General features: G+C 37.1%; 5 protein-coding genes, 1 long non-coding RNA gene, 1 other non-coding gene and 1 pseudogene across 7 annotated transcripts; 6 read left to right on the forward strand and 2 right to left on the reverse strand.

The window, feature by feature from the left end:
• Positions 1 to 2,898: 2,898 nt before the first annotated feature.
• On the forward strand, positions 2,899 to 7,718 carry LOC131635446 (probable folate-biopterin transporter 4). The gene is made up of 7 exons (XM_058906065.1): positions 2,899 to 3,105; positions 3,273 to 3,400; positions 4,624 to 4,845; positions 5,116 to 5,580; positions 5,787 to 5,984; positions 6,074 to 6,211; positions 7,245 to 7,718. The coding sequence occupies exons 1-7, from the start codon at positions 3,025 to 3,027 to the stop codon at positions 7,504 to 7,506; spliced, it is 1,494 nt and encodes a 497-aa protein (XP_058762048.1). The 5' UTR covers positions 2,899 to 3,024; the 3' UTR covers positions 7,507 to 7,718.
• A 21,981-nt stretch (positions 7,719 to 29,699) lies between these two features.
• On the forward strand, positions 29,700 to 30,285 carry LOC131635442 (uncharacterized). Its single transcript, XR_009293818.1, has 2 exons — positions 29,700 to 29,842; positions 29,971 to 30,285. It is a non-coding gene; the product is annotated as an uncharacterized LOC131635442 (long non-coding RNA).
• Positions 30,286 to 42,737: 12,452 nt separating this feature from the next.
• Positions 42,738 to 42,809, forward strand: TRNAM-CAU (transfer RNA methionine (anticodon CAU)). Its single transcript has one exon. It is a non-coding gene; the product is annotated as a tRNA-Met (tRNA).
• LOC131635434 (vacuolar protein sorting-associated protein 22 homolog 1) lies at positions 42,796 to 46,509 on the forward strand. The gene is made up of 6 exons (XM_058906058.1): positions 42,796 to 43,191; positions 44,507 to 44,642; positions 44,837 to 44,991; positions 45,373 to 45,480; positions 46,035 to 46,124; positions 46,245 to 46,509. The coding sequence occupies exons 1-6, from the start codon at positions 43,030 to 43,032 to the stop codon at positions 46,347 to 46,349; spliced, it is 756 nt and encodes a 251-aa protein (XP_058762041.1). The 5' UTR covers positions 42,796 to 43,029; the 3' UTR covers positions 46,350 to 46,509.
• Positions 46,510 to 47,410: 901 nt separating this feature from the next.
• Positions 47,411 to 48,842, reverse strand: LOC131635433 (fatty acid desaturase 4, chloroplastic-like). The gene has a single exon (XM_058906057.1). The coding sequence runs from the start codon at positions 48,687 to 48,689 to the stop codon at positions 47,745 to 47,747; it is 945 nt and encodes a 314-aa protein (XP_058762040.1). The 5' UTR covers positions 48,690 to 48,842; the 3' UTR covers positions 47,411 to 47,744.
• A 3,052-nt stretch (positions 48,843 to 51,894) lies between these two features.
• On the reverse strand, positions 51,895 to 54,871 carry LOC131635441 (purple acid phosphatase 18-like). The gene is made up of 5 exons (XM_058906063.1): positions 54,640 to 54,871; positions 53,133 to 53,801; positions 52,732 to 52,920; positions 52,573 to 52,661; positions 51,895 to 52,430 (listed from the first exon to the last, which is right to left on the reverse strand). The coding sequence occupies exons 1-5, from the start codon at positions 54,838 to 54,840 to the stop codon at positions 52,244 to 52,246; spliced, it is 1,335 nt and encodes a 444-aa protein (XP_058762046.1). The 5' UTR covers positions 54,841 to 54,871; the 3' UTR covers positions 51,895 to 52,243.
• A 397-nt stretch (positions 54,872 to 55,268) lies between these two features.
• On the forward strand, positions 55,269 to 56,660 carry LOC131635437 (uncharacterized). The gene has a single exon (XM_058906060.1). The coding sequence runs from the start codon at positions 55,269 to 55,271 to the stop codon at positions 56,658 to 56,660; it is 1,392 nt and encodes a 463-aa protein (XP_058762043.1).
• A 14,307-nt stretch (positions 56,661 to 70,967) lies between these two features.
• LOC131635438 (uncharacterized) lies at positions 70,968 to 71,865 on the forward strand (annotated as a pseudogene).
• Positions 71,866 to 72,089: the final 224 nt, after the last annotated feature.

Here is a 72,089-nt window from a genome sequence, read left to right on the forward strand (position 1 = left end):
CAGCATACGAGGAGATCCTGGAGAACCAGCATGCCGAGGATGACCATGCCACTGATCTCTTGCCGATCTGTCAGCGGATAGAGCTGCTTGGGCGGGACGCATTGGATCGAGGTATCATTGATCAGGGCAGTCTAGAGGCAGTCGCCGTGGTGGAGAGGATCGTCGGTGATGCGGGCCGTGCGGCAACATACAGGCGGCAGAGGAGGTCCCAAGGAGAGAGGGTTAGGCATACCCAGTAGGGGTTCGGGTTTTTTTTTTTTGTATTCGGATTATATATTTTGCACACTATGACTCGGTCTGTATATATTATTTGAATTTTATTTATTATATTAGTATTTTACGTTGATATGTCGTTTGTTTTGTTTGGCGTTTTCGTTTTGTATATATTACTCGTTTTGTTTCGTACGAGACTATTAGAAAAAGCATAAAAAAAAAGAGACTTCTGCATAATTCGGAAATGCACTTCCGAAACACCCTAAAATCTGAAGAAAAAAAAAAGGTATTTTCGGAAGTGCATCTCCGAAAACACCCCCAATTTGGTGTTTTCGGAGATGCACTTCCGAAGTCTGGGAAAATTTGGAAAAAAAATACTTCGGAAATGCATTTCCGAAACAGGGGTAAGGTGGAGTTTTCGCTGGGGCTGACCCCCATAGAGAGGTGGATAAAGAAAAAACCATAAATAAATACATATACTTTATCAGCGAAAGATCTGGAACTAGAAGAATCTTGCACTTTCTACTGCGCCTTCCAATTCTTCTATGGATGATTTTCGAATTATTAAAGTGTTTAACATCAAAGTTCAGCCTTCGGATGCTCCTCGTATTTTAGAATTTTTTTGGCAACCTCCCCCGCTTCGTTGGGTGAAATGTAATACATATGGAGCTTTCCTTCCTAGTTCCACGTCTGCGGGTTGTGGTGGTCTCTTTAGGGATCACTTAGGGAATTTCTTGTTAGCATTCGCTAATTTAATCCATTGGCCTTCGTCTACAATTGCTGAGTTCCAGGTTGCATTGTGTGTTATGGAGATGGCTATGGAAAAGGGTTGGAACAACCTTTGGATTGAGTCGGACTCCAAGCTTGTGGTACAATCTATCTCTAATTCTTCTTTGGTTCCCTAGCAGCTCCGAAGAAGATGGAGAGTCTGTATTTCTCTTTATTCCAGCAGACATCTTTTTTTTTCTCCCATATTTACCGGGAAGGCAACAATTGTGCAGATTTCTTAGCTAATGTAGGCTTAAATTTAACTTCTCTAACCATTTTTGAGTCCATTCCTTTAGATTTAAGGAAGGACTTTGTAAGTAATAGATTAGGTTTGCCTTGCTTTAGGTTCTCATCCTGTTGATGGAGTTGCTTTTGTCTCTCTTTCTTTTTTGAGGATGATTTCCTATATCTTTTGCATATTGGGCTGTTTTTATTTATAATATATGAGACTTTATTAAAAAAAAATACATATACTTTAATCTTTTTCTTTGTGTGTAAATGCAGAAAATGATGGAGGTACAACTGTACAAAAGGGCATGCCTACAAAGTATCTAAAAGTAAAAGTAACTTCATATGTGTAAAAGTATTGTTTTCTCTCTCTCTCTCTCTCTCCATATTTCACATTTCAATATGACTTAGTGCACCATTTCACCTTTTTCTTCACCTTTCCTAAATCACTTTTCCGAACATTTTTTCATCTCAACTTTTCAAATCAAACATGACCCAATTTTTTTTATTCAAAATTTTTTATTTATTATAATAAAATAATAAATATTAACGGAACATAAAATTATTGATCAAAATATTATTTTATTAATTATATATTTAATTATTATTTTTTTATGAATAATTAGACATTTTTCTATTAAAAAATATACATCTTAAACAAATATATATATATATATATATATATATATATATATATATATATATATATATATATATATATATATATATATATATATATATATATATATAGGGGACGACTCAAGTGAGAACACTTGGTTATTATAAGAAATGAGAACAATGAATCACGGCCATTAAATTTGATTTTAATGGACTGGATTGGTTTCTCTTTCTAGGATCCAGTCCATTAAATATTAAGGATCTTAGAAAGAGAAACCAATCCAGTCCATTAAAATCAAATTTAATGGTCGTGATTCATTGTTCTCATTTCTCATAATAACCAAGTGTTCTCACTTGAGTCGTCCCCTATATATATATATATATATATATATATATATATATATATATATATATATATATATATATATATATATAGAGGACATATCATATGAGAATGCCTTCTTTATATGAGAATGTGAGAATGAATCTGAACCATTGAATTTTAAAATAAATGGTGGAGATTATGTGTGAATCTTTTTTTATCTCTCTTCAATCTTTTATATTAATGATGGAGGAGAGAGAAAAAAATACTCACACATAATCTCCACAATTTATTTTAAAATCGAATGGTTCAGATTCATTCTCACATTCTCATATAAAAAATACATTCTCATATGATATGCCCTCTCTCTATATATATATATATATATATATATATATATATATATATATATATATATATATATATATATATATATATATATATATATATATATATATATATATATATATATATATATATATATATATATATATATAAGAGTTACATTTAAGTTTTTGGTGGTATGTTGTTTTTTTATTATATAGGAGTGATTTAATAATATTAGTCAAAGAGTAATAAAAAGTCATATTTATATTATTCAGAGTCAAAAATCACAGCAATCTCACGTGGCGAACTCTGGTTCGATTCATAGACGTGTTAAACGCACATTTCAAAGACGAAAACACCCTCAATTAAACATCCTACAATAACAAAAACTGCCAGGGATAAAACCGTCAAAAAAGAATAACTTCCATATTGCGCAAACCGTTGGGAGGGAAAGCTGAAATCGTTTACGCCATTCCTTCTTCAAAATCAACAAACAATGAAATCTTCATCTTCATAGAAGAAAATTTCAATTTTTTTTTGTATCAACAATGATCCAATGGACGAAACAGTTGAATGCCGCATTCGGAGTTTCGTTTCTTTGGCTAATTTGCTTGATTTACTTCACCCAGGTTTCACTTCTTCATATTTTGTCAAATTTTATCGTAAATATGAAATCTTTGCATCGAATATTTATAGGGTTTTGATTTTTTCTTTGAGATCTGGTAATTTCTTATTGGTTCTATCATCTGCGGTGTTTTTCAATTTGACACCTTCTGATTGTTTCCTGTTGGTGCAGGGTTTTAGGTCTTTTGTATGGACAGCAATTTCCTATCAGCTTAAAGATAATCTTCATTTGACACCTTCGGCTTCTCAATTTGTGTTTTCAGTTGCATTTTTCCCATGGAGTATTAAACCGTTATATGGGTATGGTTTGTAGAATTTTTTTTCTCACAATTGAGTATCATGTATTGGATTATATTTAATTGGTATGTACTGTTAATAGGTAAGAATTGTTAGTGTGAAGTTTTTGCCATACTGTAATGAAACTCTTTTGTCTTCACACTTAGATACGTTATACGTAGAATAGATGCATACAAACATTGACATATCTATATGTGTAATTTTGATTTGGAAATTAAATTAACATGGATAATTTTATTCTGAAATTATGATATTTTGTGCTTGTGTTTTCTATTTTAGTAAACCGGAATGGTTATGATTCTATGTATATTGTTAGCTTTCTTTCACCTGCCAAAACCATATTCTGAATAACAAGAAAGGAGACAATATTAGAGAGAGCATTGGAGACATGGAGTAGCACCTATAGTAGAAAGGATGATAGAAAATAGACTTGTGGTTTGGGCTTGTAGATAGACGATATGTAGATTTTGTCATAAGGAGAGTAGATCAGATAGAGATGAGTCAAACAGCTAAGAGATAGAGAAAGACCTAGAAAAACTATAAGAGAAGTTATTAAGAAAGATTTTGAGATTAACGATTTGGATAAAAGCATGGTCCTGGATAGAGCATTATAGTGAAAGTTGATTCGTAGCCGACCCCACTTAGTGGGATAAGGCTTGGTTGTTGTTGTTGTAGGTTTTCTATTTTAGTAAACCAGAAAGGTGATGATTAATTCTATGTCTATTGTACGCTTTCTTTTCACCTACCAAAATAAAACATATGCCATAGAAATTGATGAGAGTTTTCCTATTCTGAATAGCAAGAAAGGACAAGGAAAATTCTGAGTTTAAATTAAATTAAACATAATATTAGACCAGCGATTATTCTTCATCCTCTAAGAATTATTTTCATTGTTGTTGGAACACGAAGATATGGTTTTTAAAATTACATACATACTCCCATCATTTAATATTAAAAAAAGAGTATAAAATGCAAAAGAGAGGGCACGACCTTAAGGTAACTCTGAATGACAAATGGCTTTTTTATTTAACATGAGAAGTAGGTGCACTCACAGAAATTTCATTAATGCTTTTTGATGTTTCTCGAACCGGCTAATGTGTGTTGACAATATCAACTATCAAGTTGCAGTTTAGTTTGTGTTGCTCTTGCATTTATGTGTATGTGTTTATTTACTAAATCAATATCACACTGCTTCATTGTAATCTGGTTTGGTTAATGATGAACAGGATACTTTCTGATTGTATCCCAATTAAAGGAAGTAAACGGATTTCGTACTTGGTGATTGCGACTGTGCTCTCCCTTGTACCATGGTTTATTCTAGGTTTAAGTTCAACTTTGAGGAACTCGACATGGCATCTGATGGTATTCTTGACTGTGCAAAACTTAGGATCAGCCATGGCAGATGTTGTTGTTGATGCAATGGTAGCTGAAGCTGTAAGACATGAAAAGTATGTTTGCATCTTCAATTCCTTGTTTCATTTTCTGAGGTGGATTGTTGAATATCGAATAGCATATAGACATTGTAAATAATGCAAAATGTTGGATCATATGTTAGAATCTTCTATGATTGATATTTTTCTTTGCATTGTAGCCGATTTCTCAATCTTGTATCTCTGTGTAACATACTAACATATAATGTGAACCATGCATTCATTTCATGCGATCTTAGCAGAATGGTCTTTTTATCCTGTGATTAATTACATGCTTTTGTTGGTCAGGGCCTCATTTGCAGGAGACCTCCAGTCATTATCTTGGTTTTCAATGGCTGTGGGAGGAATATGTGGAAGTTTATTTGGGGGAATCGCGTTATCAAGTTTACCGATATATGCTATTTTTCTTCTATTCTCCATACTACCTTGCATACAGTTACTATCATGCTGTTTTGTGAAGGAGAATTCTGTAAATATCGAAGATTTAGTTGAGGATTCTACTGCAAAGGATATGCAAACAAATGGTAGTAGTAATAGTAGGGCCCTAGATGAAGATAGTCCTTTAACTAAAAAGTCCAACAGCAGTACAAGAAAAAGAAAGAAGGGCAAAAAGAACACAAAAAATAAAGTAGTAAATGCAAGAAAATCAAAGGTTCTTGGTAAAGGAGACTCCTTGGCAACAAAGTCGTTCCATTCCTTGAAAAACGCAATTTATGATTTATGTCGTGCATTTCGACAGCCAATGATTTTGAGGTAGATATTTGAAATTTTGTCTGTTTACTTCACTTTTAAAATTATCGATAATTCCTAGTCAAGAGCATATTTTCTAAAAAGTCCATGTTTTTTATGTTACTAATGGTCTCACTATCTCACAGTGTAATGCTAATTCATTTTATACATAATGCTTTGAAATAGCTAGTAATGAATTAATAATCTTCGTTTTATGTTGTGGAGTGCAGACCTATGTCTTGGTTTTTCCTTGCCCACATTACAATTCCCAATCTTTCAACAGTCTCGTTCTACTACGAAACCGAGGTTCTAAAGCTCGAAGCATCTTTCTTAGGGACGGCACGAGTTGTTGGGTGGTTAGGACTTATGCTTGGAACATTCATTTATAACCGTCACCTAAAGCATATGACACTACGAAGAATTCTCATGTAAGATACTAAGAATTGTTTTTTTTTCATTGGTTGATTGTTAACCTATGCCTATTTAGTTTACTGATATGTTTTCATTCTGATTACAGGTACGCTCATGTTGCGTTGGCCTTCTTGAATCTTCTGCAGATTGCTGTTGTGTCTAGAAAAAATATTGCCTTTGGAGTATCAGACAAGGTTATGGTGCTCTTTGGCTCAGCTCTTGTTGATGCAATCAATCAATTCAAGTAAGTCATTGCTTCTCAATTCAGTTTTTTTCTGCATACTTATTTTTTTTATTAAGGATGTGCATTGGTAGGGTAGGTGAAAGATAATTACATAGACTAAACCAAAAAAATGAGAATCGAAAGGATTTAAAACATTAGTTTTTTGTAGGAATTAAAACCGAAAAAATTATTATTAAAATGACTAATATGTTATATAATCATTTATTTTATCACTACCCTTGGCTCATCTTTACAAAGCACATCACAATAGGTATTAGAAGATTAGAGGGGTAGTACATAGGATGCATCAGTTAGTATTAATGATTGTGACTATCAGAGTAGTCATTCCTAGATAGCGGCGCGGAGCCACCGACCCCAAATGAGGGATAGTATATAGAGGATGACAGCTCTATTCGATCACTTTTTGGACAAATTACGTATATTCATTATAAGCATATATTTAATGTAAGATTAAACAAATAACTCAACTCATAAAATATTCATAAATCAAATCACACATGACTCTTGAAGTGCATAGACTACAATGAAGGAAAGTTAAGGTTAAGTTTCCACTCAAATTTGATTAATATTAGAGTATTGTAGAGAAGTGTAGAATAACACTTGTATAAACTGACAGCTGTAAGCTTTTACCAGTAGCTGATCTGCTATAGCAGGTCACACAAGTTTCTCTACAATACTCTAATAATTTTAAAAAATCCAAAATTACCCTTAAAACATTGTAAATATAAGGGGTAACTTTGGGTTTTTAGATGGGAAAAGAATAGCGCTCCAGGCCGGGAACCGCTCTGCTCTGATATCTCGCTATTTACTCTATAGTGGCTGCTATAGTGTTCTGCACCACTAAGGCTCTTCTCATTGCAGCCGGCCTCTGCTCCGCTCCGCTATAGCGGGATAGCGCCGCTATTGACTACTCTCGTGCCTAATTTTCCATTGTTTTTGTTGCTTCTGAACCTTAATGATTTTATATAAACATTTTTTGTTGCATTCTTAGTTCCAATTCATTTCTGATCTTTGTCTCTTAAAAAAACTGCAGGTTTATGCCATTCTTGATCTTATCTGGACGACTATGCCCTCCAGGAATTGAAGGGACATTATTTGCTCTTTTCATGTCAATAAACAACTTGGGAACAACAATAGGATCTTTTGTTGGTGCTGGCTTGGCTTCTATATTGAACATAGATTCAGGATCTTTTGACAATCTTCTACTAGGCATTGTTATTCATGCTTTGTGCAACTTCATTCCAATTTCCTTTTTGTTTCTTATACCAAAGGAAGCAACAGGTTCATCAGGATAGATAGTTAGTTATTGGTGAATACCATTGGAATTGGTTATGTATACTTCAGCTAGATTTTCCTAGATATTTTTATAGTTGATATTTTCCATTTGTAAATTGGAAAATGTTGGAGGAAATGAGAGGCATTTCAATTGGTTTATACTTTTTTTTTTTTGAGAATGACACTGATTATACAGATTAAATAGACACTTTTGCAACATTTCTGATCAGAAGTTCTAGTCTACAAGAATTAAATATGTTGTTGAGAAGTCTTGATTAGTTTAAGAGGCTTGATTCCATGACATACCAGAGTTACATCAATTTTTCATTTTTCAACTAATTTTACAAATCTGTTCTACTTGCATCCAGTGAGAGCCCTGCATTAGTTCTTGTTTCTCTATCTCTAGACAACAAAGAACTATCATACTCGAGCACAATCAATATAGATTAACCTAATTTCCAAAAACAAAAGAGTAATTCATCAAACCTCTGGTTTTCGATCCGTTATTTTCCCCTTGGATTTGCTGCAATTCAATGGTTCTTGCATGGATTAAGTGCTCAATTTCATAATTAGTTGCCATGGCGTTAGGAATAATTTGTTGGGAAATAACCTCCATAATTTCCCTCCTCTGTGAACTCAAAAATTAGGCACTAGCGGAAACGTGAAAAATATAAGTGGAATAACACAAGAATTTTAGCGTGGAAAACCTTCTCAATGTGAGAAAGGAAAAAACCATGGGACCCTTAGGCGTCTTAAAACTTCCACTATAATGATAATGGGAATACCACAACTTCACCCTTAGGTAGAACTCTCTACAATATATCTCTCAATTTGTAAGAAACACTCTCACAAATTGGCTCACTATTTCTCTCACAAGAAAACTCTCTAAGAAACAATTTTCTCTCGAGAAAAAACTCTATTTCTCTTGCTTCTTGTTTCTCTTGTGGTTGTGTGAATTAAATGCTTGCTCTTGGTCCTATTTATAGGAGAAGCAAGGCAAAGACCCCTTACATGCATAAAGACACTTGTCTTTTGCCTTCCATGCACCATAACAAGTGTACTTTGCAATACATGCACCACAACAAGTATATTTTGCAAGACATGCACCATAACAAGTGTATACCATAAACCTTGCTAGATGTCATCACATGCAACCTTCCATTTTGTCAAATGTGAGTTTGCTATGTGGAAATGGCTGGACCCCACATTTCTCCCCCTCCAGCCATGGGGGAATGTCCTTGATTAGTTTGGGGTTGCTGCCAATCCAGCAACATGCTTGCAAAACTCAATCTTCTCTTTTGGTAGAGGTTTTGTCATCATGTCTGCCCCATTCTCATTAGTATGAACTTTCTCTACTTTCAATAGTTTACTCTCCAACACGTCACGAATCCAGTGATACCTCACATCAATGTGTTTTGACCTTGAGTGATATGTTGAGTTCTTACTAAGATGAATTGCGCTCTGACTATCGCAATAGAGAACATAACTTTCTTGATTCTGGCCTAACTCTTGCATGAACTTCTTCATCAACAGGATTTCCTTACATCCTTGAGTGATTGCAATGTATTCAGCTTCTGTGGTACTCAAAGCAATACACTTTTGTAATCGTGATTGCCATGAGACAGCTCCCCCTGCAAAAGTAATCAAATATCCGGAAGTAGATTTTCTTGAATCTACATCTTCTGCCATATCTGCATCTACATACCCAATGAGTATTTTTTTTCATTTCCAAAGCATAAACAATGTTTGGCAGTTCCTCTTAGATACTGCAATATCCATTTCACAGCATTCCAATGCTTCTTTCTTGGATTCGACAGGAATCTACTCACAACTCCTACAGCATAAGAAATGTTTGGTCTTGTACAAACCATTGCATACATAAGGCTACCCACAGCTGAAGAATAGGGTACCTTGCTCATTTCTTCTTTTTCTTCTTCATTGCTTGGACATTGTGTCTTACTGAGTTTCAGATGACCAAGTAGTGGTACATGCACAGGTTTAGCATTATGCATGTTGAACCTCTTAAGGACTTTCTTGATATAATCTTCTTGTGACATCCACAACATTCTTTTGGGCCGATCTCAAATGATCTTCATTCCCAGAATGTTCTTAACTACACCCAAATCTTTCATGGCAAAAGATTTGCTCAATTCCTTCTTTAGAGAAGCTATATTTGTCTTGTCTTTCCCAACAATGAGCATATCATCAACATACAACAAAAGTATGATGGGTTCACCATTATCATATTTCTTCACAAACACACAATGGTCTGCGGATGTCTTTTCAAATTTATGTCGGGTCATGAAAAGTTCAAACTTTTTGTACCATTGCCTTGGAGCTTGCTTCAACCCATATAAACTTTTCTTCAAGCGACACACAAGGTGTTCTTTGCCTGGTTCCGCAAATCCTTCGGGTTGCTCCATGTATATTTCTTCCTCTAAGTCTCCATGTAAGAATGTTGTTTTAACATCAAGTTGCTCTATCTCCAAGTCTAGCGTTGCAGCTAGACCAAGAATTGCTCTTATGGATGTCATCTTTACTACTAGTGAGAATATGTCTTCAAAGTCTATGCCTATCTTCTGATGGCACCCCTTCACGACAATTCTTTCTTTGTATCTAGGGTTTGGGTTGTTCTCTTCAGACTTGAGTTTGAACACCCACTTATTTTTCAGAGCCCTTCTTCCTTTTGGTAATTTCACCAAGTCGTACGTTTGGTTCTCCTTCAGTGATTGTAATTCTTCTTGCATGGCTTGCATCCATTTGTCCTTGTCATCCGTCTCAATGGCTTCCATGAAGCTTTGGGGTTCTCCTACATCAGTGAGAGTGACATACTCATCTGGGGAATATCTTGTTGATGGTTTTCTTACTCGCACGGGTCTTCTCACTTGGTGTTCTTGGTCTCTTTGATCAGTATCTATCATTTGCTCTTCCTGTATTTCCTGTCCTTGTTCTATTTGGTCAGGTTCCTCCATATGATGGGACTGTACTTCCTGATCAGGTTCAATATCTCGTTGAGGAATCTCTCCCCCTGATTTTTGTACCACTATGGCCTTTGGCTTCTTAAATTGAACATCATGGATTGTCTGATCTTCATAAAATACCACATCTCTACTTCGAACAATCTTCTTGTTTGCAGGATCCCATAATCTAAAGCCAAGTTCATATATTGGTGAACCAAGGTATATACACTCCTTCGTCTTAGCATCGAGTTTTGCTCTTTCATCTTTCGGTATATGGAAAAATTCTCTACACCCAAATACTCTTAATTGATTGTAGGAGGCTTTCTTTCCATGCCACACTTCATCCGGTATCTCTCCATTTAACGGTCTTGAATGAGACAAGTTTATCAAATCAACTGCAGTTCTCACTGCTTCACCCCAAAATGATTTTGGAAGTTTTGCATGAGAAAGCATGCTTCTTACTTTTTCTCCAATCGTTCTATTCATCCTTTCAGCTACTCCATTCATTTGGGGAGTCTTAGGAGGTGTCTTCTCATGTCTTATTCCATGAGCTTTACAATATGCTTCAAACGGACCTAGGTATTCACCTCCATTGTCACTTCTTAAGCATTTCAACTTTCTTCCAGATGCTCGTTCTGCAGAGGCGTGAAACTCCTTGAAAGCTTGTAGAACTTGATCTTTCCTCTTCAATGGATACACCCACACCTTTCTGGAGTGATCGTCAATGAAGGTAACAAAGTATTGTGCGCCACCAAGAGACCTTTCAGATGTGGAGCAAACATCTGAGTGAACAAGATCTAGGATTTTCTTCCGTCTTCTTACATCATCAGATCTTTAAAAAGATACTTTGTGTTGTTTTCCTACTAGACAGTCTTCACAGGATTCAAGTGGTTGTCCCTTGATATTTGAAAGGTGATCTTTAGCAAGAATCTCTAAACCTTTCTCGCTCATGTGGCCAAGTCGTTTGTGCCACAATTCTTTGGTTGCATCTTGAGAAACATTAGTCTCTCTATTGTTTATCTTTCCTTGCATAATGTACAGGGAGCCTTCCTTTTTGCCACGAGCAATTGTCATGCTCCCTTTGCTAAGTTTCCATCTACCACCACCGAACTGGTTTATCATCCCCATATCATCCAACTTTCCTACTGAGATAAGATTTAGACGCATTTCTGGTACATGTCTTACTTCCTTCAACACGAGCTTATTGTCATTTTCTGTGATCATAGTCACTTCACCAATACTAACAATCTTGCTTGTGACATGGTTTCCCATCTTCACCGTACCAAAATCTCCTCTTTGGTATGATGAGAATAGTTCTTCGTGAGGTGTAACGTGGAAAGATGCTCTTGTGTCAATTATCCAAGTGCAATCATCGAATGCTGTTAGACGTTGGCCTTAGGATCTAGAGGGGGGTGAATAGATCTTACACAGTTTTGCGTAATTAATTGAACTTTAAGCGGAAGTGATTCTGAATCGACTCGCGTCTATTCCGAACCACTATTGAAACGATTGTATATGTGTTAAAACCACTAACCAGCTTGAGATAAACGATAAGAGAATACACTATAGAATCAATACGTCGCTCTATTGAAAATCAATTAACTTCTTATATGATGAACGACGTTTGCAATGCAGTAATAGTGAAAGAAGCAAAAACACAAACACTTGGTGATAATGATCAAATTGATGGTGATTCAATGTGTGATGGATTGTGATGTTTATATAAGTTCTTAATTCACAATCTTAACACTCGAATCGTTGATCAATTTGCTATTATAACCAAATATGAACAGAACGTAAATGAAAAGGAAAAAGCGACAAGAACACGATATTTGTTTAGGCAGTTCGTCGATCGTCCTCGCTACGACTACGTCTGCCCCTAATTCCAAACTGAAATTGGGAAATCTTTCATTTATGTTGAAAGCAGTTTATACAAAGAAGATAACAAAGCGATAAACCATAAACCAATTATGTCGATCCTTTGAATCTTCTTCCCCCTTAATCTTGAGTCAGATCAAGGTGATCCAAGAGCTTCACTTGATCCCTTTTCTGCAGTGTCTTGAATTGCCTTGAACCCTTGTTCTTCAATCTTCACACTCAGATGGATCCTCAATGAAACCTCTTGATAAAAACCCCCAAGAAACACCTATCTTGGAGGACAAAACCCGCAGATTTTATTCACCAAAAACCCCACAAATCTTCACCCACTAGGAATCTTCAATTCCGTTTCATGGACGTTATCGAACTCGATCACTAACCATCAACGCAAGAATGATTATGTGTAATTGTGTTGGAGATGACGAAGAACGAAGATGAGAAGCCTTTGTGTATCTTTCAGTCGTTGGTGTTGTTTTCAATAATTGAACCTTGGACAATATATATGAGAGCTAATCAGTTGGAGCAGAGAAAAATAGAATTTTTGGCATTCTTGATCAGTTAGGTCGACCTCTTGTAGTGCTTAGGTCGACCTAGCAGAGGTGTATAAGCTTGAATGGTATTTGCTCCCAGTTAGGTCGACCTGTTTGGGAAGTAGGTCGACCAGAATTCTCTTCAAGAGCGTTTTTGGGAAAAATCTTCAGTTTAGGTCGACCTAGTTGATGTGTGAGTCGACCTAGCAGAAGTATGTGAAATTTTCTCCATTTTAGGTCGACCTGGGTTGACAGTAGGTCGACCTAGCTGCTGCTTTTCTGCATTCTTCTTGTTTTGCTTGTGTTGAGTCGACCTATATGCATAATATGTCGACCTGTTCTGTCATGAGTGATCAATGCTTGCTTTTCTTTGAGTTTTCTGCTTCCACCTTGTTGCTTGTATGCTTATTGGGTTTGCCATGAATCAAAAACATCTTTGTGAGTGTAGTCTTGTATTCACATACTCCCCCTTTTTGATGATGGCAAACCAGTAGTCGAAGCTTTGGTAGTAAGTAGTAAAAGCTCCCCCGTACACTCAGCATCTATTCACTCAGCTGAGCTCCCCCGTACACTCAGCATCTATCTCCCCCTTTGACAACATCAAAAAAAAGAAATGCACGAGTAATAGATACAATAGACAGTATAAAATAAATAAGGCAGGAACGTAGCACACATAATCATTAACAGAAGCAAGTAGAGGTGACATGATATCCAAAAAAAACTTTTAATGTTACAACCAAGCACACATAATATTCAGACACATTTAAAAGAAAACTAAACTAAGTACTTAGAAATCTTTAGTAAATATTCATGACAATGATGGAATGAGATGTAATGATATGATGGAGTGAAAAGATATGCATCCTAACGCCTTCCCCGTCTTCCTCTTCCTCTTTGAAATGTTTGAGGACGGTCTTCTTCAACTTGCTCCAATAGATCAAGCACGGAGTGGTTTAGAGTATTGAAGCTTTGACTTATATTGGCATGACGATGCAATGCCGTTTCCTCAAACTGATTCTGTCTTAGAGTCGAGTTGGAGGCAAAAGTCTCAAAATCGCTTTTGTGGTCTTGAACTAAGTTGTACAACGATTGATATTGTCGTTGTTGTTCTTCATAACGATCTTGTTGGATCTGTTGCATTTGTTGGTATTGGAGCTGTTGTGTGTCGAAGTGTTGTTGTTGTAGGAGATGCATATTCTCTAACATGGAAATGATGTTGGTTTGATCCGGCGGAGGCGGAGCCGTGTATCCCCAAGGGATATCCTCTTGTTGTGAAGGAACATATCTCCAATTTGCATCCGTATCTTGTGCAACATCTTCCATGTGGTGATCATCATCATTTGCATTGTCTTGATCAAGTCCTTCTTCTTCATTTCCTGCATTGTTTCCAAACTCCGTGGGATCATCATAGTTGTAAATAACCTTCCCTGTTCCCTTTTGAATAAGATAGTAGGTTTTCCTAACTGGATTCCAATGGTATCCCATAAGAGTCAAGGTGGTTTGTGAGAATTCTTGAGATTGGTGTATGCGGATGTAGTGTAAGTGATCAAGCCGCATGCCGAAGTGATTTACAATTGTTTGAATGATTGATCCATAACACAGGGCTGTAGTTTTCTGTTGGACCTCATGAAACTTAGCAGCTAGGAAGTAAGGCCAATGAATACGCGTTCTGTTTTGCAGCAGATACATGAGTACAACTTCATTCCTTTCAATTCTTGAGTACCCTCCTGCTCTTGGTCGAATGATTCTTGAGATGACCCAATTTAGGAGCCTAGGATCTCGCTTCAGATGACCGGCTGTTATTGTTTCATTAGGTCTGTCAAACACGGAGGGGTCTTTGAGGATAGACTTCATGTAGGCCACATGGTCATAGTTTCCTGGTACATCCCCATCTTCCATACAGAATTCATCACCTACAATTTTGAGACCAAAGATACTAATCCAAGCCCGTTTGTCAACAACATGCGACCTAGAGCCCATTTTGAATCGGAAATTACAACCATCCCCTTTTGTAAATCCTGCATAGAAAGCCCTGACAGTATTTTCACAGTACAGAGTATCACATTACACTAAGGGATGAATATTTTGATGTTCAATCAAAGCAGCGACATCGGGGATATGCATGTTTTCGACAAGATTTGGATCATAGGTATATTGCTTAACAATTTTTCTTTTCATCTGCCATTTCTCAAAATTTTCCCTACAATCAGGATGAACAAGAGCACTTACCGGTTGAGATGATGAACCAGAGGCAATTTCCTTTCCCTTTCTTGATTTTGGAGGCATGGTTGTTGATGATTTGTGTGAGAGCGATGATTTTTGACAACCTTTGGGTTTGAGGAATTAGGGTTGGTCGTACACAATGATGTGAGAATGAGTGGGAAAGAAAATAGGGATGATTATGAATGAATGGGGATGGGTCGGGTCGACCAACAGACCCAAATTTGGAAATATTTGACGCAGTAGGTCGACCTAAATGAAGGCTGGGTCGACCTAACAGAGAAGCCTTTAAAAAATTGCAGATTAGGTCGACCTAAAAAGAGGGTAGGTCGACGTAACTGGGCATTTTTGGTTTCTGCTGAAAGTTTTCTTCTGTAGGTCGACTCAGATGCAGGTTAGGTCGACCTAAGTTGCTTCAAATGTTTGAAATACCTTAGGGATGTTACTATATGATGCATTTATGCTTAGTTACTTGCTTGTATGCCCAAAACATGATATGTTATGAATGGAGATGATAGACATATATATGTAATTGAGATATATAGATAAACATATATGAAGTCACTATAAGCATGTTAATTGATAGCATATTATAGTATCAATAAATTTTTTGGAAGTGAACAATAAACAAGTTACCGCTTTCTCAATATGTAGGTGTTTTGTCATCATTGTGTGGAATCCTCTTGTCAGTGTGCCATACTCCTAGATTTGATGATGAATTGTCTTGATAGAATTGTTTCATAACTTGATTGCTTGATTTTGCGAAAAACTCATCTAGTATCGATTACTTGATGTTCTCCCGGATGCGGGACAGGGTTCCAAACATTATTCTGCTTAGAATAGATTTAAATTTCCTTGCAATGCAACTTGCCAATTGCACATCAAGTAATGCGACCTTTGTGTTTTTCGGGTTAACTTGTATTTTTGATGTATCTTATACATTAGTGGTGGCCCGGTCACCTACATTTCCTTTGCCAAGAATAGTTCTTCATAGATGACATACCAAAAGTGATATGTCTCCCTTTATGTGTCTTGAGCACCAGCTGTCAAGGAACCACCACCTTTTGTAACACCCGTATATTTTAATTTTTAATTTAAATGGAAATTTAATTAATAATTAGAATTATAGGTGGTTGCGGGAATTAATTGGAAAATGATGGTTTATGGTGTTGGGCCAAGTGTGATGTTAAGGAATGAGGGGGGTGTTATGTTAGTAAAAGTTTTATTCCAATTAAAAGGTTATTTTATAAAATAATAAGGAGTTGAGAATAAGAAAAGGAACGTGAAAAGCAGAGCAGAGGAGATGAGGGATTGGGAAGCTGGTACGTGAAGAGGAGCAATGGAGGGAGAGACCAATCAAGAATCTTTGGCTAAGGTAAGGGGGGACTCTCCGGTTATCATCTATTATCGTATTCTTGGATAATAATATTGATTAGGGATGTTGTTGAGTCAATTGGATTATATGTCGGGTTTAGGGAGGTTATGAATTGATGAAAATTGCATGGATAATTGATTGATTATGTGTTGTTTTGATGTGTGATGATGAATAGTGATGCAATTGATGATTAACTGCCTGTATATGACGTTTAGAGTCAGTTTTGGACTCAGATTGAGTCAGATCGCAGGATCTGACGCAGACCCGAAAATCTGTGAAATCGCCAGTTCGCGCCGCGTCCTAGTGTTGGCGCCGCGAAGGCGTACTTTTTCCTCGCATCGCGCCGCGTGAATAGGTTGGCGCCGCGAACGTGTTTGTGTGCTTCAGGTCGCGCCGCGAAGTCTTGGTTGCGCCGCGTGCTGTAGCGTTAGTTGTTTTCTTGAAAAGTTAAATGATGTGTAACTTTCGAACCGTAGGTCCGTTTTTAGTGCCGTTTCGAGCACGATGAATCTTATGAGATAGCCTATGTTTTAAATGATGAAATGAGGTATGAATCCAATTATTTTTAAATATGATTTTATTTCTTGGTGTATGATGTATTGTACATATATGTGATGAGATGTGTTAAATACATTATATGTTGAAATATTAATCATGTGACGATTTGTTTAATTGGATGATGTATTGTGGACATATATGATGAAATGTGACAATATGAGATGTTGTTTTGAAAAACATTATGATGTGATGATTTGTTTAGAGTCGTATGATGATGACTGATTTGCTTTGAAATGATGTGAATACATGTGTGTCCTTATTTTTGATGATGATGATTGATGTGGACACTTGTATGTTCTTTAATGATGATGATGATGATGATTGATTATATTTGAATGATGCTAATGTATATAAACATACTTTGATGATGATGATGATGATGAAATGGGTATTTGATAATGTTACTCATTAGACTTGACGATGGTATAGTATGTTGTACGTGTTGCATTCATTCATGTTCATTGATGATACTGTATCCATAAGGGTGTGTTGGATCAGTGAAGGGCATGATTCCCATTGTGTGGAATCTGTGCTGGCAGGGCCGTATCTTGATGATGTTGGATCGGTCATGGGTTATTCCCATTTGATGAGGTTGGTACCACATGCATAGTGTCAGTTCATACATATGCATACTTTTATAACATGATTGGATGTATTCCAGTGTTATAAATATTGATGATGTGTTGGTTGTGTGTTTTGTTGAATTAATGTTGAGTATGATTGTCTGTTTGAAAGATGTGTTCTGTTGATGTTTGTGTAAACGATAGATGTTCCTGATAATCTGAATATGATGAAATTGGGTGAATAATAAAACTATGATGTGTTGTTATTTAAGATGCAATAACATTTGTTAACTGTGATGAGACTCACCCTTACCGTTGACATTTTCAGATTGAGGATAGCTGCTTTCGACTTGGTGAGGATTAGCTCATAAGTCAGTGTATTAGTGTAGCGTCAGGTGTCATGCTCTGATATTGTAACACTGGGGGAACGTTAGATTAGAGTTTATGATGATACTCTATCGTGTTGTTATTGTATTAAATTATGTGGGATATCGCATAGATGATGTTATGCTTATCCGTATGATAATTTTTCCGCTGTGTAAACATGAGAGGTTTATGTATTATGACAGATTGTTCCTTAGTGAAAGCATGACAATGAATTTATGATAATTTGTTTTAAATTGAATTGTGGCACCCTTGTTTTCATGTTTTACTCTGAAAATTATTTTATAAATTTCCGTGGGGTTTAGAAGGGTGTTACAATAGTGGTATCAGAGCAGGTCGGTCCGTCCGGCCAATTGTTGAGTCAGTTGAGTTGCACGACGGTTGAATACTGTCGGCATTTTTATTCCTTGGTATGCGACATGTGAGTGAATCACTGTCGGTACTTGGTTGTTTGTTGCAGGTGTGGGATTGAAACAAGTGGGGGAGAAGCTTCGCTTCTCGGTAATGTTTCAGTTGAAGAAGATTGATTCAGTAGGCTGTTGTTGGAAACAGTGCGAGCGTTGTCGGAGTTTGTTGTTTCCCGAGTTGAAGGTGACTTGGAATTAAGACTTCACTGGGAATTGAGTTGGAACATCTTGAAGGAAGGTGATTAGAGGTAATTGACAGTTATTGTAAGAGAAGGAGATTGGAGAGTTGCGATGTGTCAGCTCTGCTGGTGTGCTGCGAAGTTGTTAGTTGAGTAGCCTTGCGTCTCGGAAGAGGTTCAGTTACGAGTTTGCAAGAAGGATTGTTGTCGTGATGTTGCAGAAAGCGGACTTCGGCGGGGGAATGTGTCGCTTAAGTTATAAGGATGTTTGGAAGTGAAGAGATACGATAAGGGGCTGTTTGGAATGTGATAGAGTTGAAGAGAATGAGTTTTGGAGAGAGATTTTCGTAAGCAAAACGCAGGAAAGTTGCTGAATAGCTGCGGAACATCGAAAATTCATAACTGGAGTTCTGGACACCCGAGTTGAGTTCCGTTTGAAGCGTCGGAAAGCTAATGAGATGAACTTTACTATAAAAATGGTTGCAACAGCTGTAAGATAATTAATTGTGACAGGATGACGTTGGTAAGAGGCGAAGTTACGGTTACTCTTGTTCTTATAACTAGACTTGTTTATTGGTACTGCACGGGATGTCAGTGTCAGTGTTGAATGGATCGAAGGAATAATTAGAAGGTTTGTTGAGGAGTAATTTTAAGAATTGAATTTACCAATTGAGGAGTTTTGGATATATCGTATAGAGTGTCGCTGCATGATATCAGTGTTGCATTTTTCGGGCAATGATTGGAAAATTCATATCTTGAGTTCCGAGTGTCGGATTGATGTGCCGTTTGATCCTACGAAGAGGAGGGATTGTGTTCTAATTTACGGGAGAGTTATAAATACAGTAGAGTGACCCTATGAGGAAAGGTTCTGAAGTCGGTTATGGAAGCGTGAAACTTGTTGAATAAGAAGGCTTACTACCGTGATTGTTGGAAACAAAATTGAGTGTAACATGTTGTTGATGAGATGTTCGGTAATAAGGATGGTTTGAGGGCCGATGAATTTTAGTGAAGAGTGCATTAGTAGTAAAGATGGGATAAACTTTAGAACCCTTGGAATCGTATCTGTGATGGCAAAATAACGATAAGTATAAAAGAAGAATTGTAGGGAATTTCTAACATTTGTTGACGTGAGGAAGACCTTGTTGAGAGTCCGAGTGAGATGATATTTGGACGTGAAGGATGTAATAGAATTTGGAGTAAAACCACGAGTTATGAATGTTGTCTTGGTCTTGCAGGCTAATTGTATGGTTCAAAATTCGAAGTGTTTAGTGATCATCAGAGTTGAAGTACCTCTTTGATCAGAAAGGGCTTAATATGAGGCAGTAGAGATGATTAGAATATATTTTTGGATTAGGATTTTGGTTTGAATTACCATCCTAATGAGGAAAATGTTGTGCTATTGTGTTGCGTAAGAAGTCCTTAAAATGTCGGTGCTAATGATGAATGAGTTGGATTTAATTGGACAATTTAGAGACTTGAGTTAGTATGTGAAGGCACTCCTAATAGTGTTAGATTGAGTGTGCTAGAAGATGACTAGTAGTATTCTTAACAAGATTAGAGAAGGTCAGAAAGATGATGTTGACTTGATCGATAGGTTGACTTTGAATTACCAAAGTAAAGGCGGTGAATTCAGAATCGACGAAAATGATGTAATGAGGTTGAGTGATTGGATTTGTGTAACTGATGTTTTGAGCCTCAGAAGGATATTCTATAAGGACACCGTAGTGAATTATTGGACTATGAAGATGTTAATGAGTTTGGGTGCAAACTCGGAAAATGGACACTATTATGTAGTAACGAGGGTTTATGCTTAAATATGATTTTCAACTAATATTGACAAATTTAGGACTTGATCACCCTAAATCTCTTGTTGGTAGTAGATGGAATCATATAGAAAGAGATAAGCTTGTTTTGTTACCTTAATGGTTTAAGATGTGATGAATACTAAGCCGTGAGAATAATCACTCACTATGTTGTGTGAACTTATGAAGAAGTGAATATGAAAGAGTGCAACATGGTGGATGATGACTTAAGACGGGTAATCAGAGTCGCGCAGCGAAAGTGTGATGTGGAGTAGTGTTATGAGTACTACTCGCGGGCAGTAAAGGAATTAATATGTCTGAAGCCTACATAGAACATATGTGTTGATCTATATGTTGGATTTAGAATCCAGTGGATGTAAGGATGTCGTGTCGAAAAATTATAACTCTTTTGAATAATTGCCGAGATGATGAATATGTTATTACGGTTGTACGTAGTTAACGAGTATGTATCCGGCGAAATTAAAACGAAGAGTTGATGCTATATGACGTTGTAATAATTTTGTGTTGTTGTTAAGGGGTTATTGTAGATTCCATATATAATGAGGAATTATACTCTATGAAGGGAGAAATTGATTTAATTCTTAGAAAAGAGCGAAACTCAAATTGAGTTGTTTTGTAAGAAATGGCGTGTTGAGGCTGATGAGCGTGATTATAATTACTTGTGTGCACTCGTTCCGATGGCCGGGATGTTTAATAGATGTAAAAACTCAAGAATTTGTTTTTGAGTGCGAGTAAGTATTATTGAGTGGTAAATTGGTACCATGAATGATGAAGAATGATTCTTGAAACGAATGAGTAAAGAGAGTCGGAATCGGGTAAAACTCAGAAATCTATTTGGTATAGATGATTGTGATGAGTAGTCAGAGTAGTGCGGAAAAAGCGGAATGTAACGTGTTGGATAATTACTGGTGTGACTTAAGAGGAGTCAGATAATTGGAATTCAATGGTATAAGAATATGAGTATTGAGTTTCTTGAAGGAAGTGGTTGATGAAAAATGTAAGTATTACATTATCACTTAGATGGAAAAGTGTGTCTAAGGCTGGTATATTTGGTAGATGGAATGCATTACTGCAGTGTTGATCAGTGTGATCATACTATGGATTGTGTAATTGTATTACTCAGTTGTTGAGTGTATTGTATAGGTTATGCCTCAATGTTCTATTGTAGTTAACCTTTTAGAGATATAATGAGTGGTACAACTTTTGATGGTCAAATGCGACGTAAGAACTAGGATTTAAATGTATGAAACATGTTCCCTGTTGGTGATGTCAGATGGATTTTGAGGATTGATCGATGGTAATGTTAATTGGGAGCTGAAGAGTCAGGTGGAGGACTCTTATACGAGCTGGTTACTTGAGGTATGTTTTCGAGGACGAAAACTCTTTTAGTGGGGGAGAGTTGTAACACCCGTATATTTTAATTTTTAATTTAAATGGAAATTTAATTAATAATTAGAATTATAGGTGGTTGTGGGAATTAATTGGAAAAGGATGGTTTATGGTGTTGGGCCAAGTGTGATGTTAAGGAATGAGGGGGGTGTTATGTTAGTAAAAGTTTTATTCCAATTAAAAGGTTATTTTATAAAATAATAAGGAATTGAGAATAAGAAAAGGAACGTGAAAAGCAGAGCAGAGGAGATGAGGGATTGGGAAGCTGGTACGTGAAGAGGAGCAATGGAGGGAGAGACCAATCAAGAATCTTTGGCTAAGGTAAGGGGGGACTCTCCGGTTATCATCTATTATCGTATTCTTGGATAATAATATTGATTAGGGATGTTGTTGAGTCAATTGGATTATATGTCGGGTTTAGGGAGGTTATGAATTGATGAAAATTGCATGGATAATTGATTGATTATGTGTTGTTTTGATGTGTGATGATGAATAGTGATGCAATTGATGATTAACTGCCTGTATATGACGTTTAGAGTCAGTTTTGGACTCAGATTGAGTCAGATCGCAGGATCTGACGCAGACCCGAAAATCTGTGAAATCGCCAGTTCGCGCCGCGTCCTAGTGTTGGCGCCGCGAAGGCGTACTTTTTCCTCGCATCGCGCCGCGTGAATAGGTTGGCGCCGCGAACGTGTTTGTGTGCTTCAGGTCGCGCCGCGAAGTCTTGGTTGCGCCGCGTGCTGTAGCGTTAGTTGTTTTCTTGAAAAGTTAAATGATGTGTAACTTTCGAACCGTAGGTCCGTTTTTAGTGTCGTTTCGAGCACGATGAATCTTATGAGATAGCCTATGTTTTAAATGATGAAATGAGGTGTGAATCCAATTATTTTTAAATATGATTTTATTTCTTGGTGTATGATGTATTGTACATATATGTGATGAGATGTGTTAAATACATGATATGTTGAAATATTAATCATGTGACAATTTGTTTAATTGGATGATGTATTGTGGACATATATGATGAAATGTGACAATATGAGATGTTGTTTTGAAAAACATTATGATGTGATGATTTGTTTAGAGTCGTATGATGATGACTGATTTGCTTTGAAATGATGTGAATACATGTGTGTCCTTGTTTTTGATGATGATGATTGATGTGGACACTTGTATGTTCTTTAATGATGATGATGATGATGATTGATGATGATTGATTATATTTGAATGATGCTAATGTATATAAACATACTTTGATGATGATGATGATGATGATGAAATGGGTATTTGATGATGTTACTCATTAGACTTGACGATGGTATAGTATGTTGTACATGTTGCATTCATTCATGTTCATTGATGATACTGTATCCATAAGGGTGTGTTGGATCAGTGAAGGGCATGATTCCCATTGTGTGGAATCTGTGCTGGCAGGGCCGTATCTTGATGATGTTGGATCGGTCATGGGTTATTCCCATTTGATGAGGTTGGTACCACATGCATAGTGTCAGTTCATACATATGCATACTTTTATAACATGATTGGATGTATTCCAGTGTTATAAATATTGATGATGTGTTGGTTGTGTGTTTTGTTGAATTAATGTTGAGTATGATTGTCTGTTTGAAAGATGTGTTCTGTTGATGTTTGTGTAAACGATAGATGTTCCTGATAATCTGAATATGATGAAATTGGGTGAATAATAAAACTATGATGTGTTGTTATTTAAGATGCAATAACATTTGTTAACTGTGATGAGACTCACCCTTACTGTTGACATTTTCAGATTGAGGATAGCTGCTTTCGACTTGGTGAGGATTAGCTCATAAGTCAGTGTATTAGTGTAGCGTCAGGTGTCATGCTCTGATATTGTAACACTGGGGGAACGTTAGATTAGAGTTTATGATGATACTCTATCGTGTTGTTATTGTATTAAATTATGTGGGATATCGCATAGATGATGTTATGCTTATCCGTATGATAATTTTTCTGCTGTGTAAACATGAGAGGTTTATGTATTATGACAGATTGTTCCTTAGTGAAAGCATGACAATGAATTTATGATAATTTGTTTTAAACTGAATTGTGGCACCCTTGTTTTCATGTTTTACTCTGAAAATTATTTTATAAATTTCCGTGGGGTTTAGAAGGGTGTTACACCTTTCGGCGATGTCAAGACACTTTTCCTGCAAAATTAATTTAGAATGGAAGGTCCCCAATCTTCATTGGGTCCTAGGTGGTGAGTACAGAAGTTGTTGCACTTAGGCAACCATTGAAATACTCCTTTAGGAACTAAGATTCTCCTAAATTTGCATTTTTTAATGGTATGTCCCTTTTTGCAACAATAATGACATGTAATATGATGAGAATATGTTGTTTTGCTAGTTGATACTTTTGGTACAAAGGTGTATTTACTATATAAAGGAGTATACGATCTTTTGAACTTATTTGGATCAACGGCAAAAGTCACTTTTGGTTGTAGAGCCTTGTCTAACTTGGCTTTTAGATCTCTTACTTCTTTTTGCCAAATGTGACATGTCTCACAACCAAACCATGATGTAGGATCTATTTCAACTTTATCCTTTTGAATGTCTAGCATAGATTGTTTTAAAGCTTCCATATCCTTTTCGGTTTTCTCAACTTTTGATTCAAGATATGAAAAGATTTTCTTATTTGAGGCCAAAAGTTTGAAAGCTTTAATTGCATCTCTACGTAATTCTTCAAAAGCAAGTTTTAGTTGAGAATGAGATACCTTATCTACGAGTTCAGGTTTAAGATGACTTACAACTTTCTTTTTCTTGTGTTGATGAGCCATGAAACATAGGTTTGCTGATTTTTCTTCATCGCTTGATGAGCTTTCACTAGATGAATCACTTTCCCATGCTATGTAGGCTCTTTTAGATTTGTTATGACCTTTGCTTTGGTTCTTCTCTTTTTCCTTCTTAAGGTATGGACAATCCGGTTTGTAGTGACCGGCTTTCCCACAATTGAAGCAAAGGCCTTTGATTTTTCCTTTGTTGTCGTCATCTTGTTTGAACTTGTTTGATTGCTTTCTATAGTTGATCAAGCCTTTGTCAGAATGTTTTGCTCCATTTTTCTTTAGATATTTGTTGTATCTTCGTACAAACAGTCCCATTTCCTCATCATCGGAGTCTTCGTCATCACTTGTATCACTATCCTTTAGCTCTTGTCTTGAGGTCTTGGAGCTTGAAGCTTTTAGAGCTATTGACTTCTTCTCTACCTCTTTCTCCATGTTCTTTTCTTTATTTGCCCTTTTCTCATGCATGTCAAGGCATTTAAGGTGTTGTTCATGTTCCTCTAGTTTACCAAAGAGAGTGGTAATGTCTAAGGTGTTTAGATCATTTGCTTCCTTTATTGCTGTAACCTTGGGTTGCCATTCCCTGTTCAAGCATCTTAAGATTTTGTTAGTAGCAACTGCATTGGAAACAGGTCTATCAAGAGAATTTAACCGATTTTTCAGGTGAACGAATCTCTTCTGCATGTTTTCGATGGATTCACCATCTTCCATGTGGAAGAGTTCGAACTCTTGAGTTAACGTATTGATCCTAGCTAGTTTGACATCATCCGTTCCCTCGTGGGCAACTTGCAATGTGTCCCACATAGCTTTAGCGGATCTACAATGGGAAACGCGATAGTATTCATCCACTCCTAGAGCTGAGATTAGAATGTTTCTCGCTTTCCAATCATATGCATATCTCTTTTCATCATCAGCATCCCAAATATTTTCTGGTTTTGGAACAACTGCACCAGCTGCATTTGTCATGGTGATCTGAAAGGGACCATTGACAATAGCTGTCCAGATGTTCCTATCAATTGCATTGATGTGGACACACATACAATCCTTCCAATAGCCATAGTTTTCACCGTTGAAAACTGGAGCTCTATTGTGAGCCCCTTTAGGTCCGGAAGCCATCTTTCCAATAAGTGTTTCACGTAGCACGGAATAAACCAGAGCTCTTGATGCCACTTGTTAGACGCTGGCCTTAGGATCTAGAGGGGGGGTGAATAGATCTTACACAGTTTTGCGTAATTAATTGAACTTTAAGCGGAAGTGATTCTGAATCGACTCGCGTCTATTCCGAACCACTATTGAAACGATTGTATATGTGTTAAAACCACTAACCAGCTTGAGATAAACGATAAGAGAATACACTATAGAATCAATACGTCGCTCTATTGAAAATCAATTAACTTCTTATATGATGAACGACGTTTGCAATGCAGTAATAGTGAAAGAAGCAAAAACACAAACACTTGGTGATAATGATCAAATTGATGGTGATTCAATATGTGATGGATTGTGATGTTTATATAAGTTCTTAATTCACAATCTTAACACTCGAATCGTTGATCAATTTGCTATTATAACCAAATATGAACAGAACGTAAATGAAAAGGAAAAAGCGACAAGAACACGATATTTGTTTAGGCAGTTCGTCGATCGTCCTCGCTACAACTACGTCTGCCCCCAATTCCAAACTGAAATTGGGAAATCTTTCATTTATGTTGAAAGCAGTTTATACAAAGAAGATAACAAAGCGATAAACCATAAACCAATTATGTCGATCCTTTGAATCTTCTTCCCCCTTAATCTTGAGTCAGATCAAGGTGATCCAAGAGCTTCACTTGATCCCTTTTCTGCAGTGTCTTGAATTGCCTTGAACCCTTGTTCTTCAATCTTCACACTCAGATGGATCCTCAATGAAACCTCTTGATAAAAACCCCCAAGAAACACCTATCTTGGAGGACAAAACCCGCAGATTTTATTCACCAAAAACCCCACAAATCTTCACCCACTAGGAATCTTCAATTCCGTTCCATGGACGTTATCGAACTCGATCACTAACCCTCAACGCAATAATGATTATGTGTAATTGTGTTGGAGATGACGAAGAACGAAGATGAGAAGCCTTTGTGTATCTTTCAGTCGTTGGTGTTGTTTTCAATAATTGAACCTTGGACAATATATTTGAGAGCTAATCAGTTGGAGCAGAGAAAAACAGAATTTTTGGCATTCTTGATTGTCGCACGCTCGCGAAAATGTGAACAGAGTCGCCACCAATATATTTATCCCAAAGAGGGAAAGGAATATCAGAAAACCTAAGATAAAGAAAGGATAAGAGAAGGTCTTTCGACCAGAGACAGGGTACGGGAGTCGGTTACGCGAGGGGAAGGTATTAGCACCCCTCACGTCTGTGGTACTCCACAGGATCCACTTATGTTTGCTCTATTCTAAGGGTGTATAAATCTAAAGCTTAATTACTAAGGGAATGCATGCAAATGAAAGAAAAGAAACACGGGGAAAATAAGGGTTATAAATAGTTGTGCTCGCTTAGGCCCCGCGACCTAATGCCTACGTATCCTTTTCAGGAATCAGAGCGCCGTAGTTCGGCTCTTTAGTTTTTGTTTGTTTTTGTGTTTTTTAGTTGAACAGTTACATTCACACTCCGCTGCTCGACCTCTGGAGTCTTAAGCTGGGAATGGAGAGGAAATAACGTGTCCGATTAGGAGAAAGAATGCCCTGAAGGCAAGAGAAAGAATGCCTCGGAGGCAAGAAAGAGAAGAGAGAAAGTTGGTTTGTGTTTTTTATGTAACTTCATGATGAACAAAACCCAATACAAGGCTTCGCACCACTTCATTACTTTGTTTAGGTCTGAACCTTTATTAAGTGTTTTAGATGTTTTTGGTTGAGTGTTTTTTAAGGGAATTTACTTCGCGATTCGAATCACATAAAAATGCATAATGATCGAGAAGCAGATTAGGGAATGAATCCCACTCACTTCTATCCCATTATGTAATGTTCAAGAAACAGATTAGGGAATGAATCCCACTCATTTCTCTCCCATTAAGTAGTGACCGAGAAACAGATTAGGGAATGGATCCCACTCATTTCTATGCCACTAAGTGATTGAGAAACAGATTAGGGAATGAATCCCACTCATTTCTCTATCACTTTCTTAATGTGATTCGCATCTCCATTTGTTAATGTTTTAATGTTGAAAGAGAAAAAGAAGAAGAAAGCTAGCCTAAAATGAATAACTAGCTTAAGTGTTTAAAAGGGAATTTCTAGATCCTAATGTTATCATGGTTTCTACCTAAAGTTAGGAATAAATGAACGAAATTACAAGCACAAGCAAAGATCAACGTTACAAGTAAAAATTACAAGTAAACAATGATACAAAATTAGTGCAAAAATGACTAAAAGAATGACTTGAAATATGGTACAAAACATGGAAGCAAATGATGCAAAATATAGTACCAAAAGTGAATTAAAGGACTATTATTTTTATTGATTTTTATATGACAAAAACAAGAATTCTAATTAAGCCAAATAATTAAAAGAATTGGCCTAAAACTAATATTTTTTATGGTTATTTTTAATATGTCAAAAAATTATGTATTGAAGTCTAAAATTAGTAGGAGAAAATAGTATTTTATCGCCTAAAAGAAATTGGTAAAAAAAACTAATCAAACCTAAATAAAGATATAAACAGGGGGGTGAACAGTGAAAATGGGATTGTTAAGAGTAACTGGGCGCAGGGCCCAACCAGGATAGCCCAACAGAGTTTTTGTTACGGATTTTCCTTACAGTCTGAAAACTGAGTGTGACATTGGGCTTAAAGGGGTGAGATGAGTATTTCGTAACAGGCCCATAGGAATATTGTCTGATCCATCCTTAGTCCAGATTATCAATTTCCTAATCAGATTTTGTTAATCTCTAATCTCTAATCTCAATTAAACCAGAAATTATGCTAATCAATTTATCAATTAATCTAATTAATTACATTAAAAACAATTAACAACAATAAGATTTACATGAAATACTCAAAAGAGGATTAGGGTTTAGTTCGTGTGACCTTTCAGCTTTCACGTTCCCCTTTCCCTCTCCTCAATCATGCGAACAACGGCGCGGTGAGTCTCCGCTTCTTCGATCAAACTTCCGCCGCCGTCAAGACTCTTTACCTCAACCTCCCTTGTTCGTATCTCATCTCTCGTATCTCATCCCTTTCGCTCGATTTCGATTCCAGACTAAACTCGTCTCACTCCCTCACTCTTGACGAAGACGAAGAAAAAGGATTCGAGAAATTCTTCAGCTCGGTACTCTCAGTTCCTTCGTTCCTCTTCTTTCTTGATTTTCGTTTTGCACTTCTGAATCGGTGTCGCGATGATGTTTGATGAACATCTTTATTTGCAGAGAATGAAATGAGGATAATTGATGTGGATGCATAATTGATTCAAAGGTGATGAGGATTCTCAGATGATGATTGAGGCTGCGTGAAGATGATTGGAGATTGAAGAATTGTTTCTGTTTCTTGTTTTCAGATTCTTGTTGATTGATGATGGTTAAGGACGAATTGAAGATGACGAAAAGAAAGATGGTGGAGAAGTGAAGATTGCCGAGAGTGATGAAGTGAATTGGGGATGGTGAATGGTGGTCGTGAAGTGGAGAACTGGTGAAGAGTGTGAATGTGGATGAAGATGGTGGAGTTGTGGTGGTGAATTGAAGATGAATGAAGAGGAGGTTTATATGGTTGCTGAAGTGAAGAATGGAAGGGGTTTGAAGATGGATGAAGAATGTGTGAAGAGTGACTCTGTGTGAAATGGCGTGGAGATTGAAGGTTGATTTCAGGTGGTTATTTTTCTGTTTTGACAGTTAGGTTCTGTTATGAATTTGGTTAGTCAGTTAGTTACAGGTTGTTAAAGATTGTTATAGGCTAGTCTGAAACTCTGGTATATGTTACTTGTTAGTTGAGAATCTGTTGGAGGCTAGTTATATGGCAGTTAAGACATGGTTAGTAAGTTAGTTAGGATTTGTAGAAAGGTAGTTATTGACTGTTTGTATTTCTTGTTTTTCTTGTATGCTATGTGTACTGCTATTTGCTACTGTCAATGAATATTGATATGTGAACTGTTATGTGTCAGTCTAGGTTAGTCATGAAATCAAACTGGAAACCATGGGTGAATCTGAACTGGTTTTAGAGCTGAATGTGTGATGAACAAGTGCAGAGCTGCCATGAATTGGGTCGATTGAGGAATGATTCTGAATTCAAACTGTGTTTGAGATTCTAAATGTATATGCCCGCCTTTTCTTCTGCTGATTCTGTTGATAGGTTCAGTTATGGACATGTGTATGTGTGACTGATTTTTTTGTTTATTAATGATGCATAGAATTCTGAACTAGTTTCTTCTTTGCTCGTAGGGCTTTGGAATGGTGCAAACAAATTTGTATTGGCTGGCTACAAGTAATCTCTTCCTCAGCAAAGGTGCATAGCAGTGAATATGAAGTAGATGAAGATAGAATTATGATAAGGATGGCTTGAAGATCAGGGCCATAGCCTTTGAGGAATTCTGTTTGCAACTGTTTGGTGTAGTCTTTTTTTTTATAACTGTTAGAAATAGATTGTAGTATCTTCGTACATATAACAAAAGATAGGCGTGGTTTGTAATGAGTTTAAAAATTGTGGAATGTGATGTGATGAACTCTTGAAGTTGAGATGAACTCTTGAATTATGTAGTTTAACTCAATGTGTATGTTGAATGGTGGAACTTGGATATGGAATAGCAAATGTTGTTTGAATTTCGAATGGCGATGAATGTGTCATGAAAATGTAGTAAAAATTTGAATTTCTTTTCTTGCAAACGGTGATGGAATGATATAGAATTGATGCTTGATTTGCATTTGAAGGATGACTCATGATAAACTTCGCTTTTGTACCAGGGACTTTGAGCAGTTCAATACCTTAAGTCAACAAAACTTGTACTTTGAGAACTCATAATTATGAGTGGAAGCTTGACTTGAATAATTCTCCATAAGAGTCCAATCTCCATTAAATTCCAAATTTACTTGCATAAAGATGACAAGCAAACCCTTTTGATCATGAGGAACCTTCAATTAATATTTTACACTAATCCCTTGAACCCAAGATGACTCAAATGAATGCATGATATGTTGAGGACCTAATAGAATGCAAATGAGATGAGAAACATAACCCAGATGGATGCAAAAATTGGGTGGGCAAATTTTGGGGTACAACAGCTGCCCCTATTTAATCGTCTTGAACCTGAAGGTGAGATTGGCGCTAGCCTTTCGATCATTCAAGGTGGAAGAAGATTAAATATCAGTGGAACCTGAAAATTTGCCTGATGAGAAAGATGAGATCCACTGGGGTGAAGGTGATGTCAACTCCATTGAGGAAAAATGTATCAACTCTGGATTGAACAAATTAACTCTGGGTTAGAAATGAAATACATATCAACTCTGGGTTGAAAAAGGAAATTGGGTCAACTCTGGGTTGAATAAGAGGTAAATATCAATTATGGATTGAGAACGAAAATAAGAACAGTATTAATGAGACAAGATATAGGTATCAACTCTGGGTTGAGATAGAAAATAAGGACATCAACTCTGGGTTAAAAACAAGAGATAGACATCAACTCTGGGTTGAGAGAAAGTAATTCAACTCTGGGTTGAAAGGGGAAGGATGAACAATTAGAAATAACCGTCAACTCTGGGTTGAGTGGGAAGGAGAAATCAATTCTGGATTGAACAAGGGACAACCGTCAACTCTGGGTTGAGTGGGAAAAGGAGAAAGGATAACCGTCAACTCTGGGTTGAGTGGGAAAAGAAACAAGATGGCCGTCAACTCTGGGTTGAGTGAGAAAGTAGGAAAGATAACCGTCAACTCTGGGTTGAGTGGGAAAAGAAAGTCGAATGGGAATAACCGTCAACTCTGGGTTGAGTGGGAAAGAGACAAAAGATAACCGTCAACTCTGGGTTGAGTGGGAAAGATAAAGGATAATCGTCAACTCTGGGTTGAGTGGAAAAGTGAAAGGATCAACTTTGGGTTGAATAAAAGATAACCGTCAACTCTGGGTTGAGTGGGAAAGGAAGAAATCAATTCTGGATTGAATAAAAGATAACCGTCAATTCTGGGTTGAGTGGGAATAGACAAAAGATAACCGTCAACTCTGGGTTGAGAGGGAAAAGAAAAGATAACCGTCAACTCTGGGTTGAGAGGGAAAAGAAACAAGAGATAACCGTCAACTCTGGGTTGAGTGGAAAAGGACAAAGATGACCGTCAACTCTGGGTTGAGTGGGAAAAGGTAAATGATCAACTCTGGGTTGAATAAAAGATAACCGTCAACTCTGGTTGAGAGGGGGAAGAGAAATCAACAAGGAATAGCCGTCAACTCTGGGTTGAAGAAAGATAAACATGATTGACTTTGGGAGATGACACCACAATGGTAACTCTGAGTGATCTAGTGGAATATCAACTGAATGCTTGTAGGGACCTCATCTGATGAGTAACTTGGCTCATGCTTCATATGCGAATGTTTGATTTATTCTATGCACTTCTGAAGATGCGATGCAATGATTTCTATATGCAATGTACTGATGGATTGTTCAGGGTTTCTGCTTTGTGTGGGGAATATATTAGGTGGAGTTCTGACACTCTGTTTGAGAATCAAGGTAGAGTGGATGCCCCTGATTTATTGATGATTGGATTATTGTGGGAGAAATGTCAATGAGAATGCAATGATATGCATGATGCATGCATGACTATGAATGGAATGATTTGTTTCCAAGATACAAGGAATGAGTGGAGTGTGCCCTTGCGGAAAAGTCATTGCTTGTGAAATTGTTGGTGAAAGTGAGGTGGATTGACTCCTCGACACTTGCCTCGATATCTGGCACTTAATTGAAGATGAAGAAATGACTTGTTTCTATCTTGCCCCAGCTTGTATGATCTTTTGAGATAGAAGTTTGATATGCTTGAATCATGGAGAGTTGTAATGGTCTGCCTCAGTGTAGATCATGGGTTTGTCAGAAGTGCCCCAGATTGAAAGGAACTATTTCACCTAATGGATTCTTCAAATATTTGCTCAGTGGATGACCAACCTTTGCCTTTGTAAGATTACTCGATGGAATTTCAATGTTGAACTTTCCTTGGTATCAAGTACTTACTTTCAAGTTGGAGACAATTCTGTTTTGAAAAGGATAATGAGAATGTAATGCACATGTTAATCTCAAAGAAAAGTTTTATTTTTCAGAATGTTGTACTGATACTAACACAAATGACACAGCAACATTAGGAGTCAGTTTTGACATGATTTTACAGTTTGTATGCTTTCGGAACGAACCCTGCTTCAATTAGGACTTTTGAGGGTTGTAACGTGGTCGGGTTCACGGTTTAAGAAACAAAGGATAAAGGCTCAAATTCTACTTAACCCGCCCCTTCTTCGTGATGTTCTCCAGTCCTACGTTCAGTTAGTTTGACACGAGTATTCGCCTTTCAGGAAGGATTGTGATGGATGAGGATCCTTTATGGCTTTGATGGAGGTGGCAGTCACCCTTTGGTGCTTTCGTTGATGATTATAACAACTTGTCCCTTGGAGGTTTTTGCCTTTACTTTGTCTTTTGCTTTCCCTAACTTTTGCCCGGACAAAACGTTTCTTTTGATTTAAGTTTTCATTGTCCAGCGGGATATGCCCTAATTTTTGCCTAAGTCAATTGCTTCAAAGCTTTTTCTTCTTTTTGACTTAGCGGGCTATTGTTTCTTTCCTTTTTTATCATGATTCATAACTTTCTTTTCATTCTTTTTTGTCTCGTTCGGGAACAAGTTGTATGACTTTGGTGATTGACTTGATGAAATGGTTGTGACTGCCTTCTTCTCAGTGAATGAGAGACTTCCATTGTGGATAGTGCTCTTCTTCTTTCGTTGTGAGGGATGAAATATGGTTGATCCTCTGATGAAATACCTGAAAGTTGAGCGCTCGGCCGCACTAACTGAAGACTACCCTGCCCCTGGTTAAGATTGAGGGTTTTGTATTTTTTGAAAAGAAACTACTACTCCTTAGGCTCAAAGGGGTTGACGAAGGTTTCACTCCCTTATAACTCCAGTGTTTAGGAATTGAAACAATGCCTGTACATCGTCAGCAGGATCCTTGTTCCAAAAGCATACAGTTAGTAATGCATGTGTTTTTGATTTTCATCATTCTCCTTTTTTTTAGTTGCTTAAGACAAATGAGTGAAGTATCAATGAACATAATGACAAGGATGAAATGATTTGAGAAAAACATGTATATTACATTATTTTTATTTATTCAAACAGAATGAGTTTCTTACAATGAATAGTACTTGATAACAACAAAAGTAATACAATTGAAAATACTAAAGAAATCTATACAATGGCAAGCTTGGCCTTATTCTGATGCAAATAAAATGTTCTCTGACAAACACAAAGTCTTTAGGCTCCTTTGGTGGAAGGTACCCTCATGAGGAGGCAAGGGTTTGTTTGATAATAGCTTGATCTTGTTTGTAATTCCCCATGATTCTTTTTCTGTTGGTTCTTGTCAGATATCGATGTCGAGGAATCGTCTTGTCTGATCTGATGGAGAGGAAGAAGGTAAGAGTCTTGGTAACCATGGATGCATATGCATGAATGCAAAAATGTTAATGAAGATGCAAAGGTATCATAAATCAGGATCAAGGATCAAGGCCTCTTGGATAACAGCTTTTCATGGTCAATAAGATATGGTCGAACCCTCCAGATTCAGAGGTTCGACGTTGTTTTCTGGATAAATAGCTTGTGCATAAGTCAAAGATGGTCGAACCCTCCAGATTCAGAGGTTCGACGTTGATTCTGATAGATAAACCTTTACATAAGTCAAATAAGGTCGAACCTTCCAGATTCAGAAGTTCGACGTTGATTCTGATAGATAACCTTTGCATAAGTCAAATAAGGTCGAACCTTCCAGATTCAGAGGTTCGACGTTGATTCAGGATAGATAACCTTTGCATAAGTCACATAAGGTCGAACCCTCCAGATTCAGAGGTTCGACGTTGATTATGATAGATATTCTGAATGGGCATAGGGTGGGATGGAGGCATGTTTTCCTGCAAAACAAAATTTCCCAACCCCTCTCACAGGTAGGATCTAGTATAAGGTAGGTTAAAAGGTCTCCAGCGTTAACAGTTCTCTTGAGACACCATCATTGTTGCAAATACATGCCAACAATGGTATCCCATTTGAACCTCAACTGGTCGTGGGTCTCATGATCGCAATCAACAGAACCTGACATTCTGTTGGCGTCATGACTATCCACTCTGTCCTAGGTAGCCTAAGTATCACTCTGGCCTGGGTATTGGGCCTTTTACCTCAAATCAGTAACATCCCATCCCAACAGAACAACATAATAATAATCCACAGTATAGGAAAATAAAAGTGCAATGCATAAAGAAATAAAGAAATAAAGCAATAAAGCAATAAAGTAATAAAGCAATAAATAAACACCCAAAGAAAAGAAAACAAACACAAGCTAGGATCGACTTGCTAAGAATGGACCAGCACAGGTCTATCACATCCCCAGCAGAGTCGCCAGCTGTCGCACGCTCGCGAAAATGTGAACAGAGTCGCCACCAATATATTTATCCCAAAGAGGGAAAGGAATATCAGAAAACCTAAGATAAAGAAAGGATAAGAGAAGGTCTTTCGACCAGAGACAGGGTACGGGAGTCGGTTACGCGAGGGGAAGGTATTAGCACCCCTCACGTCTGTGGTACTCCACAGGATCCACTTATGTTTGCTCTATTCTAAGGGTGTATAAATCTAAAGCTTAATTACTAAGGGAATGCATGCAAATGAAAGAAAAGAAACACGGGGAAAATAAGGGTTATAAATAGTTGTGCTCGCTTAGGCCCCGCGACCTAATGCCTACGTATCCTTTTCAGGAATCAGAGCGCCGTAGTTCGGCTCTTTAGTTTTTGTTTGTTTTTGTGTTTTTTAGTTGAACAGTTACATTCACACTCCGCTGCTCGACCTCTGGAGTCTTAAGCTGGGAATGGAGAGGAAATAACGTGTCCGATTAGGAGAAAGAATGCCCTGAAGGCAAGAGAAAGAATGCCTCGGAGGCAAGAAAGAGAAGAGAGAAAGTTGGTTTGTGTTTTTTATGTAACTTCATGATGAACAAAACCCAATACAAGGCTTCGCACCACTTCATTACTTTGTTTAGGTCTGAACCTTTATTAAGTGTTTTAGATGTTTTTGGTTGAGTGTTTTTTAAGGGAATTTACTTCGCGATTCGAATCACATAAAAATGCATAATGATCGAGAAGCAGATTAGGGAATGAATCCCACTCACTTCTATCCCATTATGTAATGTTCAAGAAACAGATTAGGGAATGAATCCCACTCATTTCTCTCCCATTAAGTAGTGACCGAGAAACAGATTAGGGAATGGATCCCACTCATTTCTATGCCACTAAGTGATTGAGAAACAGATTAGGGAATGAATCCCACTCATTTCTCTATCACTTTCTTAATGTGATTCGCATCTCCATTTGTTAATGTTTTAATGTTGAAAGAGAAAAAGAAGAAGAAAGCTAGCCTAAAATGAATAACTAGCTTAAGTGTTTAAAAGGGAATTTCTAGATCCTAATGTTATCATGGTTTCTACCTAAAGTTAGGAATAAATGAACGAAATTACAAGCACAAGCAAAGATCAACGTTACAAGTAAAAATTACAAGTAAACAATGATACAAAATTAGTGCAAAAATGACTAAAAGAATGACTTGAAATATGGTACAAAACATGGAAGCAAATGATGCAAAATATAGTACCAAAAGTGAATTAAAGGACTATTATTTTTATTGATTTTTATATGACAAAAACAAGAATTCTAATTAAGCCAAATAATTAAAAGAATTGGCCTAAAACTAATATTTTTTATGGTTATTTTTAATATGTCAAAAAATTATGTATTGAAGTCTAAAATTAGTAGGAGAAAATAGTATTTTATCGCCTAAAAGAAATTGGTAAAAAAAAACTAATCAAACCTAAATAAAGATATAAACAGGGGGGTGAACAGTGAAAATGGGATTGTTAAGAGTAACTGGGCGCAGGGCCCAACCAGGATAGCCCAACAGAGTTTTTGTTACGGATTTTCCTTACAGTCTGAAAACTGAGTGTGACATTGGGCTTAAAGGGGTGAGATGAGTATTTCGTAACAGGCCCATAGGAATATTGTCTGATCCATCCTTAGTCCAGATTATCAATTTCCTAATCAGATTTTGTTAATCTCTAATCTCTAATCTCAATTAAACCAGAAATTATGCTAATCAATTTATCAATTAATCTAATTAATTACATTAAAAACAATTAACAACAATAAGATTTACATGAAATACTCAAAAGAGGATTAGGGTTTAGTTCGTGTGACCTTTCAGCTTTCACGTTCCCCTTTCCCTCTCCTCAATCATGCGAACAACGGCGCGGTGAGTCTCCGCTTCTTCGATCAAACTTCCGCCGCCGTCAAGACTCTTTACCTCAACCTCCCTTGTTCGTATCTCATCTCTCGTATCTCATCCCTTTCGCTCGATTTCGATTCCAGACTAAACTCGTCTCACTCCCTCACTCTTGACGAAGACGAAGAAAAAGGATTCGAGAAATTCTTCAGCTCGGTACTCTCAGTTCCTTCGTTCCTCTTCTTTCTTGATTTTCGTTTTGCACTTCTGAATCGGTGTCGCGATGATGTTTGATGAACATCTTTATTTGCAGAGAATGAAATGAGGATAATTGATGTGGATGCATAATTGATTCAAAGGTGATGAGGATTCTCAGATGATGATTGAGGCTGCGTGAAGATGATTGGAGATTGAAGAATTGTTTCTGTTTCTTGTTTTCAGATTCTTGTTGATTGATGATGGTTAAGGACGAATTGAAGATGACGAAAAGAAAGATGGTGGAGAAGTGAAGATTGGCGAGAGTGATGAAGTGAATTGGGGATGGTGAATGGTGGTCGTGAAGTGGAGAACTGGTGAAGAGTGTGAATGTGGATGAAGATGGTGGAGTTGTGGTGGTGAATTGAAGGTGAATGAAGAGGAGGTTTATATGGTTGCTGAAGTGAAGAATGGAAGGGGTTTGAAGATGGATGAAGAATGTGTGAAGAGTGACTCTGTGTGAAATGGCGTGGAGATTGAAGGTTGATTTCAGGTGGTTATTTTTCTGTTTTGACAGTTAGGTTCTGTTATGAATTTGGTTAGTCAGTTAGTTACAGGTTGTTAAAGATTGTTATAGGCTAGTCTGAAACTCTGGTATATGTTACTTGTTAGTTGAGAATCTGTTGGAGGCTAGTTATATGGCAGTTAAGACATGGTTAGTAAGTTAGTTAGGATTTGTAGAAAGGTAGTTATTGACTGTTTGTATTTCTTGTTTTTCTTGTATGCTATGTGTACTGCTATTTGCTACTGTCAATGAATATTGATATGTGAACTGTTATGTGTCAGTCTAGGTTAGTCATGAAATCAAACTGGAAACCATGGGTGAATCTGAACTGGTTTTAGAGCTGAATGTGTGATGAACAAGTGCAGAGCTGCCATGAATTGGGTCGATTGAGGAATGATTCTGAATTCAAACTGTGTTTGAGATTCTAAATGTATATGCCCGCCTTTTCTTCTGCTGATTCTGTTGATAGGTTCAGTTATGGACATGTGTATGTGTGACTGATTTTTTTGTTTATTAATGATGCATAGAATTCTGAACTAGTTTCTTCTTTGCTCGCAGGGCTTTGGAATGGTGCAAACAAATTTGTATTGGCTGGCTACAAGTAATCTCTTCCTCAGCAAAGGTGCATAGCAGTGAATATGAAGTAGATGAAGATAGAATTATGATAAGGATGGCTTGAAGATCAGGGCCATAGCCTTTGAGGAATTCTGTTTGCAACTGTTTGGTGTAGTCTTTTTTTTTTATAACTGTTAGAAATAGATTGTAGTATCTTCGTACATATAACAAAAGATAGGCGTGGTTTGTAATGAGTTTAAAAATTGTGGAATGTGATGTGATGAACTCTTGAAGTTGAGATGAACTCTTGAATTATGTAGTTTAACTCAATGTGTATGTTGAATGGTGGAACTTGGATATGGAATAGCAAATGTTGTTTGAATTTCGAATGGCGATGAATGTGTCATGAAAATGTAGTAAAAATTTGAATTTCTTTTCTTGCAAACGGTGATGGAATGATATAGAATTGATGCTTGATTTGCATTTGAAGGATGACTCATGATAAACTTCGCTTTTGTACCAGGGACTTTGAGCAGTTCAATACCTTAAGTCAACAAAACTTGTACTTTGAGAACTCATAATTATGAGTGGAAGCTTGACTTGAATAATTATCCATAAGAGTCCAATCTCCATTAAATTCCAAATTTACTTGCATAAAGATGACAAGCAAACCCTTTTGATCATGAGGAACCTTCAATTAATATTTTACACTAATCCCTTGAACCCAAGATGACTCAAATGAATGCATGATATGTTGAGGACCTAATAGAATGCAAATGAGATGAGAAACATAACCCAGATGGATGTAAAAATTGGGTGGGCAAATTTTGGGGTACAACATTGATCAGTTAGGTCGACCTCTTGTAGTGCTTAGGTCGACCTAGCAGAGGTGCATAAGCTTGAATGGTATTTGCTCCCAGTTAGGTCGACCTGTTTGGGAAGTAGGTCGACCAGAATTCTCTTCAAGAGCGTTTTTGGGACAAATCTTCAGTTTAGGTCGACCTAGTTGATGTGTGAGTCGACCTAGCAGAAGTATGTGAAATTTTCTCCATTTTAGGTCGACCTGGGTTGACAGTAGGTCGACCTAGCTGCTGCTTTTCTGCATTCTTCTTGTTTTGCTTGTGTTGAGTCGACCTATACGCATAATAGGTCAACCTGTTCTGTCATGAGTGATCAATGCTTGCTTTTCTTTGAGTTTTCTGCTTCCACCTTGTTGCTTGTATGCTTATTGGGTTTGCCATGAATCAAAAACATCTTTGTGAGTGTAGTCTTGTATTCACAAATGCAACATTTAGATAATTGTCATCTCCGATAATGAAGAGATTATCGTCATTCGAGACTACTGCAATTGTCGTTCCATCTTCCTTATTCTTCTTTGGGTTTATCGAATCTGGATGGACTGTTCCAGCATGTTAATCTCTCTTCAAGAATCTACACTCAGGTCTTCTATGGCCAGGTTTGCCACAATAATAACAACTTAGTCTTGTGCGAGACTTGGATCTAGCTTGTGATCTCCCACGACCTCTTCTTTCACGATTCTTACCCCTTCCTCTATTATCAATAATGTTGGCTTCAAACTGGTTTTTGAATCCTCTTTCTCTTCGTCTTGGCTCTTCATTTAGCAAGGAATCTGTAACAGAATCCATGACAAGTTTTCCGTTTGGAGCAGAGTTACTAAGAGTAACGACTAGAGTATCTCAACTCTCAGGTAGAGAACTTAGGAGTAGAAGAGTTTGTAACTCATCATCTATCTTTATGTCAGATTTTGTCAGTTGATTCAGAATACCTTTGAAGGTATTCAAATGCTCGATCATATTTTGGCCATCTGAGTACTCCAATTTCACCAGTCGTCTAACAAGGTGAGCTTTGTTTCTCGGCGTCTTCTTTTGAATCAAGGATTCAAGTTTGGTCCATAACTCATACGCATTAGTATAAGTTGATACATGCTCGAATAGACTTCTATCTATGTATTTTCTAATCATGGCAACTGCCTTCCGATTTTGGAGCTCCCACTCTTTATCTTTCTTCTCCGTTGGCTTATCCTTTTCGGAAATTGGCTCATGCAAATCTTTGCAATATAGGTGGTCTTCCATCATCGCCTTCCAATAAGTATAATTATCAGCCTTCAGCTTGAACATATCTCCATCATGACTGATAGAACCCTCCATTTTGAGAACACGGGAAAGTAGTTTCTTCAACTAGGAAATTTTGTAAATAATATTGTACACTGGAAAAGTCACCGTAGTTTGTGAATAGTGCAACTAGGAAGTTCCCAGGAAAGACAGGTGGGTCAATATTGACACGCTTAAATACCAAGTCTTTCCTTAGCCAGAACTTACAAAGACACACTTTCGCAATACTACGATTTAGTTCCAACAATAAAAAAAATTCTTTTCTGATGTGGAAGATCAAACAATGTTGCAACCACAGAGCATACTAAGAACTTTATTATAGGTACAACACCGTAGTTACCTAGAGCTCACACAGAGCTCAGATGCCACTGTTGGGAAATAACCTCCATAATTTCCCTCCTCCGTGAACTCAAAAATTAGGTACTAGCGGAAACGTGAAAAATATAAGTGGAATAACACAAGAATTTTAGCGTGGAAAACCTTCTCAATGTGAGAAAGGAAAAAACCACGGGACCCTTAGGCCTCTTAAAACTTCCACTATAATGATAATGGGAATACAACAACTTCACCCTTAGGTGGAACTCTCTACAATATATCTCTCAATTTGTAAAAAACACTCTCACAAATTGGCTTACTATTTCTCTCACAAGAAAACTCTTTAAGAAACAATTTTATCTCTTGAGAAAAAACTCTATTTCTCTTGCTTCCTGTTTCTCTAGTGGTTGTGTGAATTAAATGCTTGCTCTTGGTCCTATTTATAGGAGAAGCAAGGCAAAGACTCCTTACATGCATAAAGACACTTGTCTTTTGCCTTCCATGCACCATAACAAGTGTACTTTGCAATACATGCACCACAACAAGTGTATTTTGCAATACATGCACCATAACAAGTGTATACCATAAACCTTGCTAGATGTCATCACATGCAACCTTCCATTTTTTCAAATGTGAGTTTGCTATATGGAAATGGATGGACCCCACATAATTTGCACATCTTCTTAGGCATTTTTGACATCTAAGAAGATGTGCACAAATTTCAGCAAGGCACTCTTGTAAATGGATGTATAAAATGGACATTGCAGAAAGTCATACTTGGACTATAGTGGAACTCCCACCTAAAAAACACTCTTGTGAATGGTTGTATAAGACTAGGTTCGTTGAAAAGACATATACTCAAATTGAGGGCATCGACTACTTTGACACATTTTCACATGTTGTCAAGGTCACCACAATCAGACATTTATTATTTGTAGTAGCTATTAAAGGGTGGCATTTGGAACAACTTGATTTGAATAATGTATTTATGCATGGTGACATACATGAAGAGCCATCGTGTGTCTAAATTCTATCAAATTTATAAACTTACAAAATCACTATATAGCTTGAAACATTTAAATAGATAATGGCACCTTAAGCTTTGTTCTGCACTGATTTCCTAAACATATTTAAAATTATAAGTTGATCATTCTTTATATGTCAAATCCAATAGCACTAATTTTACTTCTCTTTTAATTTATGTGAATGAAATTGTATTATCTCGAAACCATCCATGAAATTCAATTTGTCAAGAAACTTTTAGATTCAAAATTCAAAATCAAAGATCTGGGTTAGTAGATAAATTTTCCGTGATTTGAGATTGTTAGGTCTCATACAAGTATTTTATTAAACCAAAGAAAATACACACTTGAACTTTTTGAAGACACATGGTTTCTTTAGGCTTATTAGTAGACTCATTTATCCAACCGTAACCGCCACTAGAATAAATATTTCTTATGATCTAAAAGATCTGAGTCAATTGAGTCAATTTGTGTAAAAATATCTCTTTCCACATTATGAAGATACAAGAGTTCTAAGATATCTCAAATATTTCCTTTACTACATGTACCCTTTTTCTACCTCTAGTAGTTTTATTCAAATTTTATTTTGATTATTAGGTTAGTTAGAACTTAGAAGTTTGTAAGTTTATTCTAACTTACTTCAACCAACTTGTACATATAGGTAATACCTATTGCTGTTGTAACTGATTCAATTAGATATTCAATTGATTCTTTGACGATTCATCAAAATATGACTTCAATTTCATGTCTAACCTTCCATCATCAACGTACAGATAACATTATATGAACAAACATTAAACACAAATTTCAATTATATATTAATTCCTTGGTAATTGGAGCGAAGGTGCAGTATCATTATGTATTTCACTAGCTAAATATGTTAAAACAGAGAAAATTGTTTAGAATAGTTAAAGATAGAGGAGAACTTATATCAACAAATCAGAGTGGCGCAGCGGAAGCGTGGTGGGCCCATAACCCACAGGTCCCTGGATCGAAACCAGGCTCTGATAATTTCAATTTTTTTTTCTCTTTCCAATTTTCCGAAAACTCAACGCTATCACTCTCTTCATCGTTTTGCATCATCGCTTCGGCCACTTCTTCGTTTTCTCTCTCTCTTTTTTTTTTTTTGTTGTTAAAATTCCTCACACAAAATTCAAATCCAAAACATTACCGTGTAATTCCCCAATTTATAAACCCTAAAATCGGAATCAGGATTTTTCAGAAGGCAAAATGAGAAGGAGACCTGGAATTGGAGGATTACAAACAGCTGCTGCTGCAAGGGATCAATATAGGTTGCTTGGTGAGAATGTAGCAAAGATCAGAACTGATATGATGAAGGAACAGCTTTCCACTTTTCGTTCTCAGCTTGAAGATTTTGCTCGCAAGCATAAGGTTCTTTTTTTTCATATAAATTCTTCCCTTTTATATTCTGATTAATTGATTGATTGATTTTTAATTTTGTTGTGGGAAGTTAGAAAAAGAGTTGATTTTTAATTCTGCTGTATTGGAAAAGTTCAATTTTGTTCTCAAAAGTTTATGTTTTCATTCCAAATGGTAGTTAGTTGTGGTTTGATGATTTTTGGTACTTGGGTTTGGATGGTTTCTATTGAAAGATTGTAGCTTTAAGAGATGTGTTTGGTTTTGAGCTTTGTAGGACTGACACCTTTGTGTCTGTGTTCATGTCCGAAGCTGACATAGATATTTGTGATTATGTTTAACTTATCCATTTTTCAAATTTTTATCCGTGTCGACTTGTCAGTGTCGATGTCTTGTTTCCGGTGTCCGTGCTTCATAGGTTTTGAGATCCTTGCCAATTCAAAAGTGGTTGGATTTTAATTTTTGAGGTTAATTGCCAAAGCCACGGCTGTAATATTGTTTGTTCTAGGAGTACAATCAGTGTTGTCAAATATCAACCATGGCAGATTGCGGTGACAGATTTTTTTTTGACAACTGCCATGACCAATTGGTGATGGTCGGGGTGCCATGATGTTTTAGGCGGATAGATAGCTTTGACTAAAAATGGCGGATTTTTCGATAAATTCCATGGCCAATTGGTGAAGGCCGGCGGTGCCAGGATGTTTTAGGTGGATAGCAGTGGCTTAAAATTGCGGATTTTTATTACAACTGCCATGGCCAATTGGTGAAGGTCGGCGGCACCATTATGTTTTAGGCGAATAGCAGTGACTTAAAATGACGGACTTTTTGACAACTGCCATGGCCAAATTAGTGAAGGTCGGGGCGCCATGATGATTTAGGTGGATAAATAGCTTTGACTAAAAATGGCGGATTTTTCGATAACTGTCATGGCCATGGTGTTTTAGGCGAATAACGGTGGTTAAAATGATTGGTTTTTGGTTTTTGTCGTCGGCAATCAATAAAACTGTTAATAATGTGATTGTAATCATTCCATGAAAGTGGGATGAATTGATGTATTTTTGCTATAAATGATGCTGGTTGCTGACTGATGAAGTTGCTATAATGTTTGTGAGGTTATTATCAGCTTTTCAATGTCAGGAAGTTCTGTTCAGGGGCGGGCTTGAAATATTTGAAGGCCTTGAAACTCCTGGGGCACGACTGATTAACATCTCACTTTGATCATGTTTTGTGAATTCCTCTTTATAAATATTTTACAAAAATCCTATTTTTATTTTTTGTTGCAATAAATGAGTAAAATGACGCTAATTGTTGGTATCACTGGCTGGTTCAGAATGACATCCGCAAGAACCCTGCATTCAGATCACAGTTTCATGAGATGTGTGCTAAGGTTGGAGTAGATCCCTTGGCCTCAAATAAGGGATTTTGGGCCGAGCTGTTGGGAATTGGTGATTTCTATTATGAACTTGGTTGGTAATATCTTTCTAAAACTTGTTTACTTTCCCAACAAATGGTTTTCTTATGCATGTATGAATCATTCATGCGATGCGTTTAATGTAATGCCGACTAATGTTAACTTTTCAGAAATAGATATTGGCATAACACGTTGTTTTGTTATGGTTTCTTAGAATGTTTTGTTAACATGAGCTACTTGGCTAGACAGGAGTTCAAATAGTGGACATTTGCTTGGCTACTAGACCCCTCAATGGTGGATTAATCAACCTGCAGGAACTGTGTAATCTCCTTCGCCAGAGACGAAAAAGTGACAGAGGAGTGGTTTCTGAGGATGATTGCCTGCGCGCTATCAGTAAACTGAAGGTCTTGTGATTTACCATGTCCTTAAACCTAACTATGACTGTTAGTTTTGATGAACGTTTTTTTTTTTTGTGTAATCAAGATAATATTAACGGGAGAACTAAGGGTTCTCCAACCTTTTTACACGAAAGAACCCAACAAAAGGCACAAAAAAGACGAGAAATTACCTACCAATTGATGCTACAAAAGAAAACCCAAAGGGTCCTTAGTAAATTCGTAAAAACTAAAATTGATGTAAATAAATAGTATATGCTTGCATGTATTTTGGAAGAGCACGTGTGTCCTTACTGCATTAATCTTTGTTTCTCCATTTGCTGAGATATTTGTTACATGCATTGTGGTTGACCATGTTGTGTTGCATACTGATTGTGTCACAAATTTCAGGTTCTAGGTAGCGGGTTTGAAGTTATTTCTGTTGGAAAGAAAAAACTTGTTCGTTCGGTTCCAACTGAGCTGAACAAAGACCATAACGAAATTCTAGAACTTGCCCAGGTAACTATTACTCATTTTTTAAATATACTAATGTATACATGCGGTTACTTGCCTCTTCCATTTTCCTGCTCTTTAAAAGTCACGGGATTGTGAACTTTCTAAAGCATGCCTTGTAAATTTGTAATTGCATGGTGATGATGGCATGGACCTAGTTGGCTGATGTTCTCTTTTTAGCTTATGAGAGTGGAAGTTGCTTAATGACTTCATCTCTAGGCCATGTTTAGATAAATAACTTAATTAAGTATACGCTATTTCTATGACAAAAGGGAAAATAATGTCAAACTGTTTTCGTATAAGCTGCAAGTTGTTTTCATAAGCTATAATTGAGAACTTATGGAATTAAGCTGAAAACAGCTTATTGACATGTCATAAGTTGCTGCCATAATCTCTTGCAAATAATCTCACAAGCACTTATGTCAGTAGACAAGTTTAAATAAGTCAATTCAAACTGACCTTAATCTATCGAATAACATGTAAATATCTGTTGAATATACTACCTTTTTACTATGAAAGATTACATTTTTTACACTTACATAACACTTTGTATATTTCAGGGTCAAGGGTTTGTGACTGTCGATCAAGTAGAAAAACGGCTATCTTGGACTTCGGGTCGTGCCATTGATGCACTTGATACATTACTTGATGTAAGATAAACTATTTTTTAAAATTTTTTTCTTTCTTTTTATCTTTATCCAATAACATTTAATTGTAATACTGACCTCCAATCGCATGGACACTAAACATTGTTGTATTGGCTCATGCAGGACGGGCTTGCAATGATTGATGATGGCCACAAAGATGGAAAACGGCGATACTGGTTTCCGTGTGTATCACCAATTTCGTCTTTGACAGGAACTGATACCTTGTAAATTTGTTAGAAAAGTATCTGAGGTCAAATTTTTCAAGAACATTGTTAAACTGTTGTAAGTTTGCTAATTGTTTATTCCTCCTGGATTTTATGTGATGTACTCCTTGAATATTATGTGATGTACTCCTTGAATATGAGTATAAGTCTTTTTTTTTTTAAAATTCCCATCACATAAGCTAAGTTTGGATTTGTTTCTATGCTATGGAAGCTTCTCAGTTAAAACAAGCTTATATGGCTTTCCGCATAGGAAAAGTCCTTGGCTAGTTAGCTTTATAAGCATTTATGGAAAAGTTAAATGAGTATTTCTTAACAAAATGAAATACGTTAAATAATGTGAACTTATGCACGAAGCTATTTAGTTTAAAAGAACTACTCATTTTTTCAATATTATTTTAATATGTAGTTTTTAATAAGTGTCTCTTGAAATCATGTTTGGTGATATGATCTATGAAGCACGGACACCAGAAACACAACACGATAATGATACGTCAATATTGGTAATAATTAATAAAAAAATGAATAAATTAAACATAATCACAAGGGTCGGTGTTAATGTTCGACAGCGACATAGACACACTTTTTTTTCGGAGGTGTAGATGTGACATAGACACACTTTTATTTCGGAGGTGTAGATGTTACAGAGATATGATCAAATTGAAAATAAATATGCAACAGGGAAGTCTCCTGCCAAATATAACCTGAAGTTCTCCTTCCAAGCCCTAATGGCAAAGCTTAAAGTGGTGTGAATTAGTTGTTGTTTGGTCATTTTATTTCTTTCAAGTTAGTAATTTCTTGTATTATACACAACAGTTTGTATATGTATTCTCTTGATGAGCACTTAAAATTGGTGTCAGCAGTGGATGATTATTATCTAATTATGAAAAACTATTTTCTGAGTCATGAATTGAACATTTATTATAAATTGCTAGGTTCAATATCACTAAAAATATGATAGTAGATTTGCCAGCCTTAATCTTGCAACTATTTTCAACTTGCCTACAACGTAGTCATGGTACTATACTCTAATACACAGTTACTAGATATTATGAACTATGAGTAATATATAAAATGATTTAAAATGTATTAATTTTAATTGAGTGAAAACAGTATGGAAATAGATCCTCTCATGCCTTTCCCTCCTATCATCCCTCTCATGTTTCATCTAGTGGCTAAGAATGGATAAAAATTATACAGATGAAAAGATGTTACTTTGAAAAGTGAGAAAAATGATAGATGAGTGGCTAAGATGATGGTTGAATGGAAACAGGAGAGAAAACACTGCAGAGGATCCAAATCCAGAGAGCATAGGGAGATAACAATCATATACTCAGTTATCCACACAAATATTATATGCAACAAATAAATATTTTAACAAGAAAAAGAGAAGAAAGAAGGGTCATTGTGCTTGGCTTTGAGAAGCAATTTCAATATCCTCCAACCACTCAGAAGCAGGCTCACTCCATGATCTTGGCCTAACTCCAAGTTTAAAATACAATATCATTTCAATAGCTTCAAAAGCCTTAGTTTCATCCAACACCTCGTTCCAAACTCCACTTACTATGCAGTAATTATTGTTATACGGCGGCCGGTGATGCGCCCCGTGCTGCAATCGCGACACGAGCACTCCACTCTCCTGCAAAGCCACCACGAGAGGCGGAAGCCGGCTCTTTGTCCCATGAGCCCATGCATGAAATTGTTGGCTAAACATAATGCAACCCGCACACATGGCAACAAAGCTTTGAACTATAGGGTCATGGAAAACAAGGTCTATAGGAAGCACTACAAAAGTCACCACACGTGCAAGCGCGTGCAAATTGTTAGCAAATTGACGCTTAGTAATTGTCCAAGGCCATTTGTGATGGCCTTGGAAAGCTTCAATTTGAGCTCCAACAAACGGGGTCGATCCATCTCCATAATTATCAATGGCCCAATGATAAACTCCGGATCCGAGATCAGCTAAGATGTAACCAACCCATCCTGCCAAAATGGGCTCGACCCACATATTCATATCCATTGAGCCCTTTATAGACTCTCCCAAAGAAATTAGCAAAGTTGTGCATCCAACCGCGACCCATGCGCGATGAGACCATGTTGATTGCAAACTCGTCTCACTTTCCGTTGGATGGTTAGCGACGGTTACTGCCTTTATTGGCAGCGGCGCAAATCTAGGCTCAACGATCAATTGATCAACATTGGGCTTGGACTTCGGAGTAGCGGTAGTAGTTCTAGTAGTAGTAGTATTGGTGGAGCAATAGACACGAATCCGGTGTATGAGTTTGCTTTTTGTGCAAGCTTGGTGGTGAAAGCTTGGAAGGTAGTTGTGTTGAGTAAAGGAAGACATTGGAGAAGTTGAAGAGGAAGCAAAGGCTTGTATGAGAGAATGCAAGATATATAAAATTTGTAGTTATAATGTTAGTGGTTGTGGGAAGAATGAATAAATGATAAAGTGCACTTTTTGTGGAATTGGGAATAGGCATAGTGTGGTGGACAATGAAGATGCGTGGTGTTATGTAATTCTCAAATATTTTAACATTGAATTTGAATCACAATTTCCTTATGTCTCTAATGATAAAAGTCATAGAGAAAAAAATGTTGATGGTTTATTTGGACCAAAAAATTGCTATGCTTTTTTTGTGGTCTCTCAATGTATTGGTGCAGACATTTTGTGTGAACATTTTGTGTCCACTTACTAATCTTTTCGTGACATAGATGACTTGAATGCCAACAAACAAATGTAGATAGGGGTTAATATGTAATGTAAGGATGTGTTTCTTCCACGAGTTTACAAGTTGAAGATGGCGTATTAAATTAATAATCAAGGAAAAACAGGTAGTCTCCAACCGTGAAAAGCATCTAATAAAGGCTGGTTTATGGCCGTCTATTTAAATTTCAAAATATGATTTTATGATTTTCTTTATATGATTTTAACTTCTCATAAAAAGGCTTAAATGCACTTTTCGTCCCTGTAAGTTAGCGAGTTTTTGATTTTCGTCCCTGTAAGTTATTTTTTTTGGTTTTAGTCCCTATATTTCACTTTCGCGTTCGTTTTAGTCCCTAAAATCAAAATCCGCAGGAAATTTCACAGGAAAATCCGCAGGTAACCTGCAGATTTTCCTGCGGATTTTGGCTTTAGGGACTAAACCTCAAGCAAAAAGTAAGATATAGGGACTAAAACCAAAAAAAATAACTTACAGGGACGAAAATCAAAAACTCGCTAACTTACGAGGACCAAAAATGTATTTAAGCCTCATAAAAATGCAAAAATAATTAATTTGATTAAATTTTTTCAATAATTATTGGAGTAAAAAAAGTTGATTTTGTTTAGAGTGAAGACTCATTGTAGTCTCTCACAAAAATTAGACAACCCAAATTAGTCCCTAACAAAAAAAACCCAATTTAATCCCTTATAAAATTTAACCGGATCATATTAGTCCTTATGTTAATATTTTTTTCAAACCGGTTTTTTTTCATACTTTTAAACCGTGATTGGACTGGAATTGAACCCAAAACGTTTAACAAATATCTTAAGTCTTTACCACTAGTCCAATGTACATTCATGGCAAATAATTCTTCCTATAGTTTTTAATAATATTAAATGATTCTGAATTTAAAACAAAAAAGTTAAAATTTGTACAAAAGGGGTCTTAAACCCAAGTCCGTTCAAGTTTGATAGTCACTCCACAACTAGACAAATCAATTTCTATTGTTAATATTGTTAATAATGAAAACTTAAGTTAATAATTTAGAACAAACATTTACTTATTTTAAATAACAAACAAATATCAATAATGATTATCATTTATCGGACTTAGATTTGAGACCTCATTTGTATAAATTTTTTAATTTTTGTTTTAAATTCAAAATTATTTAATATTATTAGTGACAAAGACTTAAGATATTGTTTAAAACTCTTGGGTTCGATTTCTTATAAGAATTAATTTTGGCTTTTTGAATATTCTTAAATCAGAATTGTTTAAAAATGAAATTAAATTTCTTAAATCAAAATTATTTAAAAATGAAACTAAAATTAAAAATTAATTTAGTATTTAAAAAATAAAATACATCGTCTCATTCTAGTCACAGTTTAAAAGTAGGAAAAAACATATTTAAAAAGTATTAATAGAAAGATTAATATGGTCCGGTTAAATTTTGTAAGGGATTAAATCGGGTTCTTTTTATTGTGAGGGACTAATTTAGGTCGTATGATTTTTGTGAGAGACTAAAATGGATCTTCGCTTTTTTGTTTATTTATCTGAGGTGTTGTTTCTTAATTTAATATAAACAGTGAAGACTTATTTTTAGTTCATGAACAATTTCTTAAAACTCTGTTTATTTCCTTTTAAAAAAATTTACTTATGAAAAAAGTTAATTAAAATAAATTAATCCTTAAATTTGTAATACTGTTTGGTTGATGAAAAAAATATGGATAATAAAGTAAAAAGAATAAAAATTATGTAATTGTTGAGTAATTTAGTATAGGGTGTTCATTGGTTCAGATAAATTCGAACCAAACTAGAATTTGAACCAAACCATAGTGTTTGGGTTGAATATTTTTTCAATTTGAGCAAGAACCGAACCAAACAAATGAAATCCAAATGACAATTGGTTTAGGCATCAGATTTTCAATTTTCTACCCGTAAATCTAATTCAAACTAACCATAATTAATTATCATAAAAATTACTACCAAACATTCAATTTCAATTAGAAAAAAAGTAAAATGTTGTATGTGGACAAGTTATGCTATTTTAATTTGTTATTAGAAAAATTGTTAGTGTAATGTGGTAACTCAACATAGAGCTATGAAACACATTCTTTATCATATTAACTCAAGTGACTAATTATAAATTCAAAAGTCTTAATGTTAGATATTTTTTTGTTAGATATTTTTGAATCTATTTAGAAAAAAATTCTAATCTAATATTTATAATTGAACACTATTAATGCTATATTTTTATATTATTATGAAAAATTAATTTCTATAAATAAGTTATTTCTTTTAAATATTTTTGTATTTTTTTATCTACCCGATCAATTCAACTCAAACCAACTTGTTGTTTCTCGGATCGATTCGGTTTGGGCTTTATTGCAAAAACTTGCAAATCCAATCTAAATCAATTCATTTAATTTTAATCGGTTTGGGTTTTATCGCAAAAATTTGTAAATCCAATATAAACTAATCCATTTAATTTTAATCAGTATGGGATATCAGATTTTCTCAAAACCGAACCAAACTGACCCGCCAACACCCCTAATTTAATATGATAAAAGATAAAATGAAAAGGAAGAAAAATTGAAATTGGAATTGCTTATGGGGTTTAGAGTTTAATAGGTGTAAAAAAAAAACGGACATACACAAATATATAAATCATGAACATTTATTTACTTCTACAAAAACACTCTTAACACTCATGATTAAGATGTAAGATTTCTCAAACACCCAATCAGAGCCAAAGTAATTTGGCTAATTATACTCATGAATAGAACTGTCATATCATTAATTATTGCATAGCCTAAGAATCTAAACAAATATAAATTCCATTCTAAATATACAAAATAAGGAGGTTAGTTACTTATCATTGATACTACACAAGCAATAACTTTTTGACATTTCTTTTCTTAAACCAACCAACCAACCAACCATTTTTCAAGTTAAGACAACATTACATTGGCAACAATACCATCTATTACTAATAAAAGTGATATTAAGAGGCAACCAACTTTATATATTACTATAGTACTAGAATACCTCAAGCTGATATTTCTATATATTAATCTCAATATTTTTTTTTTTTGCATGATTTAAATCACAACCAAACTCTTTACTAATCCTTTGTTGAGGAAATAAAGAAGATCAAAGGATTTTAAGGTGTCACAGGTGCATGCTCAAGTTCATTTCACTTCTGACCAACACAACCTGAGCTGACTAAAGAGGTAATCCAAATATCATCAGATTTAACCGGTTCATCATCGTCATTACGGTGCCAACTCCAGAACGCATGCGTCGAGTTTACAATCTTTAGCTCACCATGACCGAAACTTGCTTCGCGAAATTCTGACCACTTTGGAGACGGATCTATATACCTGCCAAACATCAACGACACAACCATACAAATCTTAAGAATGATCTAAGAATCTTAAATGACACGTAAAAAAGGAACTGAGAAAATATCAGAGAAAACTCGAAGAATAATTTTGAAACCAACTTCAATAAAATGAAACTTACTTATGAGCTAAACCTTCTTTGTTCCCTCCATCACCAATCGTTATATGAACAGCACCGCAAGGATCTAGTTTTCCATTATATACACGTTTCTGTAAATAACACAAGTATTAGCCGAGATTCAATTATGAGCCATAAGTAAACTTTACAATGTAAGCATACCGAGCGTTCGTATGCGTGCACATGACCGGCAAAAGCTAAATCAACTTTAGCAGCATAAAGCAACGGCTCCATGGCTTTCATCATATCACTACCTTCACCTTGATGAGCCGTGTTACTATTATACCACGGGACATGAAATATGACAAGCAACCAAGGTGTTCTTTTCCTGTCCACCTTCGACAAATCTGTCTGTAGATTACATAGATATAAAAAGATTAAAACTAAGAATGTTTAACCACGTTTCATTCATAGGTTTCAGGGAAACTAAGTATGTTATTGCTATGTTGTTAATCCTAGATAGCGGCGTGGAGCGCCAGACCTAAAACTACTAAAGCGGCATAGGAGTTAGCAGGATGGCCGCCATTGCGATTGCGAGGACTAGAAAATAGTAAACAACTAACCTTTAGCCATCTATATTGTTCCGAGTGCACATCATAATCATCATAGGAACCAAGCATGATAATATGAGCACCAGCAACTTCAAAAGAATAATAGAGATTTGAACTCGATCCACTTTCCTCAAACGGCATTTTCCATCTAGAATTATAGGATATAAATCCCTCCTTTAACAGCGGTAGATGTTCCACTTCATGGTTCCCTTGTGTTACCATCCATGGTCTAGCACTAGCAAGTGGCTGGACAAGCCTACCAAACGTGTCCCAACGACGCTGAATATAATCGGCATAGGAAAGATCACCAGGAATCAGGTTAACATCGTATTTGCATTGGCCGATGTGGTCTAACGTTGATTTAGTCCAACCGGTTTGGCCAAGATCTCCTGCTACGGCAAAGGAAATCGGAAATTGAGCTGGAGGTGTTTTGAGCTGGAACTCAGGACCTTGTCCACCGCATCGGTAAAAGTAAACAGAACTTGGCTCCAAAGGGCCTATTACTGTATGGTGTATCTTTCCTGAGCTATAGAAAATGTAACTGTAAGAGGTTGTCTCTCCTTCAGCTACAGAATTGTATTTCCCCGGCAATGTTCCATATTCAACGACTGAAGGTGCAGATTTGTCATCAGTGATCCAGGTAATTCTCATGTGCTTGTCTCCTGCCAAAGAAATGTGTACCTGAAATACACAGTTTTCGTATAAGAATCTGAATAGAAACATTTATTCATCGCAATCAAGAGCAAATAACAAAAACAAGTGATTACAAGTACAAACTGTTGCCACATTACTCAACCAAATACTCAAACATCAATGGATTATACTTCACTTACAATACCACACACTCATAAGTCGAATACTTCGACGAAGATAGAACAATTCATATTTTAAGCTCGGTAAATTGACTTCAGTGCCATTGCACGGAATCCATTTCCCAAATCAAACTAGCAGCCTCACTAAGCAAGTGTTAGGTTCTGTGCTAAATAAAATTGATTCGGGCTAAAAGTGAATTGAAGGTAAAGTGATTTATGTTTGTATAAGTTGCTGCAAAAATGAGTTGAACAATAAATTTCAGCGGAAAAATCACGGTTAAACTAAGAAACTACAAATTCTACATTAATGTAGAATCAATTATGGAAAGCATAATTAGTTCTACTCAAGAGCAACCAAACATGTTAAAATCAATGTTACACATCCCGAATCAATTCTGCATGTTCCAAATGTGAAACCAAAAATAAACTAAACTTTGCACCTTCTCATAAAAATCAGTATTGTTGCCATCCACAATCCATAATGAACACACGAAAATCAGAGGTCATTACTGTAGCAGAAAACCATAAACAATAAATTGCACTAAAATGAGGTATGAACACAAAGAAAAACGTTTTCACATGCGAAATATGCTAATAAAAGTAATAATTTTTCTAAATAAAAAAATGCCAGAAACACAAACGTGGTTCTCTTACAAGACTAATAAAGCAAAAGGGTATACAAAAGTAGTGATTTTGCAGAAAAATACCTGCTGAGGATAAGAAGGGGGTTTTGGATCCCATGGAAGATGCAAGGTTTTTCGAGGCTGAGGTCGAATGTAAACATCATCAGCAATGGTGGTTACTGACAGGATCAATAAAATGGTTGGAATCAGTTTGAGTTTCATTGTTAGGCAAACAAAATGGTGAAACTGAAGGACAAGAGTGTACTTCAGGGATCTATGAATCATTCAGTCGGTGTGTCATATTATTGAGGTTGGTGGATTTTGTTGTGTACTTTTGCTTTTTGTCACTGTGTGAGTGTGACTTTTTTTTTTTTGTCGTTTTATTACTTTTTGGATAAATTTTTTTCATTTTTCAAAAGAGTTCAAAGCTAATTCCATCTATTTAAAAGAGTTAAAATCCTTTTAATTTATTTAAAAAAATAAAGGCTTAAATGCAACTTTGATCTCTCTATTATGTCTTTTTTCCAATTTTGATCCCTTCATTGGACATTGAATAACAGTTGAAAGATGAAAACACTCATCGCTAACGGCTAGTTTTTTGGTCGTTGCTCTCATTCACCGTTCGCTTTCCTCGTGCTTTCTCCGCTTTCTCAGCCTTCGCCCCTTAACCTCTTTCTCATTCCAACTTTACATCTCTTCTATCCTTCTATCTCATGGACACATCCTTTCTTTTCCCGGAAACACACTGCAACAGAGATAAATCACCGAACAACACTCACAATGTGTCTAGCTCGACCACGGTTCAGGCAAAGTCTTTTGCTTATGTTGTTTCAAACAATGTCTGTAACATTCCGCTAAGCCAGCTGCCCATTCCTTGTATGAAAGGGGATCGGTTGGCCATTACGATTCCGGAGGAGGAATACGCTCTCGGAGTGGAGGCATGTAAACACCATTTACATGGCCGTGTGGTCTGGACGAAAGGAACTCAACCTCTCACGGTGTTGAATCTTAAGAGTAAGCTTATGGAGATATGGCCTTCCCTGGGTAAATGGGGTGTGACTTCGTTGGGCAAAGGCTTCTTTGAGTTTGCGTTCTCCTCTCTTGAAGATGTTCAGCGCGTAAGGTCGGTAAACGCTTGGTCAATTCCGAATGGTAGCCTGAAACTTTTCCCGTGGACCAAAGATTTCATACCTGCAACACTGAAACAAACTTCGGCTCAAGTTTGGATCAGGATTCATGGCCTTTCACAGGAATATTGGAGACCCAGAATCCTTTTTGCTATTGCGAGCAGCATCGGTACACCCATCTGCATTGACTCTGCTTCTAATAAGTCTGCGTTCGAAAGACCGTTTGGGCATTTCGTAAGGATTCTGGTAGACCTGGATCTCACAAAGGAGCTAAGCTACAAAATCCTTGTGGAAAGAATAGGATTTGCCTTCTTTGTTGATATTGAATATGAAAAAATTCCGGAATTCTGCTCCTTTTGCAATAACATTGGTCATTCTGTCGAGAACTGCAAAAGAAAAGAGCTGGCAGAAGGTAAAGGCAAAACTCACGTACATAAACATGACAATAATGTCTATGTCCCAACCGGAAAGAAATTCACAAGGGGAGAGACATCTAAAGATAATAGCATTCTTCCTACTGACAAGATTCAGGGGCCAGAGGGAAATGCAGTTATTGAAGTGGTTATGGCTGTTAACAATTCAGTGGAAGCTCAATTGGTTGAAAATAACTCCAATGGAAACAATATTGATAGCATTAATGAGGTAGATGAAGGTATTAGACTCAGGGAGAACAGAACATTAGTCATTAATGCTGTTGATTCTCAGGATGCTGAGGGCTCATCAGAGAGCGAATATGTAGATGCTATTCAATTAGTCAACTTTGTGCCTGAAACACAACTGGATGATCGGCATAAGGAACAGGTCATTAATTTTCTAAAAGAATCATGGGATAACATGGCTGACAAAGATGATCCCGGGGTGGATTTGTTTGAACACAGAGATTTCCGATTAGTTTCTAGTAAAAAGAGAAGAAACAAAAAGTCGAGCTCTGCTTCTATCACCAGGATAAATGCTGGTCCCAAAAATCTTACATTATGAAATGCCTTTATTGGAATATTAGGGGCATAGCAAATAGATCCTCGAGATTGGCCCTAAAAAATCTGATTCAGAACAACTCTCCTGAGTTTGTTTTTATAGCTGAACCTTGGATGGATTATAACAACTTCCCGCAAGCTTGGATGCACAGGTTAGATCTCAAGCCTTTTGCTTTCAATCAAAGGAATGGCCTTCTGCCTAATCTATGGTGCTTCTGTAAGTCATCCTTGAACCCCTCTTTACTGTTTATTGATGATCAACATGTGTCCTTCTCTATTAACATTAACAATCAGATTTTTTGCTACTCGGTTATTTATGCTTCTACTTGTTACACTATTAGAAGAAAACTTTGGAATAATCTTACTAATCTTATTGCTAATACCAATGACCCTTGGTCTTTTATTGGTGACTTTAACGCCATTGTGAGTGCGGATGAGTATAAAGGTAGACACAATCCTAACACTATCTCCATGAGAGAGTTCTTTCATTGGGCTGATTCTAACCACCTGCACCATCTGCCTACCATTGGTAACTTTTACACTTGGAGCAATGGTAGAAAAGGCACTCAGCTTACTGAGAAGAGGTTGGACAGGGTTATGTGTAATTTAGACATGATGGATAAGTGTCCTAACATTGTGTGCCATACCTTAAACAGAGTTAAATCCGATCATTTTCCCCTCCTTTACACTTGTGACTTTTATAGTGTTAAGGTTAAATCTCAATTCAAGTTCCTAAAGATGTGGAGCCTCAATGAGAATTGTGAGAAACTCATTAGAGAGGTTTGGAACACTAAAATTTATGGCTGCCCCATGTACATATTAGACAAAAAGCTTAGATTGTTAAAAGGCAAGCTAAAAGATTGGAATAAACATGAATTTGGGGATGTGAAAGATAGAGTTGTTAAGGCTGAACAGGCTCTTAATGATATTCAGAGGAACATAGGAATATCTGGCTATAATGATTGTTTGCAGGTGGAGGAAGCTAAAGCTCAGCATGCCTTGGAGAAGGCTTTAATTCTTGAAGAAGCTTTCTGGAAAGAGAAAGCAAACATTAAGTGGCATTGTGAGGGTGACAGAAACACCAATTTTTTTCACACTTATGCCAAAATAAAGAGGAAAAACAACATAATTACATCTCTTAATGTTAATGATTCGGTTACTACGGATGGTAAGGTCATCGAGCCTTATCTCATTAATCATTTTTCTGGCCTCTTTAATCAAAATGTGCAGCTGCAGGACATCGGGCTTATCCAAAGAGTCATCCCTTGTTTGCTTAATGACAACATTAATGCTATGCTCACCCTTATTCCTAGTGATGAAGAGATTTTCAAGGCTGTCATGAATCTCAACTCTGAGTCTGCTCCAGGGCCGGATGGTTTTGGTCCTTTGTTCTTCCAAAAATATTGGAACATTATTAAAGGAGAAGTTATTGGAGCTGTAAATCAATTTTTCACTCAAGACTGGGTTATGCCTCATTTTAACTCTAATACCATTGTTTTGATCCCTAAAACTAATGAACCCAATACCATAAATCACTATAGGCCTATTGCTCTTGCTAATTGTAAATTCAAAATCATCTCCAAGATCATAGCTGACAGACTTGCAACTATTATGCCTTCCCTGATTTCTAAAGAGCAGAATGGATTTGTTAAGGGAAGAAATATTAAGGATAGCATTTGCCTTACTTCTGAAGCGATAAATCTTCTCCATAATAAAAGCTATAGTGGTAATGTTGCTTTGAAAATTGATATCTCTAAAGCCTTTGACACTATAAGCTGGAAATTTATTCTTAAAACGCTTGAATGTTTTGGCTTCTGCAACAAGTTCTGCAGCTGGATCAACACTATCTTAAATTCTGCCTATCTTTCTATTGGTTTCAATGGTCTTCAAGCTGGTTATTTTAAATGCACTAATGGTGTTAGACAAGGAGATCCCTTGTCACCATTACTTTTTTGCATTGCTGAAGAGGTTCTGAGCAGGGGAATCTCTGAATTAGTGAATACTAATCAAATCAACCTCATAAAAGCTTCTAAAAATTCTTTTGTGCCTTCTCATACTTTATATGCAGATGATATCATGATTTTTTGCAGGGGTGATCACAAATCCATCACTGCCATTGACATGCTGCTCAAAGATTATGCTAGTTGTTCTGGCCAATTTTGTAACTCGGTTAAATCTTTAATTTATGCAGGGGGCATGTCCTTAGGGAGATTCAAAAGTCTTGCTGATTTGATTGGGTTTTCCATGGCCACCCCTCCTTTTGTTTACCTAGGGGCTCCTATTTTCATTGGTAGACCTAAACCTATATACTTTCTTTATGTTGCAGATAAAATCAAACTTAGGCTGGCCAGTTGGAAAGCAAGGCTGCTCTCTATGGCTGGAAGGTTGCAGCTGGTTAAATCAGTGATTCAAAGCATGATGATACATTGTATATCCATATACAATTGGCCAGGGGCGCTTATAAAACAGTTGACAACTTGGATGCGTAACTTTATATGGAGTGGCAGCCTGGAGAAGAGGAAAATGGTCACTGTTGCTTGGAAGCAATGCTGCAACAAGTTAAAAGATGGTGGTCTTGGGCTTAAATCGCTGGAGGTGCTAAACTATGCAACCAATCTTCATCTCTGCTGGGAATTTGCGAAAGGTGATAAATCCTGGAGTCATTTGTTGGCAGCTCGGGTCCTTAGAAACAGGAAATCCATTTCTTATCACATAAGTTCTTCTATATGGTCTACCATTAAGGAACACTATCAGAAGGTCCTAGATAAAACTCATTGGATTATTGGAAATGGAGCCAATGTCAATTTTTGGCTTGATAGATGGTTGGAAGAGCCCCTTGCTGTGGTATTCAAGATTCCTGAATTATTTAGCAAGCATTTTAAGGTTAAGGTTAAAGATTGGATGGTGGACAAATCTTGGAGAATCCCATCTAATGTGCTAACTGCCTTCCCTAATTTGGAGCTTATGGTGGAGAAAATAGAAATTTATGACAATGAGGTGGAAGATTCATTAGCTTGGACTGATGCAGTTAATGGAGAATTAACTCTGAAATTGGCTTATGAGTTGAATAAAAAGAAAAATGGTAGAAAGCTGGCCCTGTACCCTTGGGACAGAAACGTACCTCCTGCTTATTCCATGTTAATTTGGAGGCTTGACCATGGCAAGATGCCTACTAATGATAATTTGGCCGCTCGTGGGTTTAAGTTCCCATCCATGTGTTCTCTTTGCAAGGAAAGTGCTGAAACTTCCTCACATTTATTCTTCCACTGCAAGTTTGTTGTCGAAATTTGGAATTGGCTGAAGCAAAAGCTTCAATTCACGGGTAACATTTTCTGTCTTGCTGACTGTGCTAGCATGATTAGGCCTGAATGGTCCCCTCAAGCCAAAGATGTGGCTCTGTCTTGCATATGCAGTGTTGTTTATGTTGTTTGTGTAACACCCTTCTAATACCCCGCATAAATAATAAATAATAAATAATAATCAGAGTAAACATGAAAAGGGTATTACAACTTCCAAATAATTAAACAATAATACTCATGTCATGCCATAAAGAGAACGTCAACCAAATTTATTCAGATCATCATGTTAACACAGCGGAATTATTTTTAACATCTGAATAACAAACAGCCAAGTCACAGACTTAAAACATCCACATAAAAATCCATCCAAAATTAAAAGAGTTTAACAAGTAACTCTAACGACGCCCCCAGTGTTACACGACCAGAGCATGACACGGACCCAACTGACTCTAACGAACTACTTGACGAGCTAATCCTCACCAAGTACGAGAGCTACTCCTCAATCTGAAAAATAACAACAGTAAGGGTGAGTCTCATTCACATTTAACTAATGTTATAAGATATAGATAATAAAATATCATTTCACATGCAATTCACCCAATTACAGTTATGATCAGATTCAAAACATACAATCAGTAAGCAAACAACCAAATTAACACATATTATAACATTGGACAATCTTCCATTCATGTTATAACATCAAAACAGCCTAATGCAATGCAACTACATGCATGTGGTACCAAAATCTGGGATAACCCAACTCACCGACCCACCATCGTCAAGGATACGGCAACACCCACTCACTAATTCCGCACAATGGGAATTAGCTACCACTGATCCACCATCGTCAAGGACCAGCCACATAATGATTATGAATGCATGCATCAACCATAACATGCTCATCACCCACATACATCGATCAATGTCATAATCATCAATAAAACACATATTTCATACCAACAATACATGTATAATAAACACCAGTTATAACCACAACATCATACAGGTAAGACATTCATTAGTGTACCTGTAAACATATCCCATCACAACAAATAAGATCGAGTGTTTTAAAAATAATTCAAGCCACAACTCAAAACACCATTTGAGCATATAAATTATTTTATTAGCTTCAGTGTACTCGAAACGGCACCAAAATCCGGCTTACGGTTTAAAAGTTACACATTTTTAAACTTTTCCAAAATGGCCTGTCGCAACAACTAAACAGCACGCGGCGCCACACACGGTTCGCGGCGCGGAACGAATAGGAACAACGCCTTCGCGGCGCAAACAAGGTTTCGCGGCGCGGAACGAGAAGATACTACGCCTTCGCGGCGCGACCATACTCTCGCGGCGCGTACTGAGCATAACAAAACTTCCTGGCCTTTTGCCAAGCAGTTCGCGGCGCCAACTCCTGGACGCGGCGCGAACTGGCGATTTCCTGCGCTCCGAATAGCAGAAAACAGCCTGCGATTTCGTCCCCCTTTCACCGAATCACTACCAAACAAATCTCATTCCAACCAGATTTCGCATACAGTGAAATAACACACATTATAACACATTTATAATACATTCAACCATCCAATTATCACCAATACATGATCAATATAATCATTATGCATCAATCCTCCCAAAACCTAACATTTCTACAACCTAAGCACAACCCAATTGATCCGAATAACACGATCAAATTCTATCATACTACCTATAATCCCATAATAGAAGATAAACGGAAGAGTCCCCCCTTACCTGAAGGTTGATTCTTCGTTCTTCCTCGCGTCGCCTTCTCCACTCCTCTTCTCTTTTCACGTTCAGACTCTTTTCCCAAAATGCTGTAACCCTCTCTATTCCACAACTCCTCCTATTTTATTAAAATTGAAATAAACTTATTTTAATTAGTAATAGGGCCTACCAATGCACCCTCTCTTTACTAACTACAACTCAAGCCCAATTGCTTAATTCCTCATAATCTTCCATAATTCCAAATAATTCCCCATAATTTATTTAAATTAATTAAATTAAATTATGAAAATAAATAGAGTGTTACAACTCTCCCCCACTAAATAGTTTTCGTCCTCGAAAACATACCTTAGGCAAATAACTCTGGATAGGAATCCTTCATCTGACTCTCCAATTCCCAAGTCACATTCCCACCTGCTGGTCCTCCCCAAGCTACTCTGACCAACGCTATCTCCTTGCCACGCAATTGTTTCACCTTTCGATCTTCAATCCTCATAGGCAAAGTCTCAACTGTCAGATTATCCTTTACCTGTACATCATCGACTTGGATCACATGAGACGGATCAGCAATGTACTTTCTCAACTGTGATACGTGAAATACATCATGCAAATTCGCAAGCGTCGGTGGCAATGCAATACGATACGCCACTTCTCCCACCCTCTCCGAAATTTGAAACGGACCAATGAATCGCGGAGTCAACTTCCTTGATTTCAGTGCTCTACCAACACCAGTTGTAGGAGTCACCCTCAAGAACACATGATCTCCTTCTTGAAATTCAAGTGTCCTCCTTCTTTTATCATGATAACTCTTCTGACGACTCTGAGAAGTCTTCATCTTCTCCTGAATCATCTTGATCCTTTCTGTTGTCTCCTGAACAATTTCCGGTCCAATCACAGCACTTTCGCCAGATTCGTACCAACATAAAGGCGTTCTACACCTCCGACCATACAAAGCTTCAAACGGAGCCATACCAATACTCGAGTGAAAACTATTATTGTAAGTAAATTCGATCAAGGGTAGATAACTATCCCAAGCACCGCCCTTTTCCAACACACAAGCACGCAACAAATCTTCTAATGATTGAATAGTTCTTTCTGTCTGTCCATCTGTCTGTGGATGATAAGCAGAACTCAATCTCAGCTTAGTACCCAAAGCCTTCTGCAAACTTTCCCAGAATCTGGATGTAAACCTTGGATCTCTATCCGACACAATACTCGAAGGAATACCATGTAAACTCACTATCCTGTCAATATACAATTGAGCCAGCTTCTCCATTGGGTAATCCATTCTCATTGGTATAAAGTGAGCAGACTTTGTCAACCTGTCTACGATAACCCAAATAGCTTCACAATTCTTCACCGTCCTCGGCAAACCTGAAACAAAATCCATAGATATACTATCCCACTTCCATTCTGGAATAAATAACGGTTGCATAGCTCCATACGGTTTCTGATGCTCAATCTTCGACTTCTGGCAAGTCAGACAAGCATAGACAAATTCAGCTATTTCCTTTTTCATTCCAGGCCACCAAAACAGCTTCTTTAAGTCATGGTACATCTTGGTAGCACCAGGATGAATACTCAATCCGCTACGATGTCCTTCTTCGAGAATACTCTTCCTCAATTCGGCAACATCAGGAACACAAACACGATTACCAAACCTCATTATACCATTCTCGTCGATTCTGAATTCACCTCCTTTATCTTGATTAATCAGAGCCAACTTATCAACCAACTCTACATCAGTCTTCTGACCTTCTCGGATTTCCTCCAGAATACTACTAGTCAGCTTCAGCATACCCAATTTAACACTGGTAGGAGTGTCTTCACATACCAAACTCAAATCTCGGAATTGCTCAATTAAATCCAATTCCCTCACCATAAGCATAGACATATGCAAGGACTTCCTACTCAATGCATCGGCAACAACATTTGCTTTACCCGGATGATAATTCAGTTCAAAATCATAATCCTTGAGAAATTCTAACCATCTTCTTTGTCTCATATTCAACTCTTTTTGGTCAAAGAGGTACTTCAAACTCTTGTGATCACTAAATACTTCAAATCTCGAACCATATAGGTAATGCCTCCACAACTTCAACACAAATACCACTGCTGCTAACTCTAAGTCATGAGTCGGATAGTTTCTCTCATGCACCTTGAGTTGTCTCGACGCATAAGCGACTACCTGTTGATTCTGCATCAGTACACCTCCTAATCCTGACAACGAAGCATCACAATAAACAACAAAAGATTCCGCCGGATTCGGCAAAATTAAGATCGGCGCACTAGTCAACCTCTTCTTCAACTCTTGGAATCCTTCTTCACATTTCGAATCCCAAACAAACGCTTGACCCTTCCTAGTCAACTTAGTTAACGGTAATGCTAACTTTGAAAAACCTTCAATGAACTTTCTATAGTAACCCGCCAGACCAAGGAAACTACGGATTTCGGAAACTGACCTCGGAGCTTCCCACTGAGACACTGCTTCTACTTTCGTTGGGTCAACGGCAATACCATCCTTAGAAATTACATGCCCAAGAAAGCTCACTTCGTTTAACCAGAACTCACACTTTGACAGTTTTGCATAAAGTCTCTTTTCCTTCAATAGTTCCAACACCACTCTAAGATGATCCGCATGCTCTTTTTCATTCTTAGAATATATTAAAATATCATCAATAAATACTACTACGAACTGATCCAGAAAAGGATGGAAGATTCTATTCATATACCCCATGAAAACCCCCGGCGCATTGGTTACTCCAAATGGCATCACTGTATATTCGTAATGACCATACCTCGTTCTAAATGCTGTTTTCTGAATATCGTCCGTCTTCACCCGAATCTGATGATATCCCGACCTCAAGTCAATTTTGCTGAACACACATGCCCCAACTAGTTGATCCATCAAGTCATCAATCCTCGGCAAGGGATACCGATTCTTGATAGTAACCTTGTTGAGTTGTCTGTAATCCACACACAACCTCATTGAACCTTCTTTCTTCTTCACTAGTAACACCGGTGCACCCCACGGTGACACACTAGGACGAATGAATTCTTTTTCCAGTAACTCTTCCAGTTGACTCTTCAATTCTGCTAATTCAGATGCCGACATACGATACGGCGCCATCGACACAGGACTAGTCCCAGGGACTAACTCAATAGCAAATTCTACCTCCCTCTCTGGCGGTAACTCTCTTACATCTTCTGGAAAGACTTCTGGAAATTCACATACTACCGGTAAGTCACTACTCACCGCTTTCTTTTTCGCTTCCATGGACGCAATCAACATGAACACGACAGCCCCGTCCTTCATTGCTTCATCCACCTGTCTAGCCGTCATCTCTAAGTCCTCAACAATGACATCTTCGGGGAAAATAACCGTTTTCGTGAAACAGTTGATATGAACCCGATTAAATTGCAACCAATTCATACCCAATATAACATCAAGTTGTTCCAACGGAAGGCACACTAAGTCCATTCCGAATTCTCTACCAAAAATATCAATTGGACAGTTCAAACAAGCGAACGAAGTAGTCACTGAACCCGACGCAGGAGTGTCAATGACCATACTTCCATTAATCTCAGATATTTCCAAATTCAGTCGTTTAGCACAATCCAATGAAATAAACGAGTGAGTTGCCCCAGTATCTATTATTGCAATTAAAGGAGTGCCATGGATAAAACACGTACCTTTAATCAACCGATCATCTGGAGTAGTCTCTGAACCAGATAAGGCGAACACCTTACCACCAGCTTGATTCTTCCTCGGCTTAGGACACTTAGGACTGATATGACCTTCTTCCCCGCAGTTGAAACAAGTTATAGTGTTCCCTTTGCACTCAATAGCAATGTGACCTGCCTTTCCACATCTATAGCACTTCTTTTCCTCACTCTTGCATTCGTGAATGCGATGTCCAGGTTCTCCACACTTGAAGCACTTGATAGGGGCACTAGAGTCTCCCCCATTAGGCTTCTTCCAACCTCCAGCCTTCTGGTTACCCTTACCATACGGCTTACCACGATCCATATGCTTTTTCCCTTTCCTGTCGACTAACTCGCGAGAGTGCGACGACTTCAGCTTAATATTGTCCTCTTCAAAGATTCGGCTGCAGTCAACCAAATCGACAAACCTGCGAATCCTCTGGTATCTGATACCCTGTTTAATCTCATCGCGGAGACCATTCTCAAACTTAACACACTTCGAGAATTCACTAGCCTCATCATTATTGTAGTGGACATAATACTTTGCTAGCTCCACAAACTTGGACGCATACTCTGGCACAGTCATGTTACCTTGTGTCAGCTCCAAAAATTCAATCTCTTTCCTGCCCCTAACATCCTCAGGAAAGTACCTCCGCAAGAATTCTCTTTTGAACACAGCCCAAGTGATTGCAACACCTGCAGCTTGCAGTTCGTCCCTACTAGCCATCCACCAATCATCGGCTTCTTCAGACAGCATGTGAGTCCCATATCTCACCTTCAGATTTTCGTCACAATCAATCACCCGGAAGATCCTTTCAATCTCTTTCAGCCACTTCTGGGCGCCTTCGGGATCGTGAGTGCCTTTGAACAACGGAGGGTTGTTCCTCTGAAAACTATTCAGCTGCCTGTCAGCACCAATTCCAGCTCCATTGGCATTCCCTCCCAGCACACCAGCAATCATGCCTAGAGCCTCAGCGATAGCATCATCATTTCTTCCTCCTCTTCCAGATTGTCCAATGTTATAATATGTGTTAATTTGGTTGTTTGCTTACTGATTGTATGTTTTGAATCTGATCATAACTGTAATTGGGTGAATTGCATGTGAAATGATATTTTATTATCTATATCTTATAACATTAGTTAAATGTGAATGAGACTCACCCTTACTGTTGTTATTTTTCAGATTGAGGAGTAGCTCTCGTACTTGGTGAGGATTAGCTCGTCAAGTAGTTCGTTAGAGTCAGTTGGGTCCGTGTCATGCTCTGGTCGTGTAACACTGGGGGCGTCGTTAGAGTTACTTGTTAAACTCTTTTAATTTTGGATGGATTTTTATGTGGATGTTTTAAGTCTGTGACTTGGCTGTTTGTTATTCAGATGTTAAAAATAATTCCGCTGTAGATCGAGTGTTTTAAAAATAATTCAAGCCACAACTCAAAACACCATTTGAGCATATAAATTATTTTATTAGCTTCAGTGTACTCGAAACGGCACCAAAATCCGGCTTACGGTTTAAAAGTTACACATTTTTAAACTTTTCCAAAATGGCCTGTCGCAACAACTAAACAGCACGCGGCGCCACACACGGTTCGCGGCGCGGAACGAATAGGAACAACGCCTTCGCGGCGCAAACAAGGTTTCGCGGCGCGGAACGAGAAGAAACTACGCCTTCGCGGCGCGACCATACTCTCACGGCGCGTACTGAGCATAACAAAACTTCCTGGCCTTTTGCCAAGCAGTTCGCGGCGCCAACTCCTGGACGCGGCGCGAACTGGCGATTTCCTGCGCTCCGAATAGCAGAAAACAGCCTGCGATTTCGTCCCCCTTTCACCGAATCACTACCAAACAAATCTCATTCCAACCAGATTTCGCATACAGTGAAATAACACACATTATAACACATTTATAATACATTCAACCATCCAATTATCACCAATACATGATCAATATAATCATTATGCATCAATCCTCCCAAAACCTAACATTTCTACAACCTAAGCACAACCCAATTGATCCGAATAACACGATCAAATTCTATCATACTTCCTATAATCCCATAATAGAAGATAAACGGAAGAGTCCCCCCTTACCTGAAGGTTGATTCTTCGTTCTTCCTCGCGTCGCCTTCTCCACTCCTCTTCTCTTTTCACGTTCAGACTCTTTTCCCAAAATGCTGTAACCCTCTCTATTCCACAACTCCTCCTATTTTATTAAAATTGAAATAAACTTATTTTAATTAGTAATAGGGCCTACCAATGCACCCTCTCTTTACTAACTACAACTCAAGCCCAATTGCTTAATTCCTCATAATCTTCCATAATTCCAAATAATTCCCCATAATTTATTTAAATTAATTAAATTAAATTATGAAAATAAATAGAGTGTTACAGTTTGGCATGCTAGAAACAATATTAGATTTGAAGGAAAGGCTGCTCACTGGAAAAATTGTATTTCTAACATCATTGCTAGAGCTAGATTAGTTGGGAATAGTACTACCAAATGCTCTTCTAATAGCATAGCCAGTTTTACCATTCTCAAATGCTTCGATGTTTTAATTCATCCTAGTAAACCGATGAATATGATTGACGTCATTTGGAGTCCTCCGGCGAAGGGTTGGATTAAGGTGAATGTCGACGGGCTTGCTAGAGGAATCCCTATGATTATGGCGTGTGGAGGCATCTTTCGCAACTCGGATGCGGAACATATTGGTAGCTTTTGTAATTTCCTTGGAGAGGGAGATGCAGTTTTGGCTGAGTTTCTTGCAGCCATCACTGCTATGGAAAAAATGAAAGAGCTGGGTTTTAAAAAGGTTTGGTTGGAGTCTGACTGTTTATTAGTGGCTAAAGCTTTTTCTGATAATAGTTTGGTTCCTTGGAAGATTCGATCTCGTTGGCTCGGTTGTTTGGAGTATACTCGTTCTATTGAGTTTATATTAACTCATGCTTATAGAGAGGCCAATTTTTGTGCGGATCTTCTTGCGAATCTCGGTTTGGCGTTGCGTAATTATCATTGGTTCTCCGTTTTGCATTCGGTTTTAGTTCGGGAGTATCTCTTAGACATGGAGGGTACCCCTAGGCTTAGACTCTTCTCTTAAGGGGTTTTGGCTTGGTCCCCCCCTTGTGTTTTTGTACTCCTTTTTTCTTTTCAATGAAAGTCTGGTTTATATAAAAAAAAAATTTTGATCCCTTCATTTCAAAAACCAGTTTAGATAGTCCCCTTATTTTGAGTTTCTAAGTAAAATGGTCCCTTTGGTAAAAAAAAAAAGTAAAATGGTCTCACTTTCAATCTGGGAGTGTTTTTTAATGACGTGGCATATATGCTGCCTATTTGTCACTAGCCATGTGGATAAATACATTTTTTTATTAAATTCGTTTTTTATGAAAAGAAATATTTATGAAGATAAATTAATATAATTTTTTTAAAATATATAATAAAAATTATTTAAAGATGACAATTTTATAAAAATTATTATAAAAAACATATTATTTAAAACAAGTATATTTTTTTAAAACAAATACATTTTATAAATTTTATAATTATTACTTTATGAAAATAGTTGATGTAATTTCTCATTTCGGTGAATTATAAAATATTGATACATGAATTATTTTGGAATGGAGTTGTATATAAAATAGAGAAAAATTCAAAACAATATGATAGAGATGACTCATTGTATGTCATAATAATTCAATTACTCCATTTTGATAGTCCAATATTTATGAGAGCGCCTTATTTTCCACATTTTTATTTCATCTTCTCTTCTACGGTTCAGCAAAGAAGCCACCCCTCCGCACAACCAGCTTAGATTTGGAGCTTCTCTTACTCAAATCTCCTTTCACTTCATACACATCACTCAGAGACATGCTTCCTTCACCTCACACCGCAATCATCTCATTAAGCAAGCTGCCCGGGCTTATCTTCAGCCCATGTCATCTTTTCCAACAAACTCCTCCACTCCAAATTTCTTCAGCCCATGTGTCCATGATGTCATCAATGGTGACTCTGTGTTACCAACATCTATGACTTCTTTTTAACCCTGACTCAGTAGTTGGTGTAAACGAACACCTTGATTCGGACAGGAATGACTGATCTCGTCCCATGAGATGTAGAGTTGAAGCTTTGCTAAGGAAGAAGATGAAGTTGGGATTTAGGTTTTTCGATTTGGGGGAAACGGCTACGGATGGCTATGAAGAAGAAGAACTATTATCCATTCTAGGGTTCAGTTATCATAACAAATTCTATTTAAAAATGTTTTTCAGTTTATATATTAATATATAATCTAATTAAAAATATTGTTGAATATGACTAGGAAAATTAAATAAGTATAGTAATCCCTAAACAGTGCCACGTCATCAAAAAATGTACCAGATTTGAGTAGGGACTAAAATCTTTCATAATACAAAATAGAGGGACTATCTAAACCGGGTTTTGAAATGAGGGACCAAAATTGAAAAATAGACATAATAAAAGGATCAAAGTTGCATTTAAGGCAAAAATAAAAGTAGAAGATTCAACTAATATATATATATATATATATATATATATATATATATATATATATATATATATATATATATATATAGGGATAGGATCAAATGACACCAAGGTGTCAAAGTTTAATTTGACACCAAATCTCAACCGTTAAAAGAATTGATCTAACGGTGATACTAAATAGCCTATTTTTTAGGAGAAAAATATGCTATGTATTTTTTTATTATTATTTTATTTCATTTAGTATCACCGTTAGATCAATTCTTTTAACGGTTGAGATTTTGGTGTCAAATTAAACTTTGACACCTTGGTGTCATTTGATCCTATCCCATATATATATATGAGAAAAAGGATATGCAGTATAAAATATTTTTATACTGATAAACCATGTATCCAATTAAAATACAATTTTAATTTAAAAAAACTAATATGACATGACAAGTAGGGGTGGCAAAACGGACTGTGGCCCGCCGGACCGGCCCGCGCACCTGCCAAAATATGGCGGGTTGGATTAGGATTTTAGGCCTGCAGCTCGCCAAAGTCCGCTCCGCCAAAATCCGCCACCCGTCATATCCGCCTCGCCAAAGCCCGCCGCCCGCCAAAGCCCGCCTCTCCCCCAAAACTCACTCTTTTTTTAGTTAATTATAGTAATTGCAATTCTTATGATTTATTTTATACATTTATTTATAAATATATGTAATATTTTTTAAGTAAATTTGTTAAAAAGTTGCTTTTATAAAAAATTATTTTAAAAAATAAGTGAGAAGTTTAATTAAAAGGTAAAAAAAGCCTATTAATCTATTAAAAAATATAAGGTTAAGTATATTAAGCCCTCCTGCCATTATAGCGAGTTTTGATTTAGGCCCCCTGAATATTTTTTTTAAATTAAATGCCCCTTATAATTTATAAATCCTGGATTTACCTAACCCTTTTACCATATTTGCTGACTGGGCTTTGACTTTAATCGATGATGTGGCAAAAGACAAAACCAACTACAAAGGCAAAACAAATCTACCACGGAAACCATCACTCTCAACAACTACACTCATCACTTCTCCGCAAAAGAAAACTCAACAACAACAATGGCGAACACCGCCACCATCTCCTTCTCACTCACACCACCAAAACCAAAAATCACAACCCTCTCTTTTTTACCCACAAACCCCAATCTCAATCTCAAACCCAAACCCAACTCATTCTCTTTCTCCATAACCAACTCCACCAGATCAAACACCCCATCCCTTCTCAATTCCTTCCCAGACGACTCCTCCACCTCCATCACCACCACAATAACATCCCCTTCCTACCGCAACCTCAAAGCCCGTCTCCGCTCCGGCGAAACTCTCTACGGCCTCTTCCTCCTCACCTTCTCCTCAACTCTCGCCGAAATTGCCGGCCTCTCCGGCTACGACTTCGTCGTCATCGACATGGAACACGGCCACGACACCATCTCCGATACCCTCCCGTGTCTCCATGCGCTCGCAGCTTCGCAAACCGCGGCAAGGAATCATGTTCTCAATGGTCGAATCCGCCAAATCCGCTGCTAAAGTCGTATCCTTTTGCCGTTTTCCACCCACCGGAGTTCGTGGGTCAGCCCATCCAATCGTTCGTGCTTCGATTGTATTCAAATGGGACCGTTGGATCTGAGTGCGAGTATGGGGTATTTGTGGGATCCAGGGAATATGAAAGTGAGGGAGACACTGAGGGAAGCGGAGAAGAAGGTGTTGAAGAGGAAAAGTGAAAAAGATGATGTTTTTTTGTCTGGTTTTGCGTTGCCGTTTAATGGGCCTAAGGATCTTAGGTCACATGGGTATCACATGGTGTCTGGTGCTTCTGATGTTGGTTTGTTTAGAAATGCAGCTGTGGAGGATGTTGTGATGTTTAAGGAGAGTTTGGTTGAGGATGGTGAGGATAGTGATAGGGATGAATTGGATAAAGATGGTGATGATAAGTACTGGAGTGAGTGAATGAGAGATTATAGTTTCTGTGACTGGTTTTTTTGGTTTTAATTTCTTAGGTTTATGTAAAAGTACGTGGTGTAGTGTTTTAATTGGTTTTGTCAAACTTATAATTGTCCCATTCAGCAAACAAATGTCACCGTGGCCACTGTTTCAAAGCCCAGTCAACATGTGGAGTAAAAGGGTGTGGTAAATCCAGGTTTTGGGTTTTATAAGGGGCATTTAATTAAAAAAAAAACTTCAAGG

This window comes from Vicia villosa, unplaced genomic scaffold (assembly GCF_029867415.1).
Source record: "Vicia villosa cultivar HV-30 ecotype Madison, WI unplaced genomic scaffold, Vvil1.0 ctg.001488F_1_1_1, whole genome shotgun sequence".
Lineage (NCBI taxonomy): Eukaryota > Viridiplantae > Streptophyta > Magnoliopsida > Fabales > Fabaceae > Vicia > Vicia villosa.

What these genes read in the sequence shown, in the direction of transcription:
- LOC131635437 (XM_058906060.1), top strand. Translation starts at nt 55,269, where the DNA reads ATGGACACATCCTTTCTTTTCCCGGAAACACACTGCAACAGAGATAAA.
- LOC131635434 (XM_058906058.1), top strand. Translation starts at nt 43,030, where the DNA reads ATGAGAAGGAGACCTGGAATTGGAGGATTACAAACAGCTGCTGCTGCA. An exon ending in GCGCTATCAGTAAACTGAAG is followed by an intron (nt 44,992 to 45,372) that starts GTCTTGTGATTT and finishes CACAAATTTCAG; the next exon opens with GTTCTAGGTAGCGGGTTTGA. An exon ending in CACTTGATACATTACTTGAT is followed by an intron (nt 46,125 to 46,244) that starts GTAAGATAAACT and finishes TGGCTCATGCAG; the next exon opens with GACGGGCTTGCAATGATTGA.
- LOC131635441 (XM_058906063.1), bottom strand. Translation starts at nt 54,840, where the DNA reads ATGATTCATAGATCCCTGAAGTACACTCTTGTCCTTCAGTTTCACCAT. An exon ending in AACAATATAGATGGCTAAAG is followed by an intron (nt 52,921 to 53,132) that starts GTTAGTTGTTTA and finishes TGTAATCTACAG; the next exon opens with ACAGATTTGTCGAAGGTGGA. An exon ending in AAAGAAGGTTTAGCTCATAA is followed by an intron (nt 52,431 to 52,572) that starts GTAAGTTTCATT and finishes GATGTTTGGCAG; the next exon opens with GTATATAGATCCGTCTCCAA.
- LOC131635446 (XM_058906065.1), top strand. Translation starts at nt 3,025, where the DNA reads ATGATCCAATGGACGAAACAGTTGAATGCCGCATTCGGAGTTTCGTTT. An exon ending in CGACAGCCAATGATTTTGAG is followed by an intron (nt 5,581 to 5,786) that starts GTAGATATTTGA and finishes TGTGGAGTGCAG; the next exon opens with ACCTATGTCTTGGTTTTTCC. An exon ending in GATGCAATCAATCAATTCAA is followed by an intron (nt 6,212 to 7,244) that starts GTAAGTCATTGC and finishes AAAAAACTGCAG; the next exon opens with GTTTATGCCATTCTTGATCT.
- LOC131635433 (XM_058906057.1), bottom strand. Translation starts at nt 48,689, where the DNA reads ATGTCTTCCTTTACTCAACACAACTACCTTCCAAGCTTTCACCACCAA.